The 72089-nt window shown below is 34.3% G+C and overlaps 2 protein-coding genes across 2 annotated transcripts; one reads left to right on the top strand and one right to left on the bottom strand.

Moving 5' to 3' along the window:
- The first annotated feature begins 35077 nt into the window (after positions 1-35077).
- On the top strand, positions 35078-42604 carry LOC120086395 (uncharacterized protein C57A10.07). Its single transcript, XM_039043022.2, has 3 exons — positions 35078-35934; positions 36597-36721; positions 41937-42604. The coding sequence occupies exons 1-3, from the start codon at positions 35337-35339 to the stop codon at positions 42255-42257; spliced, it is 1044 nt and encodes a 347-aa protein (XP_038898950.1). The 5' UTR covers positions 35078-35336; the 3' UTR covers positions 42258-42604.
- Positions 42605-42784: 180 nt separating this feature from the next.
- LOC120084709 (pathogen-related protein-like) lies at positions 42785-60364 on the bottom strand. Its single transcript, XM_090317085.1, has 5 exons — positions 60230-60364; positions 59437-59502; positions 43562-43769; positions 43194-43483; positions 42785-43098 (listed from the first exon to the last, which is right to left on the bottom strand). The coding sequence occupies exons 1-5, from the start codon at positions 60362-60364 to the stop codon at positions 43048-43050; spliced, it is 750 nt and encodes a 249-aa protein (XP_090173211.1). The 3' UTR covers positions 42785-43047.
- Positions 60365-72089: the final 11725 nt, after the last annotated feature.

Here is a 72089-nt window from a genome sequence, read left to right as displayed (position 1 = left end):
TCTCTTTCTTCTTCAATTTTCAGTGTTTTATTAACCATCACCATGTAGGCACTCACCAGCAACATCATTTGCTAGCAGCTGCTTCATGCTCATGGTGGGATTTGTGTGAATTTGCATGAGAAACACCTCATGCTTGAGAAAAGTGGGAAAAATCCACTAAATCTCCAATTTTCAATTTTCAAATTTGTTTTAATTAATTTTATAATTCATTAAAAATTGATTTAATTAATTCTCAATTAATCACATCTAAATTACAAAATCCAATTTCTTAAATTGAATTTAAAATGAAAATTAATTTGATTAATTAAACATATTTAATTAATTAATTTAATATCAAATATCAAATTAATCACACACTTAATTTTAAACATGAATCTTATTCATGTAATTGATATTTAAATCAATATTTAAATATTATTGTTTAATTTCAACAAATTAAATATTAATTATATCAAATATAATTATACAAACATTAATTTGAATTTGAACTTATTTAAATTCAAACCCCAATTTCAATTTGAACATTTTTCGAATTGAAATTCAAATTGATATCATTCCAAATTCACCCTATTTATTAATTCAAGGTATTGATGTTTTACGAGGTAGTAGAAGGACCTTATGAACCTATAGATCATGAGCTCCAATGATTTAAGATTAATTGGCTAAAACTCTTTAGATCAAATTAATCAGTATTCATTAACTATCAAGTCATACCATTATAGCTCGATAGTTGCACTCTTCTCACTATAGATATATTTGTGTCCACATGATTTTATCATAATCAGTAAGTCGACCCTTCACAGGTTGTTCGTACTAATGACTGGGTCAATATGTTGTTTTATCCCCGATATTACATCTTGTTCCTTAAGTTCCTAATGGTCCTCTAATGAACAATTAGTTTATGATCTAATCACTAAACCAGATCCCTCTCGGGCCAATGAGTGGGTGGGGCCCCTTGTTCAAGACTTGGATTCAGTACTGAAGAGAACAACCTTTCTCCTATCCTTAAATCAGGTAGGCGTGAATTCTGTCTTGTGCTCTATGTCCTCAGCTATTTACTCAGTCTTACCCCTGAAATTGGAGGCTCATTAAGCTGGCGCTATTGAGCCAACCCTCACCTATGCAAATCTAAGAATAATCTCGAATAAATAGCAGTTCATAGTTACCTCGGATTAAGATCGAGTTACCTAGGTCATCTCAGTGAAATAGTTAGTCTGAAATAGTAAGTAGCGTTATAAAGTAAGAGTGACTTATTTCTTGGTCCGATCTTATCCAAACTCATTACATAGGACCCACCCACTCCTCATATCAAAACATGAATGAATAAGAATCACTTTGTTTATAGCACCTTTACAACTTGTAACCGCTACAGAGTAGGCCGCATCCAATAGTGTTACCAAAATAGGGCACCCAACCTTATTCGTATACTATAGACCATTTTGGCTATTTACTTGAACTTGATCCATCTTTATGTCTCTACATAAAGTTCAAGTATTCATGTAATAGCCATGGATCTTATTTTATTAGATTTAGACTTTATGAATGCAATTTAAAGATTCAATAACAATTTTATTAAAAAAAATGTTGAATAACATCTTTATTGATAATAGAATGTTTTTAACTTTACAAACTTTGAGTTTTAGGACATACAACCCAACAATACTCCCACTTGGACTAAAACTCCAGTGGATCAATATATACAAATATATATACACAATGTTAAGTTATAATGAGAGAATAAAAGGTATAAATACAATAAACTAAGGCATCAGATACCCATAAATTCTCCCACTTGCCCTAGTGATAAGTATCTCATAGACCTAGTCCTACTAGGTGACCCTCGAACACTTTAGCTGAGAGGGCCTTTGTAAATGGATCAGCTAAGTTGTCTTGAGGCATCAGATACCCATAAATTCTCCCACTTGCCCTAGTGATAAGTATCTCCTCTGTGTACAATCTCCCTGATGAGTGGTACTTCCACTCGATGTGCTTTCCACGTTTATGGCTTCGAGGTTCCTATAAATTTGAAATTGCTCCACTGTTATCACAATACAGGGTGACTGGTAGGTGCACATTTGGAACCACTTCCAAATTAGTTAGGAACTTTCTGAGCCATACATTTTCTTTTGTTGCTTCACTTTCAGCTACATACTCAACTTCCATTGTGGAGTCAGCAATACAACTTTGCTTGATACTTCTCCACACTACAGCTCCTCTATTAAGAGTGAATACTAATCCTGAAGTTGATTTCCTCAAATCTATATCGATCTGGAAGTCAAAATTAGTGTATCTAGTAAGGATCAAATCCTTAGCACCATGTACGAGCATGTATTTTCTCGTTCTCTGAAGATACTTGAGAATGTTCTTAACGGCAGTTCAATGATCATATCCAGGATTGGATTGAAACCTGCTGACTATTCCAATGGCATAGCATATGTCAAGACGAGTACACAACATGGCATACATTAAACTCCCTACTGCTGATGCATATGGAATTCATTTCATAATCTCGACATCTTGAGATGTCATAGGACTTTTTCCTTAGACAGGTGAATTCTATGTCTGAAAGGCAATTTTCCTTTCTTTGAATTTTGCATTTTATAACTAGACAATATCTTGTCTATATAAGATGCTTGAGATAATACTAAAGTTTTGTTCTTGTGATTCCAAACTATTTAAATCCCAAGAACATACTATGCTTCTCCCAAATTTTTCATTTGGAATTGCATAGCCAGTCATCTCTTAACGTCAGCTAGAAATTCTACTTCATTTCCAATGAATAGAATATCATCTATATACAACACCAGAAAAGCGACAGTTTTGTTAACGATTTTCTTGTAAACACAAGGTTCGTGTCACAACCCCCTCTCAGATTTCGTCTCTTATCTAAGAGGAGGCATGATAACAACAGATGTCACTCTTTAAGGACACCTATTGCCCATTCCATACTAGTTTCCTTTTAAAAACATTTAATATTGTAGCAGAAAACTTAATGGAATAAATGAAATCACATACTTTGCTTAGAAACCAGTTTAAAAGTTTCTAAATTATATTTACAACCATAGCCCCATCCCGACTACAAAACTCTTTTAGTACTAATTCTATCTTGTGGTAGACCTTGACCACTTCCTACAATCTGGACTCTTCTACTACCTGCGAGGAAAACACGAAAATAAAACATGAGCTTTTGAAGCCCAGTGAGTGGAATCATAATTATAAGTCTATTTCAACTTATAAACATCATATCATGAGGTTACTACGCAAACCTCCATCTTGAATGAAGCTTTTCACAAACCCACCTACACACACGGTAGATAGTTAATATTTCACATCTACAAACATTCATTAACCTATGTGTACATAGTTCTCCCTTTCATGGGCTTAGGAGCTAGGCCCGTCGGCCCTCTGACCATCCCATGCAAGGTTTTCTCCCACAGGCTCAAGAACTAGACTTCTCAGTCCTTTGACCATCCTGTGAGATTTCGTCTTGGGCTCAAGTGCTAGGTTCGTTGACCTCTTGACTATCCCACTTCCATGCCCACCTCATGGTATAAGCATGCATTCATAATCTATAGCATATTAATTCAGAATATGCTAAAAACTAAAAGAAGAAACCACTCACAGTGATCTGCTAGGGTTGTTTTTCCTTCCCAGTTCACCCGGTTTCCCTTGATCTCTTGTTGAACCCTATTTCAGATTTAACTTCAAGCTTAGATTACTCATCCTTTCGAACCTTATTTCAAGACATTTCCTTCTACAAAAATGTTTGAAAATGTCTTAATAGCTTACCTTAAAGTTTTGCCTCGAGATTTCTTCTTGAAAGTTCGGAGTCTCAAGTTCACTCTACCTGACCCGACTGTCTTCTCATTAGTGAACACCTCTCAATTTTCATTAAATTTGACAGCCTTAGAGTTAGAGCTTCCTCATAGCAGCCCTCATACCAAAACTACATTTAATTTAAAAGCTTTTGGTCTAAAAAAAATCTGATTTGCATGAGTAATTTGGAATAACTCCTCGTTTGAACTTGGCCCAGGCATCTGTCCGTACATTCTGCTCTTTCCAATGCCACTATTTTGATCACTGTCGAATCATCGCTACTTCTCATTCGTTCAACAAACGGATTTCTCTTATTTACTCTCACTTACTTCTTTTTAAGTGATCTTTCATAATTGAAATGTTTTGTGAATTGAAGTGAAGTATCCTACCCTATTTATAGGCGTCTCACCCTTCACCTTAACATGACGCCTCCTCCTTTGAGCATGTCCAGATGTTCTTCTCCCAATCTGCCAACGCCTAACCTCGCCACCTTCTGTTTGAAGTGTCCCTTTCCTCTTTTCCAGCTTAACTTAGCCGATTTGCATGTTTTCTCCTTCGTCCAGCTCAATGTGCATAGTCTTCAGGCATTTCCTTCAATCGCCATATGTCTAGTTAACTTTTTCCAGCCCACAGCTCTTATATCCTTATCGTATCATGCCCGTCCATTATGTAGTTTTACGCCCCATCGTGTAGCTCAATCATTTAGTAAACTCTCACTCAACGATCTCGCTCTCAGCAATCTCGCTCTCAATGATCTCACGCATAGCCCATCGCATAGTTGTTGCGCCCATCGTTTAACTCCATCATGTAGTGTCGATGCCTTATCGTGGAACACACCCGTTCATCGTGTAGCACATTTGCTTATCGTACAGTGCCCAATGCCCAGTGTTTGCGTCTATCGCGTAACACCCATCGTCTAGCTTTTGGCCTATCGCGTAGCACTCATGCTCATCGTGTAGTGCCATCGTGTAGTCTATTGCTCGGTGCTCGCGCATCGTCTAGCACTCAGCTTATCGTCTAATGCCTGCTCATCGCTTAACACTATCGTTTAGTGCTATCGTATAGCGCTATCGTCTAACTTCTACCCTTATCGTCTAGCACTTACAATGATCGTGCAGTGTCATTGCCCATCGTATAACTCTATCTTATAGCACACCGCTTCACATCATTTAGTGCTGCCTAAAGCTACACGATCGTCTAACGTATCACTCAGCGTCCTCACATAGCTATACGATCATCCACCCCAACATCTTACGCTTATTATCTCGCTCTCTCCGCTCTCGCTCACGCAACCTCAACGCATGAGCAACTCCTAGCAACGCCTTTTGCCAATGCTTTGACCTACATGCATCCCTCCCTCACAACGCATGGTTGCCTTGGCTTCAATGCTTAATATCCTTTCAACTTAGCCTATCTCAACCATTAACATCCAATGCATGGTTCCTTTTTGACTTCATACTTAGCCTAAGTTCTACTAGTTAAGACTTAACTCCAAACATTTCAAGGAAAATTTATTCAAACACTTAGAATTTCCTTCTTTTCGATATAGGATTTCATGCTTAGTTAATTCCCTTAATTATTTGCTTAAGTAGGAAAATTGAAATCTGGGTTTCACAATTCGTCAACATTTTGTTCAAAGTCATAAGTTTTGATCGCAGTATCAAATCTCATATTATAAAGTCTAGATGCTTGTTTCAACCCATAAATGGATCGATTGAGCTTGCAAACTTTTTGTTCTTGACCCTATTCAATAAACCCTTCTGGTTGAGACATGTAGATACTCTCTTCAAGATAGCCATTCAGAAAAGATGAATTGACATCCATTTTTCACATTTCATAATCATAAAATGCAGTAATGGACAAGAGTATTCTTATTGACTTTATCATGGCAACCAGAGAAGGTTTCTTCATAGTCTAGCCCCTCTCTTTGGATAAACCTTTTTGCCACAAATCTTGCTTTGTAGGTCTGTACCTTACCAGATTGGTCTCGTTTTCTCTTGTAAATCCATTTACAATCGATGAGTGTACCCCTTCAGGTTGATCTACAAGATCCCAAACAGAATTCAAGTACATAGACTGCATTTCAAGGTCCATGGCTTTAATCCATTGGTCTTTGTCCACATCATTTATTGCTTGTTTGAAAGTCAATGGATCCTCTAAGCTGTCATCTACTATGATGACTTGAGTTTCAATTAAACCCATGTATCAGTCAGGCTGTTGCACAACCGTCCCACTACGACGAGGCATTTTCAACTCTTGAGAAGGATGTGAAGTACCAGTTTCATCAACAACTCTTGTTGATAGAACTGCTCTGTCAACAACTTTTGTTGATGCATTTGTCATTTCTCTAGACATTTCTTCTATTACTAGCTTACTACGAGGTTGATGATTCTTTATGTGGTCCTCCTCTAAGAAAGTTGCATTTTTCGACATAAACACTTTATTTTCCTAAGGATCGTAAAAGTTACCACCTTTCTTTTCTTTAGAGTAGCCTACAAATAGGCATACTTTTGAACGACATTCCAACTTTTTAGGATTTTACACCAACACATGTGCTAGGCAACCCCAAATTCTGAAGTACATAAACTTCCTTCACATCCTCTCCAAAGCTCGTAAGATGTTTTAGAAACACTTTTCGAGGGAACCCTATTCAAAATGTACACTGAAGTTTCAATTGCATGTCCCTAGAAAGAATTTGGTAGTGTTTTCATGTTCTATCAAATAGTTTTGGATTTCCAAGTCCATATACTCACCACCTCGATCTAATCGTAGTGTTTTAATCTTTTTACCTAATTAGTTCTCAACCTCAGCCTTATACTCTTCGAACTTTTCAATGTTTCAGGCTTTCGATGCATTAGGTAAATATGCCCATACCTTGAATAGCCATCTACGAAGCTGATGAAATATTCATACCCTCCTCTAGCTCTAACATTCATAAGACCACAAAGGTATGGATGTATGAGTTCTATGAGTTCTTTGGCTCTGATACCTTTTCTAGAAAAAGATCTTTTAGTCATTTTACCATGAAGACATAATTCACATGACGGTAATGATTTGTCTTCTAACTTATTTAGATGACCATTCTTAACCAACCTCTCAATCTTATTGAGATTTATATGACCCAGTCTCAAGTGCCAAAGATAGTCATTTGGAGATACTTTCCTTTTCTTATTATGAGTTTTAGCTGTTTTAAATATCTCTATGTTCAAAAAGGCCTTTACCTCAGTTAGTTTTAACAAATATAAGTTATTTTCTATCTTTCCAAAACAAATTTTGATATTCTTTGAATTAATGAACACTTCATCATTTTCTAAAGAAACTTTATAGTATTGTTCCAGCAAACAAGAGATAGATATTAGATTTCTTTTCATAGAAGGAATGTAATAAACATTTTTAAGTAAAATGTATTTATCTCCTATAAATAACTTCATATCTCCCTTTTCTTTAGATGAAACAACCTCTCCGGTCCCTACATTAAAGATTGCTTCGGCTTCTATAAACTATCTCCAGGAGCTTGTTTCCTGTGAGAAAGTACATATATGATTAGCGGCACCTGAATCTATTAGCCAGGTTTTATCATTTTCCACTAAACACGCTTCGATAACAAGTAAATCATATTTATCTTGTTGTTCGAATTTTACATTCTCATCTATACTGTTCAAAACTTGAGATGAAATGGGAGATAGAGGATAATCCTCTGTTAAAACTCTTTTAGAACCATCACCTGCTAGTAATTTATACGTCGATTTTATGTTACCGTTAACTAATCCAGAAGCGAGTATTCTAGAAGAATTCGACATGCTGAAATTTTAAATAAATTCTAATTTAGTAAAATTGCGTCTAAATCCAAAATCAAGTTTTAGCAAAACAAGTAATATTGTACCCATAACCATTATTTCTTTGCAACGATATTGTAGTGAGTCAGAATAAGTGCTACCAAGGGGTAGTCAAATACTCCTTCAGTAAGGCAAAACAATTTTAACCAAGCACTATCTCCAGAATAACTATTATTCCTATAGTCGTTTAGTTACTGTTTTTGGTTAGAAATCACCTACTCTTTAGTAATTTTGTAAGTATAACCCTCCGTTCTTAGACCTTAAAGGTCGCCCCCAACTATGCTATCGAAATGGAAAGTCAAGGTTAGGAATGGATCTAAGAAATCCTAACCATTTCTGGAATTTGAGTTGTTCTGAATCTTATTACAACCCACCGAGGGGATAGCTGTCATTAAACGACTAATAAGAGCCGCCTAAAAAAAACCAGTAGGCGCAACATAGGAACCTCACGGTCCAAAATAATGGAAGAGACCGAAGGACATGTTGACATGTATCCTTCACCCACTTACTATGAACTACTTCCCCATTCACATTGCTCTTGACTCATACAAACACTTTCCGAATGGAAGTCACTCCCAAGTTGACACGAAGCATCATATGAATCTCGGGTGTGAACTTTGTGGGGACGTGAATGTTGAAATCAAATGTATCATATACTTGATATTTATTTGAACAACTTGCTTATTCACCTGAATCTTCCTTTATGCAAATACTTTCCAAATGGAAGCCACTCCCAAGATGACACGAAGTACTGCTTAAATCTTGATTGTGAACTCTTTGGGACATGAGAGCTAAAAATAATGTATCGTATATGTTATTAATCTCCCACTGAAGTGTTCTAATAACTTTATCATATAAGTAATTAAACTCCCACTGAAGTGTTCTACTATTAATTTGGTATATTTATACTTAGGTTTATTTCGGCTAAATTAAACAACCCTAAGTCTATGTGGTTTATCCAAGTATAATGCTTATAAATGGATTTAACCCTAATGTCTAGGTGATAAATCATTTTATTACCTCACACCGATCACATATGCTTATAAAACCGATTAACAACGCTCAATTATTCGGCCATAATCCTCAGGTAGGAGGTGTTCCGTAGACCGTCAACTTAAGTATTTCCAACCTTAGACAGGATTATATACTGGTTGAGTTTGTAACCACGTTTTACAAGATGTCAATCTATTTTAACTTATTAAAACAGACAATTAACCTACATGAGTATGCAGCTTATCTTGTTATGAATTTTAATGTCTAATTCGATTTTACAACAACTTATTAAAAAAAATTAAACATGCTTTTACATCCACAACGTACATCAAAGGCATACCAATTTAATATAAAAATAATATTAAATAACAGAAACCCTAAACATGCATTTTAACATTATAACAATTTATAACATATACATAATGCATGTAACATGCTTCCTTGGTGGGATTTTAAATCTAAATAGCATACTATATGCACAAACATGTTTAAATTTAAATACAACATACATCACATGCATAATTATTTAAATAATACTGATATGGTTCAACTTTGGTATCCTAAGCAAGTATAATAACTAATTTATTACATAAAAGCTCCAAAAACAACTTCAATTTGGTGTAGAACCCCACGACCCGACCTGAACCAAACCCGAATCGCTCGAACCAGACTTCCAAAGCATCAAAATGGGTTGAACCGGTCCAAGAATGGTTGAATCGATCGGATTAGGGCTGGACCGACCGAACCAGAACCTTTCCCACGCATTACTCAGCTGAGATGAGCAGCATTGCAACGCTGCGGGCTGCGTCAAGCACAGCGTTGCAACGCTGCCTGGGCAGAAAGATGTCCTCTAGAAGCTGCTCCACGACCTTGCTTGCTTCAATTTCCAAATTACACCCTAATTTGGACTCTAATGACTCTATTAAATTACAAACTTTAGAGCACGCATATAAGTTCATCAACCAAGAGCCAATTACAAATTTAACTTGGAAATCAAAGAGAAATCTAATGTCAAAGCTGAAAAACCATCCATATCAGTCCAAAACATGAAACTTCATAAATTCACCCACCAAAACTCAAATTAACACTAATTGAGTGCTTAAATCACGCTTTAATACCAATTGATAGGATATACTAGCATGCAACGGAAGCAAAAAGAATCAATAAGTACTCTAATTATATTTAATTTGAGTTTTAAAGCATGCTTTTGTAGAAAAATAAAGTGGGTTTCATTTTCAACATATCTTTGATGAAGTTCTCCCAAATCCAAGCTACTCTTCACGCTAATTCAGCTCTAAATCGACAATAAACCACCAAGAATTTCTCAATTACAAAATCCAATTTCTTAAATTGAATATAAAATGAAAATTAATTTGATTTTTAATTAATTAAACATATTTAATTAATTAATTTAATATCAAATATCAAATTAGTCACACACTTAATTTAAACATGAATCTTATTTATGTAATTGATATGTAAATCAATATTTAAATATTATAAACTCTCCAATTTTGTTTAATTTCAACAAATTAAACATTAATTATATCAAATATAATTATTAAAACCATAATTTGAATTTGAACTTATTTAAATTCAAACCCCAATTTCAATTTGAACATTTTCGAATTGAAATTCAATTTGAACAATTCAAATTGATATCATTCCAAATTCACTCAATTTATTAATTCAAGGTGTTGATATTTTACGAGCTAGTAGAGGGACCTTAGGAACTTACAGATCATGAGCTCCAACGATTTAAGATTAATTGGCTAAAACTTTTTAGACCAAATTAATCAATATTCATTAACTATCAAGTCACACTACTATAGTTCGATAGTTGCAACCTCCTCACTATAGATATATTTGTGTCCACATGATTTAACCATAATCAGTAAGTCGACCCTTCACAGGTTGTTCATAATAACAACTGGGTCAATATGCTGTTTTAACCTCGATATTACGTCTTGTTTCTTAAGTTCCTACTGATCCTCTAATTAACAATTGGTTTGTGATCCAATCATCAAACCGGATTCCTCTCAGACCAATAAGAGGATGGGGCCCCTTGTTCAAAACCTGGATTCAGTTCTTAAGAGAACAACCTTTCTCTTATCCGTATGATACCCTATGTCTCCAACTATCTACCTGGTCTTACCCCTGAAATGGGAGGCTTATTGAGCTGGACCTGTTGAGTCAATCCTCACCTATGCAAATCTAAAAATAATTTTGAATAAACAAGAGTTCATAATTAGCTCAGGATTAAGATCAAGTTACCTAGGTCATCTAAGCAAAATAGTTAGTCTTAAACAGTAAACAACGTTATAATGTAAGAGTGACCTATTTCTTGGTCTGATCTTATGCAAACTCATTGCATAGGACGCCCCCACTCCTTATGCCAATACATGAACGAATCGGGATCACTTCGTTTGTAGCACCTTTACAACAACTTGTAACCCCTACAGAGTAGATCGCATCCACTAGTGTTACCAAAATAGGGCACCCAACCTTATTCGTATATTATAGACCATTTTGACTATTTACTCGAACTTGATCCATCTTTATGTCTCTACATAAAGTTCAAGGAAAATAACGTGCAAATAACAACTTTTATCAAGGAAAAGTATATATGCTAAAAATCATGCCTTTTGTACATTCATCAAATTATCAAATATATTAAATATTTAGTTGAAAGTTTCAACTTTTCTTTCAACTCAAGTGATCTCCAATTATTCATATGAGCTAGCAAGAGAACCTTATAGACTTACTGAATATAAACTCCAATGATAGAGAAAAAAAAACTAATCAAACTCTTTGATTAGTTAATTCGTTCTATAACTATAAACCAGTCTACTATAGACTTAAAATTGCACTGTTATGTACTATAGGACAAATTATGTCCATGAATCTAATCATTACATGCATGTTTATAATTTACCAGCTATCCATAAGTACAATTGGGCTCAAAAAATTGTTTTACCCTTGTAATCATTGTTGAGGATTGTGCCCTAAATCTCGTCGTTTATAATATATAAACAATAATATTCATTTACTAATAAGTTATTTTATTAGATATTTAGATTTGTGTAACTCAATCCAATAAACAAGATCTAAGGTTATCTAATGTAACTTAAACATGTATGTGGTTGACATACGTAGAGATGTCCAATTTTCCCATAGGGATGGGGATTCTCCGATCAGGAGGGGAATGAAGGAGAGAGTAGGGGAAAAAATTTCTTACTCCCCGTCCCTGCCCCCGGCCTCGACCCCGCCCCGTTCCCCATCCCCGCCTCGATTAACTTTTACATATTATTTAGTATAGTTATCTAATGTTATGTTATTATTATTATTATATAAATATTACTTTTAAATTTAAAATTTGATCATTTATTGGGAAACATAATGAATATGCTTAAATAGAATATTTAAATTTAGATTATATATGTGAATAGTTTGATTTATATTTATTTCTTTCTACTTAAAAAAATTAATTAGCTTTTTTAGGCCAAACTTTGAGTAATTTATCTTTAAATTCAAATTGTCATATAAAACTAATCATAATAAACAATTTAGTGATAAAATTAATTATTTGATTAAAATTTGCTCACATTAGTGATTTAAATTAACTACCTTTCTACATACAAAAAAAGTAACGAAGAAAAATTTTTCGCAGGGAACCCGATCCCCTCAAATTCCCCGTGGGGAATCCCCACCCAGATCCCCGTGGAGAATTTCACGAGAATGGGGAATGAAATGGAGAGCGGGGACGGAGATGGAGAATGGCATCCCCAGCCTCGCCCCTTTGTGGATCATGTCTAAGCAATAACCTAAATGGTTTGTAGTATATGGATAAGTTTGAGTGCATTATCCTATTGACACTACGGATATGACTTATTTTGTAATTGTTACAATAGTTGTAAAGTGTTACAAACGATTTGATCCTACTCATTCATATGGAGACATGTAAGTGGGATATCATATACAAAGAGTTTGTATAAGACCGGACCGTGAAATGGTTAGTCTTTCTTTATAATGTCGTTACTTGAAAAAACTTACATTTCACTCGGATGAACATAAGTGACTTGACCTTAATCCTAAGTGAGTTATGAACTCCTGGCTATGAGGAAAATTCTTTGATCTGTATGGGTGAGAGTGACCTGACTTACCGACTCAATATGCCTACCATTTTGAGGATTTGTTTGAGTGAGGAGCTGGGAACACAACTACACAAGATAGAATTCACTTCTTTCTTTTGTTAGGGAAAGTAGATGAATTGCTCCCTTAATAGCTAATTTCGAGTCTTGAACGATGAGGTACCTCACTCTCTCATTGGCTAGAGAGGGGTCTAGTTTATAGTTGGACTATAACTAATTGTTCATCATAGGATCAGTGATACTTGAGAAGTTAGATGTAATTACAAGGGTAAAATGATAATTTTGACCAAACTGTAGTTACAAGAGATTCATGAAGGGTCAACTTACTGTTGATTGGTTAAATCCATAGACACAGAAATATATGTACAGTATGAAGAGTGCATATGTCGATCTTTAGTGGAGTGAACAATAGTTAATAAATGTTGATTAGTCTGATTAAAGAGTTTAATTGATTAATATTGTGTCATTGGAGTTTCTAATCTGTAGGCCCATGAGGTCCCTTGTTAGCTCACTAAGGATAAAAACAAAGAATAATTATTTTTGGAATAATTTAAATTGTTCAAATTATTTATGGGAATTTAAGTTAATTATATCAATATGATTAACATGTTGTATAATGTATATTGATATATTATGATATACAGTTAATTGTAAATATGATTTATAATTAAAACTATATGCGAGAGATAAACATTTGAATGAGATTTAAATATTATTTATATAAATAATACTTACATAAATACTATAGGTTAAAATTTAGGCTAAATTATATATATAGAAAAAGTGTCCCTGAACTTTACAGTTTGTGTCAAAAATGCCCCAAAAGTTTCAAAAGTTTCAAAAATATCCCTAAGCTTTCAAAATGAGTTAAAAAAAATACCCTTGTCATTAGTTTTAGATGGAAACCATTAAAATTTTGTTTGAAAAATACCCCTGAACTTTCAAAAGTTTCAAAAATATCTTTAAATTTAAAAAAAAAAAAAAGTTTAAGGAAATACCCTTTATGTATATGAACAGAAACCGTTAATATCGTCTTACCTCTCTATTTTCCATCTTTTTCTCCCCTCCCTTCTTCAATACACTCTTACTTCCCTTTTTATTAACTATGTGACACTGCGTAAACTTATGGGAATATGTGAATTCCATACTGTGAAATTCATGTTCCCAGCTTCCTATTTGGTCAAGTCCCCAAAATGGTATAAACTTATTTAATAGATTATACAAATAAAGATGTTCATTTTCCCCGCAAGGACGAGGGATTCCCTATTTAGGTCAGAATGGGGGAGGGAAAGTGGGGGGGAAATCTCCATAAGCTAAATGGAGACAAGATGGGGAATGTTCCCTATCCTCGTCCCCGCACTGTTTGTCTCATTTTAATTTATTACTATAATTATTATTATATCAATATTATATTTAAATTTAAAGTTTTATTGTTTAATGACCATGATAATGAATAGGACTATTTTTAAATATAGAAAAATGAATCAAAATATTTACAAAATATAGCAAAATTTTAGAACTATCAATGATATCAATTCTAAGATTTTGCTATATCCTATAAATATTTTCAATAGTTTTATCATTTGAAATAATTTTCCTAATGAATATCTTTAAATTGAACAATTAGATTTAGATTATATAGATGAATAATTTTATAGGTAATTATTTCTTTCTATTAAGAATTTTGAGTAATTTTTGTTTACATTCAAATTCCCCATGTAGAATTGATCATTTAAATGAAATTCTTTAGTGAAAAATTAAATTTTTAATTAAAACTTTTACAATTTATTTAAGTTGATTGATTTTTTGGGAAACAATCTAATCAAAGTCTATTGGAAAATAACCTAATCAAAATTTTCCAAATATAACAATTATATTCTAAAAAATAATTAAGATGTATGATCATGCTTAAACTAAGATTTTAATTTAAATGACTTACCTTTTGCAACCAACAATTTAATTTAAAACACACATGTATAATTAAATTTAAAAACAGTAAAATTGACCAGCATATTTGTCAATCATAGATATTAAACACAAATTAAAAAATAGAAGATTGAATTTTCAAGACATATCTCAATCTTCAATTTTCTTCAATTGATTATCTAAATTTAAAGAACAGTAAATATTTTTTAATCAGTCGCCAATTATATGAGTTGATTTTCTCAAATTTGAGGGCAACTAAAGAATCAAACCATACCGGTCGGTTTTATTAAGAAGGTCACCGTATAGGTGGCTAATAAAGGACAAAACGAAATCGTGTATTATTCGGTTCAATTTATTGTTAGTTTGGTTCTTGCTTTTGGGTCTTTTTTTCTTTAGTTTTTATTTTTATTTCCACTTTTTATTTGAATTGTGGCTTTTGCTTTTTCAAATTATATACATACATATATATATATGTGTATATATATATATATATATGAAATAGACATTTTTGTTTCTTTTTATGGTATTTTTCTATATAACAAACATACATCCTCATAATAATTGGACAATAGATATATTTTCACCATAATAATAAAATATTAAAAAGGGATTTAGGGCTAGGAAAATTTGTATGGACGGCCCCTTTTTAGAGGTCAAACTGAAATTTAGTCCAAGCTTCAAAAATGAATGAAAAATTACCTTCAGCTGACACCGGCAACATGAGAAAGTACCCACTTAACTTCAAAACGCGTGTGAGGGTCTGACTCTCACTTCTCGCCTAGAATCTCGCTCCTTCCTCTTGCTTCTTACTCATTCCTCGTGTTCCTCATCAGACATAATTGCAACTTTTTTCTATGAGAGAAAACTACGGAGCAAAGATGAAGAAAAAAGAATTGCAGAACAAAGAAGGAAGAGAAAAAAAATTGCAGAACGAAGAAGGAAAGGAAAAAATTGTAGAAGAAAGAAGGAAGGGAAAAACACATAAATGTGAAGGGGGATGTGGAAGAAAGATGAACTAGTGAGAGAGATTTTTGTACGAGGAGCGAGCAAGGAAAAAAGCTGCAGAGTAGATTTAAAAAAGAAAAAAGAAAAAAAGTTGCAAAATAAAGAAGAAAGGAAGAAGTACATTTGATAGCTGGGGACATAGTCTTGCGAGATGGAATTCGCTTCTACCCGTTTTAGGGTTAGCAGATAGGTAGTTCTTTTAAGTGCTAAATCCTAGTTTTGAACAATCGGGGTCTCGCCCTCTCATGATAGAGAGGGACATAATTCATAAGTTATATTATGAATCAGTTGTTCATTAAAGGGGTAATGGGAACTTAAGGAACAAGATGTATTTACACAGGTAAAACGGTAATTTTGACCCAACTGTAAATACGAACGACCTGTGAAGGATCGACTTACTGATTATGGTTAACATGGATAGAAATACATCTACAGTGAGGAGAGTACAACTATCGAGCTATAGTGGTGTGTCTTGATGGTTAATGAAAAGTAATTAATTCGATTTAAAGAGTTTAACAAATTGATTACAAATCGTTGGAGCTCATGATCTATAGATCCAGTAGGTCCCTCTATTAGCTCATAATTGGAATAATAAATTGAATATTGATTGGATAAATTTTTAATTTAGGGTTATGAATTTGAAATGTTCAAATTCGGTTTTAAGATTTTCAATTGATTGTATACAATGCAATTAAAACGATTAATTTAGTCGAAATTAAAATGAGATTGGAGAATCAGTTAATATTTAAATTATGATTTAAATATTGATTATATGAATTTGAATCATATTGATGGAATTGATGTTTTATTAATTTAATATTAAAATCTTAAATTAATTAAATTAGTTTTATTTAAATTAATTTTGAATTAAATTTTATAAAACTAATTTTTAAATAAAATAGTTTTTTTTTAAAAAGAGAGAGAGAGAGAGAGAGGAGAATAAAAATCAATTTCATTGAAATTGATTTGAGTTAGTGGAATTTTCCCAAAAATTAGAAAAATCCACTAACCCCTCTTATGGTGTTTTATCACCAAATTCGACCATGAGTTCTTCAATCAATACTAAGTAGGAGTTGCCCTACATGCAACCGTGTTCTAATACATTAAATGAGTCTATATAATGAAGTTTCATGCATGGAATTTAGAGGAATCTCGATAAAAACCCTAACACCCTCTCTCAAGTTCATCTTCAATTCAGCTTGTTTAGAGTATTTCCACCACACATTCCTTCTTGGGCATAGTGGAGAAGATCTTATTGGTGGTCTATATGAAGAATCCAGCTCAAACTTGTGGAGATTCTACTGAAATCGTGAAGAGAACTACAAAGGTATTGTCTTGTTCAAACCCTCTTATGAAAACCTCATGAGTAGTATGTTTAAAATTCAAATTAATTGTAGTTTAAGTGCTTATTGATTCTGAATTTTTTCGTTGCATATTACAATACTCCTTCATTACCAACTCACCCCAATTCACCCAAACTCTCCCTTCTTCCAATATTTTCAATGTTTCACCCATTAATCACCGTCGATGACTATCGCTATCACACTTCGATAACCAACTCCGGACTCCGACAATCATCTTTGATGACAACTCTGGTAACCATCTCGGGTCTTCGACAACCACCTCTGGTAACAACTCCAACGATCATCTTTGCACGACCAACTTCGACGACTAATTTCGGGTTCCGACAACCACATCCAATGACAACTTCGTTGACTTAGCTCCAACGATCACCTTCATGTGACCAACTCTGACAACCAATTTCAGGCTTCGGAAACCACCTCTAACAACAAACTCTAACGACCAACTCCAAAAACCACTTTTGTAGACTTTGACAACCACTTCCAACTACAGACTCTGACGAAAATTTCCTTCGATGAACACCTTCGAGCGAGCACTCTAACAACAAACTCTAGACTTCAACAACCACCACCAATGACAAAATCTAGCAACCAACTCTAATACCACTCTCATGCCACCAACTTCAGGCTCTGCATGTTGGGGTTAATGCCCTAAATCTCGTGGGTTCTGTAGTTTATAATTGTAATGTAAACATAATTTATTTATTTAATAAAATGAGATGTTTTATTCGATATTTAGTATCATTAACCCACAAACCAATAAACTAACGTTCAAGGTTATCATCTATAGCTTAAACGTGTATGTAAAGACATATAGGTGGATCTTGTTTAAGTGATAACCTAAATGGTCTGTAATAGATAGATATGGTTGGATACTTTATCCTGGTGACACTACGAATACAGCTCGCTTTGTGGATGTTACAATTGTTGTAAATTTCTACAAATGATTTGATCTTGATCATTCATGTAGAGACATGTGAGTGGGGGTGTTATATACAAATGAGTTTGTATAAGTCTGGACCACGAAGTGACTAGTCTCATTATATAACTCAGTTCATAATAGAGACTTACATTTCACTAGGATGACCATAGGTGACATGACTTGAATCCTGAGTGAGTTGTGAACTTCTGTCTTTGAAGGCAGACCTTTGATTTGTATGGATGAGAGTGGCAAAATTGCCGACTCAATAAGTCTACCATTTTGCGAATTCATTTTAGGGATTCATTTTATTAGAGAGTTGAAAACACAGCTACACAAGACGGAATTCACTCCTTCTCTGATGTCGGGATAAGTAGATAAATTGCTCTCTTAAGGGCTGATTTTGGGGCTTGAACAATGTGGCACCACACCCTCCCTTGGTTCGATAGGGGTTTAGTCATAGTTGGACTATAACTTATTGTTCATTAAAGGGATTATTGGTACTTAAAGAATTAGATAGATGTAACTACAAAGACAAAACAGTAATTTTTGCCCGACTGTACTTATGAGAAATTTGTGAAGGGTCATCGTTCTGTTGACTGTTTATATCCAATGGACACAGAAATATATCTATAGTGCAAAAAGTACAGCTGTCAGTCTTTAGTGGAGTGACTGACAATTAATGGATGTTGAATAATTTAATTAAAGGAGTTTAATTCATTATTCAAGTACCATTAGAGCTTCAATCTACAAGTCCATAAGGTTCCCTCTGTAGCTCAATAAGGATTTATGAGAATCAATTTTGGATTAATTTGAATTGTTTAAATTAATTGAGAAATTAATTATCAATTTAACTTAATTATATATGATATAATTAAAATAATGTATTTGATACATTATAATATAAATTTTCTTTGAGAGGAAATAAATATTTGAATAAAATTATATGAATTGGATTCATATACTTAAATTTAGTATAAATGGGATTTATATTAAATTGTTGGGATTGGTGTCATAAATCTCTTATATTCTTGTAGTTTGTAAATATTGTATAAACAAATTGTTATTAATAAAATAATTTTTATTTTATGAGCATACACTTAATCCAATAAACTAAGATCCTAGGTTATTTATATAATTTAAACAAGTATATAGAGACATATGGAAGGATCTTGTTGAAAGAATAACCTAAACGGCCTGTAGTAGATGGATAAAGTTGGGTATCTTATCCTAATGATACTACGGATACGACCCACTTTGTAGATATTGCAAGTGTTGTAAAATACTACAAATGATCTGATCCTGACCATTCATGTGGAGACATGTGAGCGGGGGCATCCTATATAAAGAGTTTGTATAAGATTGGATAATGAAATGCTTAGTCTTATTATATAACATCTAAATCTAGAGTGAGTTGTGAACTCCTGCTCATTAAGGCAGTCCTTTGATTTATATAGGTGAGAGTGGCCAGATTGCCAACTTAATAAGTCTACAATTTTAGGGATTCGTCTGATTAGGGAGCTGATGATGGAACACAAGACATATGGAGTGGAATAAAGATCTAATGACACTCTAATTGCTGTTATTAAAAGGAAAATAGCATACACAATGAAGAAAAAAAAAGTAAATAAAAGGGATGGGATACAACCTTTGTAGCTCCTGAACAACGCTTTTCCTCACTGAATCTTGACCCAAACTCTTCCGGACCACCACTAGAGTTGACCTACTATCCTCTGGACTAAGAACCAGGTTGTGAGACCCGATGAATGAAGAACTTGAGAGAGAGAAAGAGATAGAAAAATAAATGGAATTTTGTGGTTTGGGTTTTTATTTTTCCAGCAACATTTTGAAAACTAAAATTGGCAAAAAGTCAAAAGTTTTTCATCCAAATTCAAAAGCCCATATTTATAGAAAAGGGCTATGCAACAATTGCATGAAATCAATTCATAAAAATCCAATACCTAGAATCCACTATCTAAGTGGGCTTGATGTCTCCACTATAAGACAACACCTAGCCCACTATTTTGTTAGTGGAATTGTCTCACAAAAGTTTGGATTTCCCACTAACTTTTGTCAAAGGGCAAAATAGTCATTTAGTCAAAGTCAAACTTTGACCAAAAGTCAACATTTTGACTTTTTATGATTTTTTCTGTATTGATTAATTTTGACCTCCCGAGCATGAATCTGCATTCATTTTCTCGAAATTCAAATCACATTTGAATATAAGGTCGGTCAAAGTTTGACTTTTCAAAGTCAAAAGTCAACTCTTTGACTTTTTACATCTTTGACCATTTCCATTATTTCCGAGCTTCCGAATATGAACATATTCATATTCTTAATATTTAAATCACATTTAAATATTAAAGCTATATCTCTAAACTTGAAATACAACCACTATATCACATATACTTGTCGGTTTCTCTCTCTTCACCTAATTCCAATAATTCGAATTATTCTATCATATTGTTCTAAGTTTATTCCATATGAGCTAGTAGGGGAACCTAATGGACCTATAGATCATGGGCTCCAACGATTCGAGATTAGCTAGCTAAACTCTTTAGACGGAGCTAATCAACATTCGTTAACTAACGGGTCATTCCACTATAGTCCCGTAGTTGCATTCCCCTCACTATAGATATATTTGTGTCCATTTGATATAACCATGATTAGTAAGCTAATCCTTCACAGGTTGTTTGTAATCTCGGCTGGGTCATAAAAACCCTTTTACCCCCAAGACTACATCTTGTTCCTTAAGTTCCACTAATCTTCTAATGAACAATTAGTTTAAGATCCAACCTATAAACCGAACCCCTCTCGAGCCAAGGAGAGGGTGGGGCCCCTTGTTCAAGACCTAGATTCAGTACTAGAGGGAACAACCTATCTACTATCCCTATAACGGGTAGGAGTGAATTCCATCTTGCACCCTATGTTCCCAACTATCCACCTGATCTTACCCCTGAAATGGGAGGCTTATTGGGCCAGCGATGATGAGCTGCCCTCACCTATGCAGATCTAAGGATAATTTCGAGTGAACAAGAGTTCATAGTTAGTTCAGTTTTATACATAAAACGGCATTTAGAACATAAAATGTGACTATTTCATGGTTCAGTCTTATGCAAACTTATTGCATAGGATACCCCCACTCACATATCTCTATATGAACGATTCAGGATCACATCGTTTGTACTAACTACAAGGTGGGCCTCATCTATAGTGTCCCCAGAATAGGGCGCCCAACCTTATTCATATATTAGAGACCATTTTGGCTATATATTTGAACTTGATCACATTTATGTCACTATATAAACTTCAAACTACATTAAATAGCCTCAGAACCTTAGTTTATTAGATTCAAGTTTACTATTTCAATAACAACTTTATCGAAAAACAAAACAGAATATGTTTATTAATTTACAAACTACGAGTTTTAGGACATAAAATCCAACAAACTCCCATTTGGACTAAAACTCCTAGTGGAGTATCACAATGTTGAATTTAAGTGAGAAACATATGAGTACAATAAACATATGAGTACAATAAACTAGGGTATATACCCAAAAGTTCTCCCACTTGTCTTAGTTTACAAACTTCGTAGACCTAGACTCTGTAGGTGACCTTCAAACTTTTTAGTCGTGAGGGTCTTTGTAAAAGGATCAGCAATGTTTTGCTTAGAAGATATCTGGGTCACTACAACGTTTCCACGATGTACAATGTCCCAGATTAGATGGTATTTACGTTCAATATATTTTCCGCGCTTGTGGCTTCTTGGTTCTCTTGAATTTGCAACTGCACCACTATTATCACAATATAGGGTGATAGGCAGATGCATATTTGGAACGACTTCCAAACCTGTCAAGAATTTCCTCAACCATACTGCTTCCTTTGCTACTTCGCAAGCAACTACGTATTCAGCTTTCATTGTGGAGTCAGCTATACAGGTTTGTTTTACGCTTCTCCACACTACTGCTCCTCCGTTAAGCGTGAACACTAATCCAGATATAGACTTTCTAGCATCTTTATCAGTTTGAAAATCAGAGTCAGTGTATCCAGTAAGGATCAAATCCTTAGTACCATATACGAGCATGTACTTCCTCGTTCTCCTAAGATACTTGAGGATATTTTTAACAACAGTCCAATGATCATATCCAGGATTGGACTGATACCTACTGACTATCCCTACGGCGTAGCATATGTCAGGTCTAGTATATAACATTGCATACATCAGGCTCTCTACTGCGGAAGCATAGGAAATGCGTCTCATATCCTCAACCTCTTGAGGTGTCTTAGGACATTGATCCTTTGACAAATGAATTCCATATCTGTAAGGTAACAGACCTCTTTTGGAATTCTACATCTTATACTTAGACAATATTTTGTCTATATAAGTTGTTTGAGACATGGCTAGTGTTCCGTTCTTGTGGTTTCGAATAATCTAAATCCCAAGAACATAATGTGCATTTCCCAAATCTTTCATTTGGAACTGCGTTGCTAGCCATTTTCTTGATGTCAGTTAGGTAACCTACTTCATTCCAAATAAGTAGAATATCGTTAACATATAAAACTAAGAAGGCTATAGTAGAATTGATGATCTTCTTATAAACACAAGGCTCGTCAACATTCTATTCAAAGCCATAAGATTTGATCGCAGTATCAAATATTATATTCCAAGATCTAGAAGCTCGTTTCAACCCATAAATGGATTTTTGAAGCTTACAAACCTTTTGTTCTTGACCCTGTGCAATAAACCCCTCTGGTTGAGCCATATAGATACTCTCCTCAAGATCACCGTTTAGAAAGGCTGTCTTGACATCCATCTGCCAAATTCATAATCATAAAAGCTGGTAATGGATAAAAGTATTCTAATTGACTTAAGCATGACAACGGGAGAGAAAGTTTCTTCATAGTCCACTCCCTCTCTCTGAGTATAACCCTTTGCCAAGGGTCGAGCCTTAAAAGTCTGTACTTTATCGACTTGGTCTCGTTTTTCTTATAAATCCACTTACAACCAGTTGGTTTTACATCATTTGGTTGACCTACAAGTTTCCAGATAGAATTGAAGTACATAGACTCCATTTTGAGGTCCATGACTTTGACCCACTAATCACGGTCCACATATTTTATCACCTGTTTATAGGTCGATGGATCCTCTATGTCGTCATCAGGTATGACGACTTGTGTTTCTGTTAAACCCAAGTAACGATTAGGCTGATGAACAACCCTCCCACTACGTCAAGGCATTCTCAACTCTTGAGAAGGATGTGACTGATCAAATATACTAGTTTTATCTACTACTTTAATAGATGAACTAGCTCTATCTGTAGCGTCTTTGGAAATTTCATTCAATACTAGGTTGATGACTTCTTATGTGGTATTCCTCTAAGAATGTGGCATTTGTCGATACAAATACCTTATTCTCTTGAGGATTGTAAAATAGACCACCTTTTGTTTCTTTTGGATAACCTACAAATAGGCATAGTTTTGAACGACGTTCCAATTTTTTAGGATTTTGCACCAATACGTGTGTCGGGCATCCCCAAATCCTAAAGTGACATAAACTGCCTTTACGCCCTTTCCATAGCACATAAGGTGTTTCTGAAACACTTTTAGAGGGAACGTTATTCAAAATATAGACAGCAGTCTCTAATGCATGTCCCCAAAAGGAATCAGGTAACTTAGCAAAGCTCATCATTGAGCGAACCATGTCCAACAAGGTTCTGTTTTTTCTTTCAGATACACCATTCTGCTAAGGCATATTAAGTGCAGAGAGTTGTGACTTGATTCCGTGTTCTATCATATAGTCCTGGAATCTTAAGTCCATGTACTCCTCACCTCGATCTGATTGTAGTGTCTTAATTGTTTTACCTAACTGGTTCTCAACCTGAGCCTTATATTCTTTGAACTTTTCAAAAGAATCAAACTTGTGATGCATTAGGTAAATATGACCATACCTTGAATAATCATCAATAAAACTGATGAAATATTCATACCCACCTCGAGCTTTGACATCCATCAGTTCACAGAGGTCCGAATGCACAAGCTCTAAGGGTATTGTGGCTCTGAGACCTTTTCCAGTAAAAGATCTTTTAGTCATTTTTCCCTCAAGACAAGATTCACATGAAGGTAAAAAATTGTCTTCTAACTGATTTAGGAGTCCATTCTTAACCAATCTCTCAATCCTTTTGAGATTTATGTGGCCAAGTCTTAGGTGCCATAGATAGGCATTAGAAGAAACTTTTTGTCTTTTATTTTGAGTTTCAGCTGTTCTAAACATCTCAGTATTTAAGACAAATTTTGCTTTAGTTGATCTTAACTTATATAAGTTGTTTGCAAGTATAGCAGAACAAATTTGAATACCTTTTCTGAAAATGAATGCTTCATTAACTTCAAAAGATATTTTATACATTTGTTCCAATATACATGTGATAGATATTAAATTCCTCTCATTTTAGGAGCATACAAAACATCTTTAAGTATGATATATCTATCGTTGAAACACAACTTCAATTCTCCCACTTCTTCGGCAGAGACAACCTCTCCTGTTCCAACCTTGAGGGTGATCTCGCCTTTTTCAAGCTTTTTTCAGGAACTAGTTTCCTGAAAAGAGAAGCAAATATGATTAGTGGCTCCTGAATCTAATATCCGTTGAGGTATCATACTCCACTAAACATGTTTCAGCAACCAGTAAATCATATTTACCTTGTGCTTCTTTCGAGGCAGAGGCCTGAAGACATTCCTCAGTTAAGAAAAATCTCAGGTCATCTATTACTAGTGTTAAATTCAGATTTGTTTTCCATGTTGAGTAGTTGTTGCCATTAAGTTTTTCAGAAGCTAATAGTTGAACTAAAGAGCTAGTCATGCTGAATAGAAAAACACATCCTTTTTAGTTAAAAAAAATTAATCTTTTAAATCCAATCAAGTTTAGCAAAAAGAAAAAACTAATAATGTACCCTTCATTATTATATTTTGCAACGATATTTCAATGGTTTAGAATAACCTCCACCGAGGGGTGATCGACTATTCCTCCATTGAACCAAGACTATCTTGACTAGATACTATCACAGAATAACTCTTATTCCTATAGTAACTCAGTCATCACTACTTTGGTCAAGAATTTACTAACAATTAGTAATTCTTGTAAGTGTGACCCTCCATGTTTAGACCTCAAAGATTGGAATCATTATACTCCTGAAGTTGGAAAGATAAGAATGAAAACAGACCTGAGAGACCCTATCAATTTCTAGAGTTTGCGGAGTTCCAAATCCTATAATACAACTCTCCGATGGGTAAGGTCGCTCTAGGGCAGACATGCAGGCGCATTATAGGAATCTCACGGTGCGACTTAATGGAAGAGACCGTAGGATGTGTTGACACATTTCCTTCTCCCACTTACTATGAACAATTTTCTCTATTCACCTTGGTATTGACTCATGCAAACACTCTCCGTATGGAGTCCGCTCCCAGGACGGCCCAAAGCCAAGCATAAATCTCATGGTGTGAACTCTTAGGGATGCTAGAGCTAAAAGTACATTACTTCTCTCCAGCTGAAGTGTTCTAGACGGCTAGGGTATAAAATACTTAGCGATAAATTTAGGCTAACTAAACATATCCTAAGTCTAGGAGATTCATCCGAGTATAACTTTTATACTGGATTTTTGACCTACAATGTCTAGGTGATAAACAAATTTTATTACCTCACACCGCTTACGCATGCTCATAAAACTGATTTAATCTAACTCAAACGCCAGCTCGATCTCCAGGTAGTAGGTGTTCCGTGAACTGTTAACTTAAAAACTTTCAACCTTAGTCATCTTATCCGACTTTTTGCGAAGATCTTGCCCGGTGAGTTTTCTTGTAACTTCGATTTTACAAGATATCGACCTATTTTCTATGAAAATTAAGATTGTTGGATGGTTAACCCTAAATGAGCATGCATCTTATCTTTGTTATAGATTTTAGAAGTCTAGGTTATTTTATAACAATTATAACCTTAGAGCATTTATCTATAACATGCTTCCTTCAATCAAATATTCTTTAATATAACAATTATAATAAAACTAAACATACATAGTATATATTTTATAACACTTATAAGATATAACAAATGCATGTCACATGCTTTTCCCATGTGGGGTTTTAAAACTATATGACATACTATATGCACACATAATCAAACAACATTATACATCACATGCATAATAGGTAAACAACACTAAAGTGGACTGATTTTGGCATTAAAAACAAACAAATAACTAATTTATTAAATAAAATAGCAACCAGCTTCCCGGAACCGGCTTCAAACACTTTGAACCACCTGGAATCGCTCAGAATTTATTCGAACCAGCCCAAAAACACCAAAAACCAAGTTGAACCGGTCAACCGGCTCAACTAGGTCAAACAGACCAGTCCAGACCGTCTAGATTGGTTGGTCAACGTGCACTGGTGTAGTCAACGGAGGCGCGAGTTAGGCGGGTCAACGGAACGCGGGGGCACGCGGGTCGCGTGAAGCGGAGCGGCGGGTGCACAATCGGATCCGGACGGGGCAGGCTTGCAAAGCCAAGCGCGCGTGCGGGGTTACTCCGAACCGAGTCAGATCTCGGGCTGCGATTGGGTCTGAGAGCTTGTCTCGAGTCTGGTGGCCAAATTCAGGTCTGTAAGCAATTTTTCTCCAATTTGGCTGCTATCCTCTCTTCCGGAATCAAGAAATTACAACCTAATTTCAACTCTAATGACTCCAACAAATTTACAGACCCTTTTTCACACATTAATGCTCATAAAAAAGTGAGCAATTACAATTTTTCACAAGAAATTTAAAGAAAAACAATGCCAAAATCATAATAAATCCACTTTAGTCCATATTTCATTCAATACTTGAATAGAAAGGAAAAAAACACCCACCAAAAGCAATTGAGCATAATTAAAGTATGCTCTGATACCACATGAGGGAACACGATACGTACACAGCAAAATAAGGATCTAATTACACTCTAATTGCATTTATTAAAAGGAAAATAGCATGCACAATGAAGGAAAAAACAGTAAATAAAAGGGATGGGATACAACCTTTGTAGCTCCAGAACAACACTTTTTCTTGCTAAATCTTGACCTGAACTCTTCCGGACCACCACTAAAGTTGACCTACTATCCTCTGGACTCAGAACTAGGTTATGGGACCTGATGAATGAAGAACCCGAGAGAGAGAAAGAGATGGAAAAATAAATGGAATTTTGTGGTTTGGGTTTTTATTTTTCCAGCAACATTTTGAAAACTAAAATTGGCAAAAAGTCAAAAGTTTTTCATCCAAATTCAAAAGCCCATATTTATAGAAAAGGGCCATGCAACAATTGCATGAAATCAATTCATAAAAATCCAATACCTAGAATCCACTATCTAAGTGGGATTAATGTCTCTACTATAAGACAACACCTAGCCCACTATTTTGTTAGTGGAATTGTCTAACAAAAGTTTGGATTTTCCCACTAACTTTTGTCAAAAGGCAAAATAGTCATTTGGTCAAAGTCAAACTTTGACCAAAAGTCAACATTTTGACTTTTTATGATTTTTTCTGTATTGACTAATTTTGACCTCCCGAGCATGAATCTACATTCATTTTCTCGAAATTCAAATCACATTTGAATATAAGGTCGGTAAAAGTTTGATTTTTCAAAGTCAAAAGTCAACTCTTTGACTTTTAACATCTTTGACCATTTCCATTACTTCCGAGCTTCCGAATATGAACATATTCATATTTTTTTATATTTAAATCACATTTAAATATTAAAGTTGTATCTCTAAACTTGGTACTTGTCGGTTTCTCTCTCTTCACCTAATTCCAATAATTCGAATTATTCTATCATACTATTCTGAGTTTATTCCATATGAGCTAGTAGGGGAACCTAATGGACCTATAGATCATGGGCTCCAACGATCCGAGATTAGCTAGCTAAACTCTTTAGACGAAGCTAATCAACATTCGTTAACTAACGGGTCATTCCACTATAGTCCCGTAGTTGAACTCCCCTCACTATAGATATATTTGTGTCCATTTGATATAACCATGATTAGTAAGCTAATCCGTCATAGGTTGTTCGTAATCTCAGCTGGGTCATAAAAACCCTTTTACCCCCAAGACTACATCTTGTTCCTTAAGTTCCACTGATTCTCTAATGAACAATTGGTTTAAGGTCCAACCTATAAACCGAACCTCTCTCGGGCCAAGGAGAGGGTGGGGTCCCTTGTTCAAGACCTGGATTTAGTACTAGAGGGAACAACCTATCTACTATCCCTATAATGGGTAGGAGTGAATTCTGTCTTGCACCCTATGTTCCCAACTATCCACCCGATCTTACCCCTGAAATGGGAGGCTTATTGGGCCAGCGATGATGAGCTGCCCTCACCTATGCAGATCTAAGGATAATTCCGAGTGAACAGAAGTTCATAGTTAGCTCAAGATTAAGATTAAGTTACCTAGATCATTAATTCAGTTTTATACATGAAACGACATTTAGAACATAAAATGTAACTATTTCATGGTTTAGTCTTATGCAAACTCATTGCATAGGATGCCCCTACTCACATATCTCTATATGAACGATTCAGGATCACATCGTTTGTACTAATTACAAAGTGGGCCTCATTCATAGTGTCCCCAAAATAGGGCGCCCAACCTTATTCATATACTATAGACCAATTTGGCTATATATTTGAACTTGATCCACATTTATGTCACTACATAAAGTTCAAACTACATTAAATAGCCTCAGAACCTTAGTTTATTAGATTCAAGATTACTATTTCAATAACACTTTATAAAAAATAAAAAAAAACAAAATATGTTTATAAATTTACAAACTACAAGTTTTAGGACATAAAATCCAACAGTTGGGAATATAGCTATATAAGACGGAATTCACTCCTTCTCTGATGTCGGGGTAAGTAGATAAATTACTCCCTTAAAGGCTAATTCCGGGGCTTGAACAATGTGGCCACACCCTTTCTTGGCCCGAGAGGACTTGATCATAGTTGAACTATAACTTATTCTTTATTAGAGAAATCAGTAGTACTTAAGAAGTTAGATGTAACTAGAAGAGCAAAACGGTAATTTTGGCTCAGCTGTACTTACGAGCAATTTTTGAAGGGTCATCGCACTGTTAATTGGTTATATCCAGTGGACATAAAAATATATCTATTGTGCGAAGAGTGAAAACGTCGATCTTTAGTAGAATGACCGACAGTTAATGGAAGTTGGATAATTTAATTAAAGAGTTTAATTAATTATTCAAGTACCATTGAAGCTTCAATCTACAGGTCCATAAGGTCCCCTCTGTAGTTCAACAGGATTTAATTGAGAATTAATTTTGGATTAATTTGAAGTGTTCAAATTAATTGAGAGAATTAATTATATGTGATATAATTAATTAAATTAATATAATGTATTAGATACATTATAATATAAAGTATTTTGAGAGGAATTAAATATTTGAATATAATTCAAATATTAATTATATGAATGAGATTCATATAATTGAATTTAGTATAAATAGGATTTATATTAAATGTCATGCATCGTTGAGAGAAAATAAAACTATAGGTTATATTTTATTTGATATAATATAAAACTATAGGTTATGTGTTATATTTAATATAACATATAGTATATATATGTGTGTGTGTGTGAATTTTAATTAAATTAATTATATTTATATTTAATTTAATTTAAGGGAGGGAGTTACAACTCCCTCCCCCTAATTCTCTCTCAGGAAAACGTGGGGGTTGGGAGTTCAATCATCTTCTTCCTGGATTTTCTGGGAGAACAGTTCTCTCTGCTATAATCACAAAGAAGAAAAGGTTCTTCTCTTTCTCTTCTTCCTCTTCTTCCCTCTTCCAAATCTAGGGCAGAGCCCACCACTCCTACATTTTCTCAATCTCAAGGAATATACAGAAGGTTCGTTTTGTGGTGGTGTCCTGATCGGAGAAGAGACCGTGATCTAAATTGAGGGAAATGTGAAGAAATTAGCTTTAAGGGTAAGTAGATCTCCTTCCCAATTTCCTATATTTTAAGCATTCTATAATTCAGTTTCTAAATGCATAATCTCTTTGTATCATTCTGTAATTCTAAAATTATGTGAACACGAAAAATGGGATCAATCTCCACTTCCACTGCGAAACCATCAATGGTTTCCCTTCATAAATACCATGTATTAATGAGAGAATTAAACACTATAGGTTATATTGTATTTGATATAATATTAAACTATAGTTATATATATAATAAGCTAGTTATTATGTATATAATATATTTATTTAAATTAAAAGATTGGTGACTGTTAAAGTATGTTGTAGGGTTGTTGATTATATAAATAATAGTATTTTGTTCACACTAAGTGCAACTAGTTTAATAACACGTGCATTACATGTGGCTAGTAATTTTTAAATAGTAGCATGTGAGAATACATTAACAAATTTGTAAGTTAATCTAACAAATTTATTTATTAATGTGTTGTATCAACTTAACTATTTAGAGTTAATTTATGTATTATTTCTTTAAAATATTTTTTTTATATAAAATATCAATTAGATCATATCATTACAGTCTAAAATACATGATATAAAATGAATGTACAAATAAATTTAAAATTGTGTTTTTTTTAAAAAAATTGAATTAATTGCACAATTATTTGTTAATAGTTTTAATGTTTATTATTTCAAATATTTAAGTTTTCTTTTATATATATATATATATATATATATTATGTTTTAGGCCGACTATTGATAACTAATTTAAATAATAAATTAAAAAAAATCATAATAAAGTGATAAAGTGGTGACATTTTTGACATAACTTGATTGACCAAAGGATTATATATATTTTCTTTTTAAATTTTAGCCTTGCAGGAGTCAATAAAGTAAAATAATATTTTTATTTAATTGTGTCTGATGCTTAGTCTTAAACTAAGCTTTCAAATATATAATTTACTCATTTACATGTTTAGAGCTTTTTTCTGTAAGTGTAAATATTTTTAAATATTTTTTCATATTTAAAAAGACTCCTTATTATTAATAGCTAAAGTAATTTAATATTTGTAAAAAATAAAAAATAAATAACTAAAAATTAAAAATCAAGTTATAATAGATTTAGAATATAATAATAATAATGTTGGTATATTATGATATTTATTAAATACTATTTTTCTTATAGTCTACAAAGTTGCTTCAATTATATTAACTTCCAAGCTCTAAAAAATTATAAAGTCATTTCATTAACTTTTTTTTATCCAACCAATCTTTAGTAGACATTTGTCCTAATTAATTGTTCAAGTAGAAAGTTGGATTTTAGTGGGACATTTTTATAAAATAATCTAAGAGATAGTATGGACAAAAACTAAATCTAAAATATTTTCTCAATTTTTTTGTCCTTTACAATATTCTTCTAATATAAAAATATATTTGAAACCATACAATTATCATCCAATCCATTTCATATTACCTAAAATTCAAAATTTTAGTTGCAAATTTTATGGAAGTGAATTTTTATATTTAAATACAATGCAACAGTATTAAATAAATCTAGAGAATGAAGATAGGAGTAAAGTGAAATCAAATGAATTTTATTAGGGTGAGTTATTATATTTAAATACAATATAAAACAAATTTAAAAGGGGAAAAGTTAGGTAATACAAATATATATTGAAGATCATATATTATATGAAATCAAATGAATTTTATTTGGCCGTATTATTATAATATACTATTCAATGAGATTAAAAAATTTAAAATAATGAAAGTTGGGTAAAAGAAATATCGTGGATATCGTGTAACCTATGAAATCAAATAAGTAAAAAATAAATTATTGATCCCACAATCTAGAGTGTACATAGTCCGGATTGGGCCGGGTTGGAAGATTTTGGTGGACCAATCCAAAAATTCGAGTTGGCTATAATGAATCCTATTAGTTCTTTTTTGAAGGGTCAACCCAACCTGGTTGGGTCATCGGTTCTTTTTTTTTTTTTTTTTAAATTTGACTGTTTTTTCCGTTACTTCTATATATATATATATATATTAGTGTCGGGTCGGGTCGACCCGACCCTGAAATGGGGTAACGCTTGACCCAACCGAATTTAATATTCTTTTAACCTTTTTAACCCAACTCAACCTAAAATAAAATCTAACCCAACCCAACCCAAACGCGATTTGGGTTGGATAATCCGGGTTGGTCGGGTTACCGAAATTTTTGAACACCCCTACCACAATCAATGAAATCAAGGGAGGGAAGTAATGGTCAACATACCTTATTTGGCTATAGATTATTTAGCATCTTTATTTGTTTCATTTCCTCCTATCTCCATATAGTGTTTTTTTCATTCCAATTGTCATGCAAAATAAGAAATGCAAACAAAATTAAATGAGTCACTAAAAGTTAGAATTAATAAATTTAAATAAATCGTATATACTAACCCCAATTATAATCGAAAAAACAATGAACAATGTACCGACGCAAATCATCAAACATCTTATATACGCTTCCCATTTGAAATTCAAATCTCTCTCTCCATGTAAAAAAAAACTCCTAAATCATATTCCTCAAAAAACTCAAAATCAAAAGACAAACAAACTCGTTTCAATACAACATAAAAAAAAAAAAAATTAATCTTGCGAAGATCCATTATCTACATGCATTGAGAAGATATTTCCATTGTCCACATTTGGGTTTTCAATATAAATAAACTTCTAAATCAAACCTCATGAAAATCTACAAACAAATGAATTTAACCAAGTTCATTATCCATATAGACAATTGAGAAGATTTTTTCTTCGTTTCACATTTGAGTTTTAAATTTCTAAATCAAAACTTTTCAAAATTAAAAAAAAAAACAAATAAATTCAATACAATATCCAAAAGAGCAAAGTAATAAAACTAACCATTTGAAATCACTCCACCAAAGATTTATTGTCCACATGCAAAACCACATACTAACACAGGTTCTTTAGCCACCGAAAAGGAAGGTGCACCTTGTTGGTATAGGTAGTAACTTTCACTTTTTTTAAGCCTTTCTTAACCATACTTTCATGTCCTCAAGATCCTTCTCATTCAGATGTGATATCGATTCATCCATGTACCCCTCCTGAACTCGAGTTGTTACAGAAGATTTCTTCTATTGTTCATCATTTAGACATTTGGATTGGCAATCCATATTTCTTCTATTTTCACAAAGTGGTCTATTAATCTTATTCCTATCAGATTTCTTCAATTTAGTAGTGAAGTAAAGTAGGGTAGAAGAGAGAGTTGAATGCCCATGACCAAAGCTTGAACTCCAAATGGAAAAAGTTATAGATTTGTACCTATTTGTATCTCTTGGATGAAATATTTTGTTTGAGTTGTGTTTTTTCGTTAATGAAGTGTCTGTCCGTAGAAGGTTTAATTGGAAAAGTCGCTCCCATTATTTTCTAAACGGACACCTACACTCAAAAAGTCACAATCACTCGATGAAGGACAATATAGAAATTTATGAAAAAAAAAGATTCTCCCTACATAGACCCCTTTAATATAGTAGAGATATTTATACGTAGAAATTTAAAAATATATTTTTATTCGATTGAATTTATATATCAAATGAGTGTGAAGAAAATTTGGAAAAGTATGTAATATATAACAAAAAAACCATAAGATGGATATTTTTTTCTTGAATATTTTCTAGCAAGAAATAGTGAAAAATGGAGATTTATTCTCTGATGATCCTCCAAATTTAGAGGAATTGAAAGTGAAATTATTAAAGAAATGTGGTGCCATTTGATTGACTTCTAAGATGGTGGGGGATTTCAATTTTAAAAGAAAATTACAATAGAGTAAAAATACAAAGCAACAACTAGAAAAGAAAAAAAAAACAAAAAAGAAGATGATGAAATTCATAAAAAAAGAAGATGATGATGAAATTCATGGAGAAAAATATGAATAAAAAAATTTGCTTTCTCTTTGGTTTCTCATTTTATTTAACCATATTTATGCAAAAAATATAGTGGGTTAATTATTGTTCATTATCCAAGAAAGAAAGAAAGAAAGAAAAACTTAAAAAATAAAAAAAAAAATTGCAATCGATATTTTATTTAAACGAAGATGCGTAGAATTATTGAATAAAAAAAATTTAAAACAAAAATAGTAATCATAAAATCTTATTATTTAGGCTCCGTTTAGTAACCATTTTGTTTTTTTATTTTATTTTTTAAAATTAAGTCTATATCATCTACATTTCTTATCATGATTTGTATTTTTCTTAATTACAATAGTTAAATTTTTAGTCAAATTCCAAATACAAATACAACTGTTTGAAAGCTACTTTTTTTATGGTTAGGGGTGAAAATAATGTTAATAGATTTAATTCTAAAAAAAATAAAAAACAAAATGGTTATGACTCAACCATATGCCCAAGATATTAGAACTAATTTTACGCTCCAAACACAGATATATGAACTCTAGATATATATGAATACACCCCAAACACGCCTTGTGTGAATATTTGTATGGATGCCCGAAAAATTGAGCCCAAAATGGCAAATTACCCAAAATTTTTTAAAAAATGGCAAATGACTTTCTGCTGATGTCATAAATGAGTGAAGTTGCAAATTTGTCCTTTATATTTATTTCTCTCTTACTCTTTTCTTCTTATCTTGCGTGACTTTGGACTTTTTTTTTTCTGCCGATGATGCTCGCGACTTTTCTATGACCAACTTTAGCAAAACCAAAGTTGATAAAACTATAGAAAGCGAGAGAGAGAAAGAGACAGAGAAAGAGTGAGATCGTGACTGAGAGAACAAGAGAGCGAGATTGAGACCGAGAGTGAGATAGAGAGAATGGGAGATAGAGAGAGAAAGAGAGAGCAAGAGAGAGAAAGAGCAAGACTAAGCGAGAGCGAGATACTTTTCCATGTGCGTTTGAGTGTATTTTGGTAATTTCACTTGAATTTGAAGTCAACAAAGAATCATTCGACATTTTTTTTCAAAAATTAGGTCATTTGACATTTTCGATCCAATTATTGGGTCACCCATACAAATTCTCTTTTTATTGTTTTCATATTACTTATCAAAGGGGCACTTAACCTTCTGTTTTGTTGGACTCCCCTCTTCGTAGCTTCAAAGTTCATTTGTTCGTTCCATATGGATATTTGGACTCTCTTGCACGTAGATCTGGTCAACTACTTAACCCTTCCATCCTAATATTCATTCAATTCCATGATTGTTCAAGAGATCACACATCGACAGGATCAAACTCACAATTTTGGCTATCGGGTATGTTCAATTTAATCCCATTTCGATACCCATCACCTGGATTTGTCATATCATGAGCCATTTTTCATATGGGTCTTCGAGTCCCAAGTCCTTCAATGCATATCCAAGAGGAGGCGACCTTGATTTAGAATCTGGAACAACCCTCAAAAGAATTCGAAAGTCCAGAAGTTCCCCAATCTATCTCGTTAGAATGCTCAAATCTGTTGCAAACCGTATCCATTACTATTACAAGCTGCATCCGGTTGTAGTTCTGTTCATCTTTTTGTCAATTGGGGTGACACTTCTTATGATCCTGTCTGTGTACGAAAGTCACTATCGGATGGCGAATTATTACGGGAAATTAACTGTAGATTCTGAAGGATTCCCATTTGCAAAGCTTCAGAATCTTGTAATGGTTGCGGGTCATTCGGTTTATGTAAGTAGTAGCTGTGAGAAAGTTGAGAAGGAAGATTCTTGGGTTTTGGAATCGTATCAGAAACATTCAGGCCAAGCTGCTACGTTTATTTCACATATTAAAGAGGGAATTGAGATTGCAGCGATGGATGATGCAGCGCTGTTGCTGTTTAGTGGTGGTGAGACTAGGAAAAATGCTGGTCCTCGAAGTGAGGCACAGAGTTATTGGGCTGTTGCTGAATCAAAAGGATGGTTTGGTAAAGCATTTCTTAAATCTTGTTTCCTAGTTCTTGCTACAAAAAAAAAAAAAAAATGGTAGTCTTCCTTTAGAAGTGATATCGTGTTCATAGACTATCTGAATGATCAAGTACATGGATTGTTTTTCATTCGTTTCTTTAAGTTTTGTTGTATCGTTCATCTGTTCGATTTGCAAAAAAAACCTTTGGTATTGTGATCTTTTATCTTAACTAGTTTTCAGTTTTTTTTCAATACAAATCGTTAATGATTTTCAGTTTTGGTGCAGCCTGTTGATTTAGGAACTAGTAAATGAAATGGATTTGTTACTCTTTTGTGTTTCTTTTCTATTCAATTATGTTATGCATTTGCATAGGCTAATTCCCTCTGCCTACTTTCCATCTATTTCGATTGCATGTATTCTTGCATTTTTTTCTCAATGAAACTGAATACAGAATTTATACACGGGGGATATTTTATTTCTGAATGCGTGTATGCTAAGTACATTCAATTGGGGTTTCCATTCATTTTACAGTGAAGTTGTAGTCATCCAAAATATGTTTCATGTATTAAATATGAGCATTTAATAGTATATATTTACTTGGAAAGATCATAGAAACTATAGTTTATATTGCAATTTGAATACGATACATGAATATCTTACAAATTGTTCTAATCTCCATAGGCAATAAAGAGAATGTGAGGTCAAGAGCACTCACAGAGGAGCATGCGAGGGATAGCTTTGAGAATCTTCTATTCAGCATTTGTCGGTTCCGGGAGCTAACTGGGAAATATCCTCAAAATATTACTGTAAGTCATTTTACTTAACAATGTAGAAACATATACATGAATCTTTGAGACACAAGGAGAGGTTGCTTGCAGTTGATCTAGATTGAGAGGAGAGAATCATTCATTTTTTTTTTTTTTTGTGACACCATTCTGTGTGATCACTAATAATTCATGCTAAAACGACAATATTAAGAATAATTGATGGATGAAGTATTAAAGATGTATTGATATCACCTGAAGCAATAAATTATTGTCTTATGATGGCTATTGATCAATGGCAATTATCCTCAGTTTGAAAAGTTAATGTACAGGGGACATGGCAACAATTTCCATGAAGCCCCTACTTATTTTCCAGGTACAATGGGCTATTTTGTTAACTGAATAATTGTAGTCACGTAGTATTGCAAATTGTTGAGTATTGCATCTGATGAAGTGAGTCCGCTGTCAACAGATTGCATTTATTTAGGAAAATTTGTTAGGTCATCCGTTGGTTTATTAGCAGGCTGTATAAAATTGATATTGCAATATTGAATAGAATTTTTTCAGTATTATGTAAGGGAACAAATAGGGATTTATGAGTAGGAACAGTATGATATTAGTAAGGACATAACTCATAAGGATATTGTTGTACGGGCTTCATCCCTTTGGGTGGATCAGCAAGGGGTTAAAAGGCACTTCTAAAAATCCATGGAAAGCGATTGCATCTGATTTTTCTTTTCTTTCTTAGGGCCCTTTGGTTTGACTTGAGAAAAAAATGTTTTTCAAAAAACTCATTTTTATTTAAACACTTTTGATAAAAACTTGTTAAAATACACTTGAAAAGCTATTTTGAGTGGTTGCCAAATACTCTAATTTCTTCCAAAATGACTTATTTTTTAAATTAAACACTTAAAAATGTATTCCAAACACATCCTTAGTTTATTCGCGTTGACGGTGGAGATGGAGGGGTGCTTATTTTTGGGAGGACAAATGGTTGGGCGATAAGACCTCTTTGCTCCTTATTCTCTCGTCCATATTATTTATCTTCTTTCAAGAACTACTTAGTTGCTTCGATCCTCAGTCAGACAGATATATTGTCATCCCCTTGGGCTTCTGTCAACCACTAACCAATAGGGAAATGTCTTATGTCGTGACTCCCCCTTTTTCCCTCTCCTCTTTTTGCCTTAGGCTAGGGAGGGGTGATTCCTGCCGTTGGTCTCCTAACCCTTCTAAAGGCTTCTCTTATAAGCTCTTGTTTCCATTGCTTATCCAATCCTTTCTAGGTTTGAAGGGTGAAAGTTCCCAAGAAGGTGAAGTTCTTCTTGTGGCAAGTTTTGCATGGAGGAGTTAACACCTTGGACCGAATCTCGACTAGAGGTTCCTTAGTGGTCGGGCCTCTTTGTTGTAATCTTTGCAATTGCAGGAAGGCAGCAAAGGACTTGGATCATATCATGTGGAGTTGTGGTTTTGCTTGAGTAGTCCGGTGCAAGTTTTTTGAAGTGTCAAGGTTAGCTTTGGTAGGCCTCGAGTTGTAGCAAGACATTGGAGGAGTTTTTGCTTCATCAGCCATTTCATGATAAAGGGTGGTTTTTGTGGCAGGCTAAGGTGTGTGTGTTACTTTGTGGGGCTTTGGAATGCGAGAAACAATAGAATCTTCTGAAGGCACGAGAGTTCTTCTAGTGATGTCTGATCCTTTATTAGATTCTATGTGTCTCTTTGGAATTCTGTTTCTGGGCTCTTTTGTAATTATTTGTTTGGCCTTGACTTTGAATTTCCTTCTTGTTTAGAAAGATATATATTTAAAATGTGTATATATATAATAATTAATATATAATAATAATAATAATAAATGCGTCCTTGTCGTATTCGTGTCTTATATTCTAAAAAGATGGCATGACATCGTATCCATGTTGTCTTATTTGTCTTGTATCCCAAAGGAAAAATGGTGGTATTAGATAAGGAGATCCCCTATCCCCCTTTTTTCCTCCTTCTTGTGGACATTCTTAGCAAAATTTTGAGTAAAAGTGTGGACGGCAATATCCTTGAGTCCTTTGAGGTGGGGGAGGACAGGGTGGCTCTTCCCATCTTCAATTTGTTGATGATACACTTTTCTTTTGTTCTAGTAAGGAGGAGTCATTCTTGATCTTGAATCATATTCTTGCCTTCTTTGAAGAGATGTCTTGGTTGAGGATTTACAAGGGTAACTGCAGTATTATTGGGATTAATTGTGAGGAGGAGAAGCTTAGGAGGTAGGATGAGATGTTGGGTGTGATAGGGGTAATCTTCCCTCATACTACCTTAGCTTGCCTCTTGGAAGTAATCCCAAGTCTGTTGCTTTGTGGGACCTAGTAGTGGATAAAGTGTGTAGTCGTTTAGCTTCATGGACAAAGGGATTCTTCTCTAAAGCTGGGTGGCTTATCCTAATTAGATCAGTGTTGAGTGGTATTCCTATTTATTTCTTCTCCCTTTTTAGAGCCCCCTCTAAGGTTTATTAGAGTTTGGAGAAGTTGATGCGTGATTTCCTCTGAGAAGGGGTTGAATAAGGGAAAGGGAAAGGGTGTCATTTGGTTAGATGGGAGATTATCGAGAAGCCTGTGTCCTTGTGGGGGTTTGGAGGGGTTAGAAATTGGCTAAGGATTCACAACAAAGCTCTATTAGCCAAATGGCTTTCACATTTATCCTCTGAGCCTTTATCCCTCTGGTGTAGGATTATTGTTAGTAAATATGGTCTCCATCCTTTTGAGTGACTGTCTAAGGGGGTTAAAAGATCGCACCAGAACTTATGAAAGATTATTTCTCAAGAGCTCCATTCTTTTATCCATTTCGTTCGTTGTGTGGTGGGGGAAGGGAAAGATACGTACTTTTGGGAGGATCATTGGGTAGGAGAGTGGTCTCTTTGTTCTTTGTTCCCTTGGTTGTACCATTTGTCTACACTTAAAAACCATATGGTGGCTGATTTCCTTGTGTGATTTGGGAACTCTTGTTCCTTTTCTTTTGGGTTCTGTCATGCTCTTTCTAACAGAGAAGCGACAGAGGTGGCTGCTGTTCTTTCTCTCCTTAAGGGTTTCTCTTTTAGAAGTGGGAGAAGGGATGTGAGGATCTGGAGCTCAGACCCTTTAGAGAGGTTCTCGTGTAACTCTTTCATTCGCTCCTTGGTTGATCCTTCTCCTCTGGGCCTTTTGGTTTTTCAGTGTTTTAGAGGATTAAGATCCTGAGGAAAGTGAAGTTCTTTACTTGGCAATTTTTACACAGTCATGCTAACACAATGGAGCGGCTTAAGAGGAAATTGCCTTTGCTTGTGGGTTCTTTCTGCTGTATTCTTTGTTGGAAAGTGGAGAAGACCTGGACCATATCCTTAGCGTTGAGTTGTCAATTCCATTTGGGATTCTTTATTTTAGTCGTTTGACATTGTAGTTGCTCGACACGAAGTTGTTTATGCTTTGATCAAGGAGTCTCTTCTCAACCCACCTCAGGGGAAAAAGGGCCGCTTTCTATGGTGTACTGTGGTGTGTGCTATTTTGTGGGTTTTTTGGGGTGTGCGCAATAGTAGGGTCTTCAGAGGGGTAGAGAGGAACCCTTGTGAGGTTTGGTTTCTCATGCATTTTCATGTTTCTTTGTGGACATTCGATTTCAAAGGCTTTTTGTAATAACTCTATAGGTGCTATTTTGTATAGTTGGAGTTCCTTCTTGTAGAGGGAGTTTCTTTCTTTTGTGGGTTGGTTTTTTTTGTATGCCCTTGTATTCTTTCATTTCTTTCTCAATAAAAATGGTGGTTTCTGTTAAAAATATATATATATATATTCGTATCTCATATCCGTATCCATATCTAAAAGTGTTGGTTTGTTAGAAGTTTGTTGGGCAAGCTTGAGACACTAGTTGCAAATAAGATAAAAGGATTGTAAGGAAAAGTAGCTAATTACAAAGTTTTCCGGGATTTCGCTTGCTCGTGAAGGAGGCATCCAAATTCCTCTAATTAACTTTGAATTTGTGTGGTTTTGCTGTTTTTCCCACTCTCTTAAATACAGTTCAGTGTTTTCTTGCTACTAGCCATACATGTTTGGGAATCAATTACAGTTAGACTTCCTGGGGTAAGTCAAAGTTGTGAAGTCTAATCAAATATTACGGATTAGTCAGAGAGAGTAACTCTGTTTTTATGAGATAATATTAGTTCTGTTGATCTAATTCGTGCCAAGAGAGGCATAGCTAGGGCAAGGCTTTCTTCATTCACCAAGAACATGGGATTTGTCTGCATTTTCCTCTATATTATATACATTTTAGAGTTTACTTGCTGCTCCTTCCATTTGGTGATCAGCTTTTCTTTAAGAACCCTGGAAGTTTTAAGTGGTACACAAGACCAGTACTCTTGTATCAACAGTCGGGATTACTCATGAACTACATGCTACCTTCATTGGCAGTAGAAAACTAGAAAGAAGGAATTTGAAGAAGAAATAAATTAGAATGGATTTGGGTGTTTCGGTCGGATTTAGTTGTTGTAGGTGGAAGTAGGGTGTGTTTAGCGAGCTACTGTTGATGGGTTTAGAAATGTTGCTTTTCAGTGAATTGGGATTACCAGCATCCACTAAGTAGTAAGTAGTAGATGGACAGAGTCGAGAACTTCAGGAGGCTAATACCCAATTAATCTTTTTTTCCAATTTAGTATGTGATTCCAGAAAGAATGATTGAATGGTCGGAAGATACCGTGGGAAAGATGGGTGGTTCTTGAAGTTTTTGAAATAATTAAATTTACCATAATCCATTAGCTTAAACTTTTGAGTTTGATGGTTATTTAACATGGTATCAGATTAGGAGGACCTGTGTTCGAAATCCTATAATGTTATTTTCTCCTAAATTAACATTGATTTTCACTTATTGGGACTTCTACAAATTTTCAAGCCCACAAGTAAAGTTTATTGATATAATTAAATTTAGCGCAATCCATTAATTTAGTCTCTTTTATTTAGTAGTGTTATAACAGTTTTCTGTTATTATATATATATATGTATATATATAAATAAAATAATAATAATTCTGTTCTAACCAAAAGTATATATATATATATATATAAAATAATAATAATACTAATAATAAAAATAATATTAAAAGCCCCGATCAAGATCTTCCTGAATTACAAACAATGATAATCATCAGCCTCTTGTTTAGTCTGTTTTTGTTGTTAATTTGTTAGGATAATTGGTCGGTTGGTGGTTGTATTTTGAAGCAATATTGGAAGTCCTACTAATTTATGTTTGAATATCAGGTGGTAAGCTACGATTTTAAAGAGAAGAGATTTGCAAATCTGCATAGGTCTGCCATTAACTTTCCGAAATCAAGGTTCTTCTATGCTGGCACACCAGCTTCAGTGACTTCAAAAGAAGCTGCTCTAAAGGGCGAAGCTTTGGTACGAGCTCAGTTCCAAGACGATCCCTTTGGATGCCAAGGTTCCCTCTACCGCAAAAAGCTTGGAAGAGACCCTTTTCATCGGTCTATACCTTATCCCAACGGCTGTCCCGAGATTGCTGGCCTTTTCAGATATTGCAGAGCAGATCCTTATCCTGGATTCCTGCCATGGACTAAATGAGGTTTATTGCCATGTTTTTTCTTGGAGAGTGATACTGCGGACTGATGGTTTTGCTTATACAATCAGGTCAGATCTAACATTCTTAATGGGAACACACACAACATGATATTCTAATGGATGTCTGCATATAATGAGATGAAACTTGTGAAATTTATTGGACAACATTATGTAGGATATAGTGATTAGATATGCATCTATCATTGTAAGAATCTTCCACATTCTCCACTTTCTCCAAATTCTTACTATGTTGTCCAAATTTCACTCTTAAAGCCATGTAATAATTATGAATGTAAAATTTTGTTCAACTTACAAACTTTTAACTTAATGAATATATATAGATTCTGTTAGTTCATGAGTTATAGAGTTATGGATGCACCTCATCCCATACTCCGTGCATTATAGGTTAAATTTATTTTAGATATTCTATTTATAGTTTTATCTAGTCTTACTAAATAATGACACGACGTGTTTATTAGACAAAGATTAGTTGATCTGGCATAATAAGTGGTGACACAACCATTGAAAAAGATTTGATTTGATACATTGCTTTTGAAAGATAACATTGTACTTGAAACCTTGCTTTGTCATACATGTCACTTTATTTTTGTTTAAAGCATAAAGCAAAGTAATAGTTGATGAATATATTGACCATTACAACATTGATTCAAGAGTTCATTCAAAGGGTTTTCTCCATTATCCTAAGTTTTTAAGCATTGGACAGCTTGAGAGTTCATTCCCTTTCTCAGTAGAATCATCCAGCTTAGGGACCCTTCGCAAGAGGTCCAAGCAACTACAAGATCATAAAACTGCTCCACCTTACTATCTTCTTGTTCTCATCCAACTGCAAAAGTTCCAAAAGCCAAAGCTCAAAACCAATATGAACACTTTGGTGTTTAATATTCTGATGAAAGATCAAAGTTTGTTTGCCTTTTTTACCTCAAAGATTCCAATGCCATACAACTCAATCAATTCACCTGTGGGAGCATGCCCTTTGTAAGGACCCTCCATGTATGCCCAATGCCTGAACTTATACACGATCAGCGGTGGCCCTGTGTAAACCTGAACGATCTTAAGAGCAAACCCACATGGAAAAGTTGAGTTAAAAAGCTTATTAGATGTCTCTGCGGTTTCTTGTTTCGGGTCGTACAATCTGTACTCTGCAAGAAGAGAGGTTGAAGTGAACCATTGTACCCTCCTAACTTTCTTTCCTCCTCCAAGGGTCCTCCCTGTGAAATTAATGAAATTTGGAATTTAGTTATGAAGAAAACCCATTTGAAATTGAGTCTTGGATTGGAGATCTATACCATTGAAACTGAAAGTTATTTTGTTGGGATCCATTATTTTGTAGTCCTCAGGTACTACCTCGTTGATATTTTCCACTTCCCAACTCTTCACCAAGTTTTGCCCCTCTTCCTCCAGAGATTCAGGAGGCCAAATCTTTCCAAACACCAAAGGACAAAAGGGATTGGATATATTTACAGCACATTCTACATATCTTAGGCAGCATATTTTCTATAAAACGTTTTTAGAAGAAAGACTAATAAATGCTCTAGGTATTCTTTGGGCTCTGTTTAGTAATCATTTGATTTTTTTTTTTATTTTTAGATTTTAAAATTTATGTTTGTTTTCTCACCATTTTTTACTCATGGTTTTCATATTTTCCGTGTAAGGATATGAATTCTTTGCCAACTTCTAGAAACATAAATTTTCATAGTTTTCAAAGTTTGGCTTTGATTTTGAAAACTCTTAAAATATAGAGAACAAAAGATGGAAGTGGTGTTTGTAGACTTAAATTTCAACAATAGAAAACCAAAAACCAAATGATAATCAAATCGGGTCTTAGTGTTTTAAAATTTTTTGGAAGCTTTATTTTTAACTCTATAATCAAAGAAAACTAAACAATATTTCTTAATCCTAATTCAAAAAATTCATGTCAAACACTACTTAATGTTGTGACAACTTTGCAATAATCCTAATTAAAGTGTTCCATTTGAAAACACCTTACCTTCATTACTTTTAGAACACTACTATTTTAGGGGGAATTTTGTCATCCCTAACTTCTACAAAATATTCATGTGAGTGGAGCTATGTTAATATTGGCGTAAAAATATATCAACTTTTACCCTTGCCAAAGTGCCTTTTTTTTTCCTTCATCTTTTAATTTTATAAAATCGAACAGTAAATTATGATAAATATTATATCTCTATATACCTTAAATTTAAGGGGGGAAACATTGATACATCCTCGGCAACACTCATTTTTTTGCAATGCATCTTGTTGTCCAAACATAATTTATCACGTGGCGAACTTTTCCTTATTCATTTTCTTAAATATATTTTTTATTTTTCTCTATGATATGGTTGGAATTACCTGTAAAAAGATTAGTACAGTCTAAGATGCTCCCACGTATTTTTTAACGATTCAATTCTTACCCTCTAGTAAACTTTGGTTTGGAAAATCAAAGATATATCCTTCAAGAAAAATTGTCACCTCATCATGTAACATCACTTTTCAATTAGTCAATAAACAGTCAAATTAACTAAGAAATTATCTAGAAGAATTTTCCAAATTCGAGACTAAAGTATATCTCTTGATACTTCGGGGACCAAATAAACACTAACTCAAACTTTATGGGACCAAAAAGTGCATTGTGCCCTAAAAAACACATTTAACATCAATAAATAAGTCTAGGTAAAAAATATGAAAAAGTTATAACTCTTTTATTCAAACTAATAGTATATGGATGATGTTGTGCAAGTGCACGCGTCAAAATATAATATAGTTCAAACGGCATTGGACGAGTATCGTCCTCAGGGAATGGGATTGATAATCTTCTAACTATTTTAGACATCATTCCAAGTTTACTTGGAGGATCGACTTTGATGCAAATAAAGTAAACTAATTCTAAGAAAGCAATAAAAGTGATTAAGTATGGAGACTTTCAACAAAGAGACGTTCTATGGAATAGACTGTCTTTTATGATTGAAAAAAAAAGTGTTTTTCGTCTTATTTTTCCTTCTTGTTTTAGAGTGCAAAATTTGTGTAATGCATTTTAAATAATAATAATCAAGAAAATCTGCTGTTTCTATATAGTAAAAAAAATTCACTTAAAAGAAATGGGTATGTTCATTACCAATTTCAATGGATTATCTTATTTGAACAATTATAATTTTGTGACTTGAAATATTTGAAGCACTTGGCAAAAAATTAAAAATAGAAAAATAAAATTCTATTTAAGTTTTGGATTATTCAGTTTTTTTATTAGCTCATCCTTTTGAAAAGAGATGAGCGGGTGAATAAGAAAAATTAATTAGGAATTAAATATATATATATATATATATATATTTATTTATGAAATATACATATTAATATTCATGGATCATACCGTTCATCTCACTTCCAATTCCTATCATAATAGGAGCAAGAGTTCTACTTTTTTTCAATGGAAACCAAAAACATTCGACGTATATGGTGTTTTTTGAGTATTTTATTGTTAAGTATAGTTATGATTTTTTCAGTTAACATGTCTATTGATCTATTAAATAGTAGTTATATATCAATATGTATGGTCTTGGACTATCAATAATAATTTGTCTTTAGAGTTGGGCTACTTAATTGATCCACTTACTTGTATTATGTTAATATTAATCACGACTGTTGGAATTATGGTTCTTATTTATAGTGACAATCATATATCTCATTATCAAGGATATTTGAGATTTTTTGCGTATATAAGTTTGTTCAATATGTCAATGTTAGGATTAGTTACTAGTTCGAATTTGATCCAAATTTGTATTTTTTGCGAATTGATTTGAATGTGTTACTAAACTCAATTGTTTTAACTCTTGAACCAATTAACACAACACCTAGATCTAGAAACTAGATAATTAAACAAAGCATTAAAATTCTTCATCAATAATATCTATCGTTTTCTGACAAGTCTAGTGTGTTAAAACGATAATCTAGCATGCATGATCTTATCTTAATCTTCTTGTTACAACAAGATAAAAGACCATAAAATCATTCAAATGTTGATCAAACATTCAAAAGTAGGGGTGTAATTGTTGGGGATTGTATCCTAAATCTCGTGATTTATAATGTATAAATAACGATATTCATTTATTTAATAAATAAGGAGTTATTTTATTTGAAATTTAGATTTGTGTAATTCAATCCAATAAATAAGATATGAGGTTATTTAATGTAACTTAAACATGTATGTGGTTGACATACAGGTATATCATATTTAAGTAATAACTTAAATGGTATGTAGTATATAGATTAGATTGAATGCCTTATCCTAGCGACACTACGGATACCACTAATACAAAATTGGGCTTTAATGTCGGTTTAAAACTGACATTATAGGGATACAATGTCGATTGAAAACTGACATTATAGTTTATAGAAGTTGATGTTACTTGATGTATAGTAAATATGCTTTTCAATAGTCACTCACTGAGCTAGTAACTCACTCTTTCCAATGTTTTATTTTTTTTCAGGTAGCGGTCAACTCCCCATAGGATAGTTGTATTGCTAGTCTGCCACTCGAGGTGCAAGTTTGAGGATTAAGAAAGAAAGAAAAAGAGCTTAGGTGGTTTAATAGTCTTGTCTTTACTTTTGGTCAACATGTACATATTAGGGACTAAGGAAAGTAAATTAGACCCATGGTGCTATGTGTATGTGAATATGTTGTGAAATATGTATAAACTTGGACACCTACTTAAGTTTTATAAGTATGAGATGTTTGTAGGAAGAAGATATGTATGCTAGGTTATGTTATCAGGTGTCTAAGGCTATTCTAGTAGGTGATGTTAGTAGGATAGACAATAGTTGCCATAAAAGGGTTGGTAAATATTGTCTTCACATCTCCTCCTAAGATAGGAAAAGGGTTTTGGGAAGGGGTGTGACAGCTCAAAATGATCTCTCTTGACCTCCATAAACTCTAAAACTCGACACGATGGTTGGCTGAAATCCTAGATTAAATAGGAAAAATTTACCATAATTAAACTAACGATACGATGCTGTGAAGAAAAATCGCTAGCCTTCGTGTGTATGCCACAACGCCGTGGTGCTGCTCTATTGAGCAATCTCTACGTTTCATCTTTAATCATAGTGTCACAACACTGCCCTGAAACTACCTCTCAGATTAGGGCGCTGCACATAGCACTATGGAGCTTCACAACAGCCCTTCTAGGCACTTTTTCTTCCCTTTTTTGGAGATCTAACCCTTCTTGTTTTTATTGGCAAAATTGGTCGTTTGATTGGAGGGAAAAGTGGGTGGGAAGGGGAATGGGTTTACAAAGTCCATGTTTGATTGGTGGGATTTGTTTATTTATCTTGGAAAAGGAAATTCTTAGGAATTGCATACCCATTGAGAAGTGTGGGTTTTCATTTCTTCTTCCGCTTCCTACCACGATTTTCCTTCCTTCCAGCCGTGAAATCATATAGTATTTTGTTACTCAGCAATCGTATAGCATTTGGTAAGCAATCGTGTAGCATTTGGTAAGCGATCGTATAACATTTGGTAGGCGATCGTATAGCATTTGGTAGGCGATCGTATAACATTTCGTTACTCAGTGATCGTGAAGCATTTGGTAAGCGATCGTGTATCATTTGGTAAGCGATCGTATAGCATTTGGTAGGCGATCGTATAGTATTAGATAGGTGATCGTATAGCATTTTGTTACGCCATGATCGTGTAGCATTTGGTAAGTGATCGTATAGCATTGGGTAGGCGATCGTATAGCATTTTGTTACTCAGTGATCGTCTAGCAGAGCTTAACGATCGTGTAGCAGAGCTAAACAATCATGTAGCCGAACTCAGCGATCGTGTAGCATTTGGTAAGCTATCGTATAGCATTTGATAGGCGATTGTATAGTATTGGGTAGGCGATCGTATAACGTTTTGTTACTTAGAGATCGTGTAGCGGAGCTCAATGATCGTGTAGATAATTTAAGCGATCGTATAGTATTTTGTAAACGATCGTGTAGTGGAGCTCATCGATCATGTAGATAATTTAAGCGATCATATTGTTACAAAATTGACAATTAAAGAACACAAAAAAAGAGAGCGTAAAGATAGAGAAGATCGACACACAGATATACATGGTTTACTAACAGTGTATTAGCTACGTCCACGGGCAGAGGGAGAACAGTATTATTAGCGAGACCCCCGTACTTGATTGTTCGAAGCACCAACAAACAGATTTAAGACATTTCAACAAATGTTTGATAGGGACAAGACCCTCAAACTATCTCCACAATGTTATGATATTGTCCACTTTGGGTATAAAACCTCATGGACTTGTTTTCACAATCTCAATTTTTTTTTTTAATTCCCACATACTATTTCTAGACATTGTTTTTCCATGCACAACCAAACATAGTCATCCTTGATTTCCGGTAATTTTATTTCCAGACATATAATTTTCAGACATCCGTAATTCTTGGGTATTGAGAAAACCTCGATCCAAACGACCCTTTAGCGTGTCAAGGACATGATAGCCAACTACATCACTACACCTTTTATTTTGTAAAATTGTTTTTTAGTTTTTTTATAATTCCAAAATAGGAAGAAAATGGCATTGCCCAAATCTGAACTGGAGACCTTCAGTGCGTAAGACTGACGTGATAACTAACTACACCACAACACCATTTATTTTATAAATTGATTTTTTAATTTCCTTTTAATTCTAGTTAGGTTTTATTCTTCCCTATTTACAAGCTTGATAACAATAAGACAAAAAGATAAAATAAACAATCCATTCACAAAAATAAATAAATAAAAAGAAAGAGGCATCGATCGGACTCGAATCGAAGTCCTTCAATGTGTTAGAAGGATGTCATAACTAACTCCACCACAACACCTTTAATTTTGTAAAATGATTTTTTTATTTTTTAAAATTCCAATTAGGTTTTATTCTTCCCTATTTACAAGCTTGATAATAGGAAGACAAATAGATAAAATAAACAATCCATTCATAAAAATAAATAAATAAAAAAAGTGGCATTGCATGAACTCGACGGAAGTCCTTCAGTGTGTTAGAAGGACATGATAACCCTACATCACAACACCTTTTATTTTGTTAAACAATTGTTAAATGAGAAATTTTAGATCCATCACAAATTGCCATGTCATTCATGACGAAATTCAAAATCATCAAATCTGGAACTAATTAGGAATTGACATGTGTCCCAAATTGGAATTGAAGACAAATTCTGATGACGCCACATGATTTCATCATCACCGTTGAATCAGATAAAATTAATTTGACCGAATTTGATATTATTATTTGGGTTAAAGTTCAAATAAGCTAAAAAATTTGCGGAATTTGATCTAAATATCAAATCAGACCCAAGTCTAACTAATCGAGCCCATGGACCAACCAAACCCAAGCCCACGAGGCCCATCAAAGAACTTTATAAATAGAGGAGTGCTCCTCATTTGTGGAGGGAGGAATTTTACATTCTAAAGAGCCTAGAGAGAATTCTCGGAAATACAAATATTCTTCCAAGACTTCACCATCACGCGCTTCGCTTCCTCAGATCAAGCGTACACATTCGACAGAGAGAGAATCAGAGGATCAAGCACTAGAGATCGAACTACATCGCATCAAATCAACATCAACATCAATACCAACTCAAGTTCAGCTTCACGAAATAAGTTTCTCCGGAAGCATCTTGCGAACATTAATCCTCCAAGAAGATCATCAAGCCTAAAGGCCGATCATCTAAGAAGATCAACAAGCCTAAAGGCCGATCGTAAGCCCAAAAGCCAATCATTCAAGAAGACCAACCAGTTTAAAGACTATAGTTTATTTTGAAAAGCATCAAAACATTGTGCATTCGAGATTGTACTCACTTTCTACAAAATTAATACAAATACAAAGTTCAAGTTCCACGAAATAAATTTCTCTTAAAATCTCGTGCGAACAACAATGATAAAATAAATAATCAATTCATAAAAATAAATAAATAAAAAGAAGGTGATGTTGCACAAACTTGAACCTGAGGCTTCAATACGTTAGACTAATGTGATAACTAACTACACCACAACACCTTTAATTTTGTAAATTCATATTTTATTATTATTTTTTATTTCAGTTAGGTTTTATTCTTCCCTATTTAAAAGATTGATAATAAGAAGACAAACAGATAAAATAAAAAATCCATTAAAAAAAATAAATAAAAAGAAAATGGCATCGCTCAAACTCAAACCGGAGACCTTCAATATGTTAAACTGATGTGATAACCAACTACACCACGATACCTGTTATTTTGTAAAATAATTTTTTACTTTTTTTTAATTCCAGTTACGTTTTATTATTCCCTATTTACATGCTTGATAACAGAAGACAAACAGATCAAATAAAAAATCCATTCACAAAAATAAATAAATAAAAAGAAAATGGCATCGCCTGGACTCGAATTGGAGACCTTTTTTTTTAAAATTCCAGTTAGATTTTATTCTTCCCTATTTACAAGCTTGATAACAAGAAGACAAATAGTTAAAATAAACAAACAATTCATAAAAATAAATAAACAAAAAGAAAGAGGCATCGAATCGAAGTCCTTCAATGTGTTAGAAGGATGTCATAACTAACTCCACCACCAAACCTTTAATTTTGTAAAATGATTTTTTTTTTTTTTTTTTTTTAAATTCCAATTAGGTTTTATTCTTCCCTATTTACAAGCTTGATAATAAGAAGACAAATAGATAAAATAAATAATCCATTCATAAAAATAAATAAATAAAGTGGCATCGCAAGAACTCAAACTAAAGACGTTTATTGTGTTACAAGGACATGATAACCAACTGCATCACAATACCTTTCATTTTGTTAAACAATTTTTTAGATTTTTTTTTTTTTAATTCCACTTAGCTTTTATTCTTCCCTATTTACATGATAACGGAAGACAAACAGATAAAATAAATAATCCATTCATAAAAATAAATAAAAAAAAGTGGCATTGCCCAAACTCAAACCGAAGGCCTTTTAATATGTTTGACTGACGTGATAACCAAATACAACACAACCCCTTTTATTTTGTAAAATTATTTATTATTATTTTTTAAATCCAGTTAGGTTTTATTCTTCCATATTTATAAGCTTGATAAAAGGAAGACAAATAGATAAAATAAACAATCCATTCATAAAAAATAAATAAACTTCAGTGTGTTAGACTGATGTGCTAATCTACATCACGACACCTTTTATTTCGTAAAATGATTTTTTAGTTATTTTTTAAATTCCAATTAGGTTTTATTCTTTCCTATTTACAAGCTTGATAACAGAATGACAAACAGATAAAATAAACAATTCATTTATAAAAATAAATAAAAAAAACGAAAGCTGCATCGCCTAGAGTCAAACTAGAGACCAATGAATTAAAGTAATGTGATAACCATGTACACCACAACACTTTTTTTTTTTTTTTTTTTTTTTTTTTTTTTTTTTTGTAAAATGATTTTTTAGTTTTTATTTTAATTTCAATTAGTTTTATTCTTCCTTATTTACAAGCTTGATAACAGGAAGATAAATAGATAAAATAGACAATCCATTCATAAAAATAAATAAATAAAATGAGAGTGGTGTCGCCCGTACTCAAATCAAAGACCTTTAGTGTGTTAAATTGACGTGATAACCCACTACACCATGACACCTTTTATTTTGTAAAATGATATTTTATATTTTATTTTATATATATTTTTAATTTCAGTTAGATTTTATTCTTCCCCATTTACAAGCTTGATAACAAAAAGAAAAACATATAAAATAAACAATCCATTCATAAAAATAAATAAATAAAAAAAGTGGTGTCGCTCGCACTAAAACCAGAGACCTACAATGTGTTAGCTTGATATGATAACCAACTACAATACAACACATTTCATTTTGTAAAATGATTTTTTAGTTTGTTTTTTAATTCCAGTTAGATTTTATTCTTCCCTATTTAGAAGCTTGATAATAGAAGACCGATAAAATAAACCATCCATTCATAAAAATAAATAAATAAAAAGAAAGTGGAATCACCCAAACTCCAATCGGAGACCTTTAGTATGTTAGAATGACGTGATAACTAATTACACCACAACATCTTTTATTTTGTAAAATGATTTTTTAGTTTTTTTTTTTTTTTAAATTTCAGTTAGGTTTTATTCTTCCCTATTTACAAGCTTGATAACAGGAAGACAAACAGAACATCTTCAGTGTGTTAGATTTGACGTGATAGCCAACGACACCACAACACTTTTTATTTTGGGGTTAACTAAACAAATCTATAATATGGTTATGTATACCCAACACCAAGATATTTACAGTTAGATTTATATGTATATATTTACCATTCATTATATGGCTCGTCGGTTTGGATAATCTATGATCTAATTACTTGTTAATTATGTCTAATCTCTAATCACCAAGTCGATGATTCATTTATTTAAAATATAAGCAATCTAATTTTTCTTCAAGTTTGTCTATGAAGGTGGTGGGATTGCTAATTTTTCTCTTATTTATATTCTAAGGTAAAGGTTTTGCTTTATTTCCTACGAATTATTAAACGAAGCACACTTCTTTTCCCGATGAATTATATTATTTTGGGAAAAATATCTTTTTGGTCTCATTTTGGGTCTAATTACCATTTGGTGATTTCAAAATATTACACATTTAGTCCTTAAGTTTTAAGTTTAGTTTTTTACTAAGTTTTAAAATGTTACAATTTTATCCCTGAAATTTGAGTTTTGTTTTAATTTGGTCTTTAGGTTTCAAGATTTTACATTTTTATTCTCAATTTTTCATTAAATACTTACTTTCAAACATTGACGTCAATGTCTCTTTATTTATTTAAAATAACTATGCAATGAAATTTAATTCTTAATCTTAAAATTGATGTAAAATAGTGAAACTTAATTAATTTTAACCACATTAATTATTTTAAATTTATTAATATACATTAAAACTAAAGATGGAAAATGAGTATTTAGTAAAAGATCGAGGTTAAAAGTATAAATATTGAAATCTATGACCAAATTAAAACAAAAACTCAAATATGGATAAGATTATAACATTTTGAATTCTAAACACTAAATTAAAAGCAAATTCAAAACTTATTAAATGTTTAACATTCTGAAACCTAAAGACGAAATAAAAATCAAACTCAAAAGATGAGGGCCAACAAAGGTATTTTTCTCTATTATGTACTATAATCTCATATATAAGAACATAAAAGTAATTTAAAAATTAGTAAATCACTAATTGAATCAAAAGTTTTACTCTAATACTATGTTAAATTATTAATTGATTCAAAAACTTAAATTGATGGATGAAGATAAATTTAATATTATATCAACCTTAAAAACAAAAATCAAAATCAACCGAAGTTTTACAAAAAGAGACACAAATTGCATATAATGTTGCCTTACAACTTCATTTTATACTCATATTATAAGAAAAATGAAGAGGATGACCACGATGACGAGGATTCCATATAACTGCACTAACAATTTTCATATTTATCGTTAAAAAACTTAGTATCCTTTGACTATTATGAAAATAACACGTAGTTTTTAAATTTTAGTTGATAACAATTTAGTTACTCTACTTTAAAATTTATAATAATTTAGTCTTTATATTTTATAATTTATATAATTTAGTTATGTTGAATGAGAAATTTTGGATCAATCACAAATTGTCACGTCATTCACTAAATTAATGACGAAATTCCAAATCATCCAATTTGGGACCAACTGAAGTTGACATGTGTCCCAAATTAAAGTTGAAGACAAATTCCGATGATGCACCGTTGTTTCATCATGACCGTTGAATCATATAAGATTAATTTGAGTCAATTTGATATTATTATTTGGGTTAAAATCCAACTAAGCCCAGAAATGGGCTAAATTTGACCAAAATGTCAAATCAGACCCAAATATAACTATTGGGCCCAAAGGCCTAGCCCATGGGTTAACCAAGCCCACCTGATAACTCTATAAATAGAAGAGCTTCCCTCTTGGGGTAAACAAATCTACAATTTAGAGAGCCCAAGAGAATTCACCAACAACCAGAAGACTCTTAGACTCCTGAAGTTGTAGACTTCCTTGAAGACACAAGTCTACTGAAAACACGAAAAAACTCTTCCAAGACTTTGACTTCAAGAATATCATGTGATTTGCTTTTTCAAGTTAAGCCATACATTCAATTGAAAGAGAATCAAAGGATGAAGTGTTAAAGATCGAACCATAACGCATCAAATCAACATCTACACAGACACAAACTCAAGCTCAACTTCACTAAACAAGTTTCTCCAAAAACCTTGTGCGAACAAATTGGCATGTCCAGTGGGACAACTCTACCTTTCATCTCTCTCAGCATCCAAACTGACATCAAAGAAAGTTGCATCGAAGGTAGCTGCTATAAGCGACTCCTACACGGGACCTGTTACTACAAGAATTTTTACCTATTATGATATTTTTTTCCAACACATTCATTTTCGTTGGCATAGGTGTATTTATCTTGACGAAAATTAAACGTGTCGGCCAAAATAGAGTAACATGTACATTTTTTTAAAAAAATTTATGCCGACGAAAATTGAAACTTTCCCGACAAAAATATGTGTGGGGAAAGGTCTTTAAAAACCTCTTCTTCTTGAAAGGTCTTTAAAAACCTCTTCTTCCTTTCCCCCCACATTTCTTTTCCCCTTAATTTTTTCCTTTCTCTATCCCTTCCCCCAACCTCCCGACCGCCGACTGCCCCCTCCTCCCCCATTTCGTTTTTATTCTGTGTCCCCTCCACCCCCACCGATCCAACCCTCCCCCCTTTCCATTCCCTTCTGTCCCCCCACCCTCATTTCCCTTTTCCCTTCTGCCACCCTCTCCCCCACCCCCACCGATTCAAACCCCCCATTCTGTTTCCCTTTTCCTTTTCGTCCCCCCATCGTCTCCCTTTTCCTTTCCGTTCCTTCTCTCTTCTCTGTTCCTTTTCCTCCCTCCACCCCCACCGATTCGCCCCTCCCCTCATGTCCCTATTATTTTCCCTTCCCCCTCCATTTTTTACACAAATGGCTACTGCTCCAACACCAAATGCTAACACATGCTACCTTCGCACACCGCATACTACTATCGCACACATTGGTTGGTTCTTCTTCTCTTTGCTTTTTTCTAATAATTATTGGTTTTGTTGCAAATTGGGATTAGGATATTTCTTTGTTTATGAATGAAATTGTTATTCTAACTTTGGTTTGTATATGGATGGATATAATGAAGGATGAATTATTTGTGTATTTTGGTTTTAATTTTGTACATGAGATTCATTTGTTAATATTGAAGTTTAATCTTTCATTTTTATGGATATAATATGCTTAAGTTTTAAAATGGAATTGCTAAGGATGTTTAAAGCAAATTAACTAAATTTCACACTTTTTACTTGCTAGTGTTAAATCATCAATTGACCCAAAAAACTTAAGTTGATAGGTAAAGGTAAATTTGATGTCATATCATCTAAAAAAACCCTAGTAAAGAGTCGTTTTGTTTGATTGATTAAAAATATTGTGAGGAAAAATGAAAATTTCAAAAAAGAAAGAAAGAAAGAAAGAAAGACAGAAAATGGAAAACATTTGACCCTTTAACTTCATTTATTTAGCTTTTATCAATAAAGGTTCACAATCGTAAATATTTGACTATTTTTCCTTACTAATGTTCTCGTCATATGCTTGATGCAGACCGCTTCTTCTGTAAAGTAAGAAGGAAAACTAGAAATGTAGTGATTTCTCTCTTGTTCTCATCATAAAGGCCAAGACTTAGAGATAATAGAATATCTCCTTCATATAGCCAAAACTTAGACATGCTCTATTCATTTAGTTCAACGATGAATAAGGATTGAATTAAGCTTAGAGATAGATTCTCAAGAGAGTGTATTGACGGTGGTGCACAATTCATGGAAGTGGCAAAGTGTCATGTAAATTGAGAGGGGAAAACGAGATGCCCGTGTAAAAATTGTTAGAATTCAATGTCTCAGACATTAGATGGAGTAAAAGGACATTTATTTGCTAATGGAATATATCCTTCATATAGTCAATGGATTTTCCATGGAGGACCGGTAAATAAAATCTCAATTTCAAAGAGTCAGGATTCCTTTAGCTCCTTCAGCGGATGATGGATTAAGGGAAGAACCTACTACACATAATGATACTGATGAGTTATTCAATCTTTTGAATGATTTGCAAGGACCGATGAGAAAAGGGCCATATGATGAAGATGAAGAAGACTTTGGAGATGAAATTCCTGAGAACATCAAACAAAGAGATACTTCAAACATTTTTAACGAGTTGATGGATGAAGCACGTAACCCGTTGTACTCTAGTTGCACAAAATTTTCCTCATTGAACTTCATGGTGAGATTGATGCATATTAAGGTTCTCAATAATTGGAGTAATAAATCTTTTGATATGTTACTAGATTTGTTGAAAGATGTCTTTTCAACTGGTACATGCATACCTAGTTCTTTTTATGAAGCCAAGAGGACATTACGTGACCTAAGACTAGGATATAATTCTATTCATGCTTACAAGTACGACTGCATTTCATTTTGGAAAAGATATTCTAATTGACAAAGTTGTCTAGTGTGTGGTGAGTCTCGATACAAAAAAAATAATGGCAAGAATAAGAAGGTCCAAACAAAATTTTACGTCATTTTCCATTAATATCGAGCTTGAAGCGATTGTTTTCATAAAAAAACATTGCTTATGAGATGCGAACATTGCTTATGAGATGCGATGGCATAAGGATAAATGAGTTGAAACCAATAATGTGTTGCGATCTGAAGGGTAGAAATGTTTTGATAGAGAGTTTCCTAAATTTGCTTCAGACCTAAGGAATGTTCGGTTATCCTTAGCTTCCGATGGATTTAATCTATTTAGGAATATGAGTACTGCATATTGTGTGGCCCGTGATGCTTGTTCCTTACTATTTGCCACCATGAAAATGCATGAAGGAATCTAATTTTTTTTTTTTTTCATGTCTTTAGTTATACCAGAACCAAAGTCTCTTGGAAAAGAAATAGATGTCTATTTATAACCACTTATTGAAGAGTTGAAAGAGTTATGGAAAAATGGTGTGTACACTTTCGATGGCATGAGTTGGGGGTACTTTCAGTTACGTGCATGTTTGTTGTGAACCATTAATGACTTTCCTACATACTAGGACTTGTCAGGATAGAGTACCAAAGGTTATAAAGTATGTCCCATTTGTAAACAAGATAGATCATTGTTTAAGATAAGAGGAAAAATTTCTGTCATGGGTCATCGACATTATCTTCCAGATAACCACAATTGGCTTAAGAGTAAGCAATATGATGGTAAATTGGAGCGTAGACCTCCACCCATTGTAATGAATGGAGATGAGATCCTAGAACAAGTCAATGCACTAAATTTTCTAGTACTAAGTAAGCATCCATCCAAATGGATAAGGAAAAAAAGGACTATTAATTGGACAAAAAAAGTATAGTTTTTGAGCTCCCATACTGGTCTAAACTAATGTTAGGACATAATTTAGATGTCATGCATATTGAAAAAAACATATGCGATAGCTTGCTTGGGACTTTGATGAATATTTAAGGAAAAATGAAAGACACGACGAATGCCCGTTTGTACCTTGAAGATTTGAATATATGAAAGGACTTATACTTATAGAAAGAAGGATCTAAATTTGTAAAACCACATGCGACATATACTTTTACTACAAGTGAGAAGATAGCTTTTTGTAAGTTTTTGAAGTCAATTAAGTTTCCTGATGGGTTTGCCCAAAATATATCATGATGTGTTAGTGTGAATGATGGAAAATTATTGGGATTAAAGACTCATAACTCTTATATTGTACTCCAATGACTTATTCCTATTGGTAACAGTTATGGTTATGGTAGTCACTTCAAATATGAATGATGTAAAATTATGCAGTTATGGTAGCCACTTCAAATATGAGCATTTTAGTGGATTTAGGAACTTCATTTATTTGTTTTGTGGCTATCCGGCAGTTATGGTAGTCACTTTAAATATGTGTGTTTTAGTGTACTTATTGCCACTTTGTGATTTAAATGGCGTTTAAGTGGAACTAGGATACGTTTGTAGCATAGGGGAGGGGGGTGTATATGTTGTAATTGTTTTTTAGATTGTCTAGAAGCCTACTTATGCTCTTTAAAGGAATTTTGTTCTTGGATTTATTTGTAGAGATCCGAGAGTTGAGTTATATGCTTTTGGGACTATCAAACGATGGGTTTAGCCTTGAAATAAATTTAAGTGGATTTAGAGGGGAGGGATTCACTTCGACGTTTTCTATGCATTTTGTCACACCCCACCCCGAGCCCGCCTCCTAAGCCCGAGGAAAGGCGTGAGGGACCGTAGATACCACCTTTTAGTGATGATACCTACTGCCTAATTGAAACCTCTGTACTCTCAGTCAACTTTAAGTCAAGGAATAAACAACAACTGATTTAATTAGCCCATTTTATTACAACAGTGTAACGTTTATACAACTCCAAGACTTAACTACAAAGTTTACAACAACACTTTTAAAACCTTGGATGTGTGACTGTGGCTTGTGGCAAACCTTGACCTTAGCAGCACCCTAGAACTTCTCACCTTCTGCTATCTGGAAAAAAAAAACATGAAAGAAAAGAATGAGCTTCACAATGCTCAGTGAATGGTAAGCAACTTCTAGTGTTATACAAGCATATCATAAATACGAGGTTAACTTTGAATGAGCCTACTCTCAACTCTATCTACATGCACGATAAATAGCTAAACTGATAACTACTTAGAATGAGTATGTTTTCTACCTATACACATGGTAGATAGTTAACTGATACTAATCATAAATGCTTACTCTCTTACGTTCCCTCTATTCCCTATGGGCACATAGCTCCCCGCTTATGGGCTCAGAAACTAGGCCTGCTGGCCCCCTGACCATCCCATATGAGGTTCTTCCCACAGGCTCAGAAACTAGACTTCTCGGTCCCCTGACCATCCCGTGAGGTTCCATTCGAGGCTTAGGAACTAGGTCTATTGACCCCCCGACCATCCTGATCACATAATCTCATTCTCATGCTAAATACTCATTCATAACATAAGGATATACAATTTACTCTAAAATATATGCTTTAAGAATTAAAGGTAAAGCACCACTCACCTTGGTTAGGTAAGAATCTTCATCTTTAGAAGTTCCTTGATCTTCTCGAGCTCCTATTTTGAAATCCTAAAATTCAGATTCAACTTTAATCTCAAATTACTTATTGTTCCACACTATATTTCGAGATACTTTCTTCTACAAACATGCTCTAAAATGTCTCCGAAAGCTTACCTTAAAATATTAGCTCAGATCTCTTCGTGGTTTGGCCAGAATCATCAAAACATTAAGACTAGCCGATAGCTCGACTAACTGTCTTTTCTTCACTCTCCAGCCCGATTCCTTAGAGCTTCTTCTCCGGAAGCCCAACCTTGAAAACTAGACTCTCTCATCTTTCAGGTGGCTTTGGAATCACTTAGAGCGCACGGGTATTCTGGGAGAACTCTTCGTCCTAATTTGATGCTACTTCTAGACTTCACTGTCCGACAACATCTCTTCCTCTTGGAACTTCTTGATCAACACATGGTTTTGCTACCAACGTATGCCCTTCATGATCAATGCATAGTCTACTCCAAATATACCTTCTAACACTCTTCTTTACACTCTTTGAAGAGGATTTGGCTTATGGATTGAAGAAACAATCTGTGGTGGTATTTATAGGCTAAAAGAAATGATCATTCTCATCTTTTAAGGCTTCTAATGCAAGACACCTCCTATTCTTGAAATGTTTACACCATGTTTTGCCACCACCTAATTCCTTTGCCATTCACCTACTCTTATGCCACTCACCTGCTTGAGTTATCTTCCTCATGCATAAGACTTGCTTTGCATGAAACTTAATTCATCTAGCTTCTACTAACTCAAGTCTCAACCTTCTCTCGGTGTAGCCATTTGTCTGGATGAGCTCATCAGCCTTGCGTAATTCAAGCCTTAGCACTGATCCATCATTTAGTCCATCATGCTGCTCTTGCACATCATCTCTTAGCTTCATCGTCTAATGAACCTCTCACTGTCGCTTAACATTCAACCTTCTCACTGTCTCTTACTATAACCAATCGTCTAGTGCCTGCGTCCATCACATAGCACTAACGCCCGATCATGTAGCTTAATCATTTATTAAACATCTCGCTCTCAGTGATCTCGCTCTCAACGATCTCGCACATAGTGCATCACATAGTTGCTGTGCCCATCCTTTAGCTCTATCGTGTAGCGCTGATGCCTTATCGTCTAACGCATCTGCCTATCGTTTAACGCGTCTGCTTATCGTGCAACGCCATTGCCCAGCGTCTACGTCTAGCGTTTGGCCTATCGCGTAGCGCCATCATGTAGTCTACCGCTTAGTGCCCGCGCATCATCTAGCGTTTCAGCTTATCGTCTAGCGCCTACTCATCGCTTAACGCTCTCTTTAGTGCTATCGTCTAGCGCTATTGTCCAGCTTCTACGCTTATCGTCTAACGCTTACATTGATCGTGTAGTGCCATCTCCTATCATGTAGCTTTATCATCTAGCACATCACTTCACATCGTTTAGCACCGCCTACAACTACACGATTGTCTAGCGCTTCATTCAACGCTCGCACAGAGCTATACGATCGTCTGTCCAACATCTTGTGCTCTCTCTCGATCTCTCTGCTCTTGCTCACGCAGCCTCAACGCATGAGCAACTCTTGGCAATGCCTCTTGCCATTGCTTCAGCCAACATGCGTCCTACCTCACAAACGTGTGGTTGCCTTCGGCTTTATAGTACACTTAGCCTCATCTCATGCGTTAATGTTTCCTAAAACCCAACACATGGCTTCTTTTTGGCTTCAAACTTAGCCAAATTTCACCAATTAAGGCTTACCTCAAAGCTACTCAAGGAAAATCTATTCAACACTTAGAAATTTCTTTGTCTTCAACATAAGATTTAACTTATACTTAGTTAATTCCCTTAATTATCTGCTTAAGTAGGGAAATTGAAATCTGGGTTTCACATATTTGTTGCTACTTTATGGTTTAAATGGCGTTTAAGTGGAGCTGGGACACGTTCGTAGCTTGGAGGGGGGAAGAGGGGATGTATATGTTGTAATTATGTTTTAGATTATCTTGAAGCCTAATTGTGGACTTTAAAGGAATAAGTTTTTGGCTTATTTATAGGGATCCGATAGTTATGGAGGTTTAAAGAGTGTTCATCTATTTGTTTAAGTGGATTTACGACATGCTCGTACTGTGGGAGAGGGGTTCACGTCTTAATTATAACCATTTTAATCTTTTTTTACATAGTAAAATCCTTGTTTGTTGTGTTCATGTTTTAATTATGAACATTGACAACATGTTTGTAGCTTGAGAGAGGAATCATTCCTCATAACCATTTTAAACATTTTGTTTTTCATATTTCAGGTTGTTCGTGTAAATTCTTAAAGATCATTTTTTTTGGAGATTGCGAGAAGATTTTGTGACATGATTATTTAGTTTGGTTTAGTATCTCACTTATTTTGGCTTAGGGAAGATTAAACTTTTTTTTTTTTTTTTTTTTTTTTTTTTTGTATAGGGGATTTGTAAAAAGTTAGAAAAGCTCAAATTTAATGGTATATACAGTTTTTGTTCGTAAAATTTTATAGCATGTGTATTGAATATTAGTCTTATTTTTAAATATATAAACTTACTTTGTTATATTTATCCCCAATTGATTTGTTTGAAGATTAATTTTTGTTTGTGCATAATTAAGTATTAAGGAAATAAAAAATTAGTTATTTAATTATTACAAAAAATATATAAAACTATAGACAACTTATGCCGATGCAAATAAATGTTGGCAGAAATCTGTCTATTGAACTATTTTTTTTTGTTTAGGACTATGCTTTTCCCGACGCAAATTTTATTTTGTTGAGAAAAAACATATGCCGACACAAGCAATTTTGTTTCTGAAAATGGTATTTATGCTAACGAAAATAGTTTTTGTCAGGAGGAACTTCTCCCAACATGGATACGACGATAATTATGCTAATGCAAAAAAATGCGTTGGCATAACATATCCCGACATTTTTAATACTTTGCCCGGCGTTTTTTTGTGTGCGAAAAAGTAAAAAATTTTGTAGTGTGTCACCCGTAGTCGTTCAAAGGAGGTGATGCAAGAGCAAAAACAAGGTTCCATCATCGTGCACAACATCTTGAGGTAGATGACAAAATCTCCTAAAGGCGGGATTGTCATCAAGGAGAATCCTAGAGAGAAAACCATCGGAGGTTTTCACAGTGCAAAGCGAGATCGTCCCAATTTCGTTATTTCATAGAATTTACAAAATTACATAATAAAGAAGGAAAAAAGATTATGGATTCTAAATAAACTTACAGCATGCTAATTTCCAAAGAAAAAAGAAAGTAAAAACATTACCTTTGAAGAAAACCTTCTTCAAGATCTTCCATGAACATATCTTGATCCGGTCTTCCAAAAGCGACACCACCAAACGGAGCCTCTGTATTCTGCTTAGGGTTGAGAACTAGGCAGGAGTTGTGGACTCTGCCTTAGGGTTTTTGGAAAAAGGGAAGGAGATGGAGAGAAAAAGCGGGATTTTTTCTTCTCTGTGAGCTTTTTCTAGAGAGAACCATTCTCTCACCGTTTCATGGAGGATGATGAATGAGAGCCATTCATCTTCCCTACATCATGTAATTGACGAGAGATTAGAGGAAGGGAGTTGTAATTCCCTCCCTTTAAGTAAAATTAATTTAAAATAATTTAAATTAGTAATATATATATATAACTATTTTATTATATATATATACACTATATGTTATATTAAATATAACATATAGCCTATAGTTTTATATTGCATCGAATACAACATAACCTATAGTTTTAATTTCTCTCAATAATACATGGCATTTAATATAAATCACATTTATATTAAAATCAACTATATGAATCTCACTCATATAATTAATATTTAAATCATATCCAAATATTTAATTCCTCTTAACTTATTTATGGTATTTAATATAAATCATACTTATATTAAATTTAATTACATGAATCTCATTCATATAATTAGTATTTGAATCATATTCAAATTCCTCTCGAATTACTTTAAATTATAATGTATCAAATACATTTTATTAATTATATCACATATATAATTAATTTAATTAATTATATCATATATAACTAATTTCTTCAATTAATTTGAACATTTCAAATTGATCAAAAAATAATTCTCAATTAAATCCATGTTGAGCTACAGGGGACCTTATAGACTTGTAGATTGAAGCTCCAACGGTACTTGGATAATTAATTGAACTCTTTAATTAAATTACCCAACATCCATTAACTGCCGGTCATTCCACTAAAGATCGACAACTGCACTCTTCATACTATAGATAAATTTCTGTGTCCATTATATATAACCAATCAACAGTGCAATGACTCTTCACAAATTGCTCGTAAGTATAGCTAGGCCAAAATTACCGTTTTGCCCTTGTAGTTACATCAAACTCCTTAAGTACCACTGATTTCTCTAATGAACAATAAGTCATAGTCCAACTATAACCAAGTTCCTCTCGGGCCAAGAGAGGGTGTGACCGAGAGGGGGTGTGACCACTATGTTCAAGCCCCAGAATCAGCCCTTAAGGGAGTAATTTATCTACTTGCCCCGATATTGGAGAATGAGTGAATTCCGTCTTGTGTAGCTGTGTTCCCAGCTCCCTAACTAGAGGAATCTCCAAAATGGTAGGCCTATTGAGTTGGTAATCTGGCTACTCTCACCCATACAAATCAAAGGACTGTCTTCATGAGCAGGAGATCATAACTCACTCAAGATACAGGTCATGTCACCGATGGTCATCCTAGTGAAAGTCTCTATCATCAACAACATTATATAATGAGACTAACCATTTCATGGTCTAGTCTTATACAAACTCTTTGTATAGGTTATCCCTGCTCACATGTCTCCACATGAATGATCAGGATCAGATCACTTGTAGCACTTTACAACATTTGTAACACCTACAAAGTGAGTCGTATCCGTAGTGTCACCAGGATAAGGTACCCAATATTATCTATCTACTATAGACCATTTAGGTTATTATTTTAACAAGATCCACCTGTATGTCTCTACATACTTTTTTAAATTACATAAAATAACCTAGGATCTTTAGTTTATTGGATTGAGTGTTTTCTTATAAAATTAAAATTATTTTATTAATAACAATTTGTTTATACAATGTTTACAAACTACGAGAATACGAGAGTTTTAGGACACCAATCCCAAAAAATCCCTTGTTTGACAACTCTACTTCTGCCTCTAGCAAGTTAAAAAGGGAATCACATCCGAATGTGATTTCTGTCACGATGGTGGACGTAACAGCCGAGGCAGCCATGGCAGAAATGGAAAGAAAGATAAATTTTCTGATGAAGGCCATTGAGGAGCGAGATCATGAGATTGCTACCTTGAGAGAATAGATGTAGTCTCGCGAAGATGCTGAATCAAGCCAATCTTCTACTGTCAAAGAAAATGACAAAGGAAAGACCGTGTTGCAGGAAAATTAGCTGTAACAATCAGCTTCTATTTCCTCTCTATCGGTCCAGCAGCTGTAAGATATGATCATGATTTCCATAAAGGCTGAATATGGAGGCCCACCTCAAACATCTTTTATGTATTCCAAGTCGTACACCTAGAGAATTGACAACTTGAGAATGCCTGCTGGGTACCAACCTCCGAAGTTCCAGCAATTCGATGGGAAGGGCAACCCGAAGCAATACATTGCTCACTTTGTGGAGATATGCGAGAACGTGGGAACTAGGGGAGATCTGCTAGTCAAGTAGTTTGTCAGAACTCTCAAAGGAAACCCTTTTGACAGATACATTGACTTAGAACCTGAGACAATCGATAGTTGGGAGCAGCTTGAGAGGGGATTCTTGAATTGTTTCTACAGCACCAGATGCTCTATCAGTATAATGGAGTTGACAAATGCCAAACAATGGAAAGGGGAGCCGATCATTAACTACATCAATCGAATTGTCTTCTATAGAAATGTGCACCCAAGGTATGCACTGGGGACTACTCTATATTCTGTAGGGAATAAAGCCCTATACATTTGAAGAATTGGAAGCTCGCACCCATGATATGGAGTTAAGCATCGCTAATAAGGGAACGAAGGATTTCCTAATCCTTGAGATGAAGAAGGATAAGAAACAGATAAAGGGCGTTGAAAAGATCGTGAAAGGCACCGCAAAGGAATCAATGGTCGTCCATGCGACCTCGTTGAAGTTTTGTTCGAAAGGGAAGGAAAAGAGAATTAAAAAGAAAGACGATGGAGGCAAAAGACGCCGCCTGACTTTGAAGAAGAGGTAAGGAAAAGCTTATCTGTTTTTTAACTTTGATGTCACGGATATGCTCGAGCAACTGCTAGAAAAGCAGCGTATCCAGCTACCGAAATGTAAACGACCGGAACAAGTAGGAAAGCTAGATGATCCTAACTACTGCAAGAGCACAGGGTCGTTAACCACCTGGTCGAAAAATGCTTCATGCTAAAGGAGTTGATTTTAAGGTTGGCCTGGGAAAGAAAGATTGAGCTAAACCTAGACGAAGTTGCTCAAACAAATCACGCCACAGTGGTAGTAACTCCGAGCACTCCAACATCGATTATATGTATGATGAAAAAGAGAGCTTGGTCTAATTTGGACCCTCGAACCTATGGTTGTACGGTTTCAGCAAGAGATCTTGTTAGGATTGATGTTCTAAATCTCATAGATTCCTATAGTTTGTAATTGTAATGTACAAACATTTTATTTATGTAATAAAATATTTGATGTTTTCTTTCAAAATTAGTTGCATTAACCACAAACCAATAAACTAACATCCAGGGTTATCTTATAGCTTAAACATGTATGTAGAGATATAGGGGTGGATCATATTTAAGTGATAACCTAAATGGTCTGTAGTAGATGGATAAGGCTAGATACCTTATCCTGGTGACACTACGAGTATGACCCATTTTATAGGTGTTACAATTGTTGTAAAGTGCTACAAATGTTCGAATCATGATCATTCATGTAGAGACATGTGAGCGGGGATATTCTATACAAAGGATTTTGTATAAGATCGGACCACGAAATGTTTAGTCTCATTATATAATGTCGTTCATAATAGAGACTTACATTTCACCAAGATGACCATAGGTAACATGACTTGAATCCTGAGTGAGTTGTAGACTCCTACCTATGAGAGCGGTCCTTTGATTTGTATAGGAGAGAGTGGCAAGATCATCGACTCAACAAGCCTATCATTTTAGGGATTCTTCTGATTGAGGATCTGGAAACATAGCTACACAAGAAGGAAATCACTCCTTCCCCAATGTCGGGAAGTTGAAAAGTTTAAAGAGTATAAGGTTGAAGTTGAAAACTTGTTAGGTAAGAAGATAAAAACACTACGATCTAATCGTGGTGGAGAGTATATGGACCTCCAATTCCAGAACTATATGATAGAACATGGGATTTCGTCCCAACTCTCGGCTCCTTGTACACCTCAGCAGAATGGTGTATCAAAAAAGGAGAAACAGGATATTGTTGGACATGGTTCGGTCTATGATGAGTTATGCTCATCTTTCAGACTCGTTTTGGGGTTATGTCATGCAGACTACATGTTATATCCTAAATACCGTTCCCTCGAAAAGTGTTTCTGAAACACCTTTTGAGTTATGGAGAGGCTGTAAAAGTAGTTTATGCCACTCAGGATTTGGGGTTGTCCGACACATGTGCTAGTGACTAACCCAAAAAAGTTGGAACCACGTTCGAAGGTTTGCCTCTTCGTGGGCTACCCCAAGGAAATGAGAGGAGGATACTTCTATGATCCAAGTGAGAACAAAGTGCTTGTTTCCACTAATGCTATTTTCTTGGAAGAAGATCACATGAGGGATCATAAGCCACGAAGTAAGCTTATTTTACGTGAGATCTCAAGTGAGACTAAGACTACTGAGGGTTCAATAAGAGTTGTTGAACAGGCCGACAGATCAACAAAAGTTGTTGAGGTCGGAAAATCTAGTCAACCAGCTCAAGGGTTGAGACGCCTCGACGTAGTGGGAGGTTATGAACCCACCAGATCGCTACATGTGTTTGACTGAAGCCCAAATCGTCATTATGAATGATGAGGTCGAGAATCCGTTGTCTTTTAAGAAATCAATGCAGGATGTTGATCACTGGACAGCGGTCAAGACGATCCTCAAGTATCCTCGGAAAACGAGGGTCTACATACTTATGTATGGAGCTAAGGATCTGATCCTTACGGAATATAACATTGCTAATCCCTTTACAAAGGCCTTCACGGCTAACATGTTTGAGGGTCACCTGGATAGTCTTGGTCTGCGGGACATGCGACATCTTGTCTAGGGCAAGTAGGAGATGATACTAGGGTATGCCCTAGTTTATTGTATATTGTACATTTTTATATTGTATTGTACATTAGTCTCCCGAGTCATTAGGACAAGTGAGAGATTGTTGGGATTAGTGTCCTAATTCTTCCGGAGTCTCGTTGTTTTGTAAAGATACACATTGTTCAATGAATAAAATAAGTGTTATTTAATTCTGTCATTTACTTATATCCAATAAACAAAGCTCCTGGTATCTTATGTGAACTTAAGCATGTATATGTGATATACAAGTGGATCATGCCTTAAATGATAACCTAAATCGGTCTGTAGTATAAGGATTAAGGTGAGATACCTGATCCTGGTGACACTACGGATACGAACCACTTTGTAGAAGTTTGCAAGTGTTATAAACTACTACATATGGTTGATCCTGACCATTCATGTCGAGACGTGGAGCGAGGGTGTCCTATACAAAGAGTTGGTATAAGACCTGGACCACGAGATGACTAGACTCTGTATATAACATCGTTGATACTAGAGACTTACATCTCACCTAAACAACCATAGGTGACACGACCTCAATCCTGAGTGTTTTGTGAACTCCTGCTTTTGCGGGTGGTCCTTTGATTAGTATGGGTGAGAGTGGCCAGATTGCCAACTTAATATGCCTACCTTTTTGAGGATTTGTCTGATCTGGGAGCTGGGAACTCAATCCATAAGATGGAATTCACTCTTTTCTCGAAGCAGGGATAAGTAGAGAGATTGCTCCCTTAAGGGCTGATTCCGGGGCTTGAACATAGTGGCCACAGCTTCTCCTTGGAAGAGAAGACTCAGCCATAATAGAACTATGACTTATATTCATTAGAGGGATCAATGGTACTTAAGGAGACAGATGTAACTATAGAGACATAACGGTTATTGGCCAGTTGTACTTACGAGCAATTTGTGAAGGCTTGTCACATTGCTGATTAGTTAAGATGGACATATAATATATATGTAGTGAGGAGAGTTCAGCTGTCGGTCTTTAGTGGAGTGCCTGGCAGTTAACGGATGGTAGATCCTATGACTAAAGAGTTTAGCCAGTTATTCACGTACCATTGGAGCTTTGGATCTACAGGTCCATGAGGTTCTCTTGGTAGCTTGGATCCTGTTGAGGATTAGTTCTTGGTGTTGATTTAAAATGTTCAAATTGACAAAAGGTATTTTGATTATATATGATATAATCGGTATGATGTATAAGATACATCTAGTGGAGGATTGATGTAAATGAGATTTACATTAAGTACCATGGAATAGAAAAAGAACTTTGGTTTATATGTTTCATGAGATGAAATATTAAAACTATAGGTTATAAATAAAGTATGATAAGTTGGTTATCATATATATTTGTAATACTATTAATTATTGGATAATTTATACTTTTTCTTTTAAATAACCAAAGTAGTGGGTGGTTATTGGATCTTGGTAACCGTGAGTTTAAAAGGAGAGTGGTTTCCTATTTTGAATTTTTTTTTTAAAAAAAGTTTGAAAAGGATTTTGAGTTTTCTCTTTGCGAAAAGAAACTCACATAAGTCGTCAAGTAAATACAGATTTACTAAACGACGACTGGACGAGCAAAACGATTGTGCAGTGTTTTCTAAACGATCACATAGCTTTGCTAGATGATCACTGGCCCAAGGTAAATGATCGTATAGAGTCTGTACATGATAGACCGAGCTAAACGATAGAGCTGAACGATCGCATAGCTTTTGCTAGACAATCGTATAGCTTTATCTAAACGATTGAGCATCAACCTATGCGATAGGTCTCCGAATTCTCCCACTTGCCTAGTCATGTACGCGATCGTTCTTTCCTTTGTTTGTCTGCCTCATACCAAGTTCGAACAGAGTCTACCCTCTGGATTCTCACACCGAGAATACCAAGGTCGCCTTGTTGGTGGTGTCAAACTCAACTCGACACCGTCGAGGTTTTCTGGAGGCCGTTCGTGGTACGAAAGAGTTCGTGATCGAAGAGATCATTGAGGACGAGCACAAAGTATTCATGCGGTGTTGCGGTCTTGTAGATCGAGTGTTCGTGGTCACTGTTGTTCGATTAGAGTGCGCATCGGAGCGTGGAGACGCTTCTGCCTATGTGCGTAGAGTTTTACTCTCTGTTTATGTGTATTATTCATGTTGTAATTTCTATATGAATCGCATAACCGTTTGTTTTTAAGTCGACTGTAAATATATTGTTGATTCACGATTGTAATTTAGAATAGTCTTGTTTCCACTGCTCACGGAAATATCGCTTCCGATTTCCTTCACAAGCTACACGTCCATGAGGTCCCCTCGGTAGCTCAACAAGATTTAATGAGAATACGTTTTTGGATTAATTTGAATTATTCAAATTAATTGAGGGAATTAATTATATATGATATAATTAATTAAATTTTAATTATATGTGATATAATTACTATACTGTATTTGATACATTATAATATTAAGTATTTATGAGAGAAAATAAATATTTGAATATGATTAAAAAATTAATTATATGAATTGGATTCATATAATTAAATTAAATTTAAATATGATTTATATCAAAAGCCATTGGTAAGAGAAAAGAAACTATAGGTTATATTGTATATGATACAATATTAAAACTACCATATGTTATATTTCATATAACATATAGTTTAATATATATTATATAATAAGTTAGTTATCATATTAATATATATTAAATTAAATTAAATTAAATTAAATTAATTTTATTAATTTAAAATTAATTTAAATTAATTAAGGGAGAGAGTTGTAACTCCCTCCCCCCCTTTTCCCCCAAAAGGTGCAGGAGTGGATGCTCTCTCTTAGCAGTCTTCTTCTTCCTGTAAATTTAGTCAAAGAAAAGTTCTGTGTTGATTTGAGAAATCTCAGAGAAAACAAAAATCAATCCTTCCTCTTCCTATCCATCTTTCCTTCTCCCTCTCAACCAAAATAGCCAGAGCTCACATCTCCTGGGTTCTCTGCCTGAGAATACTGAGTTTTCCTACCGGTGGTGCCCATTTGGCCTTTTCGCTTCTGTTCGTGATTTTTATGGAGGAGAATGATTTGTGAAGTTTGGACTCTTAAAGGGTAAGGGTTTCTAAAACCCCATTTCAATTTTTCTTTATTTTATGTTTAAGCATGTTGTGTTTGAATTAAATGCATAATCTATCTTTTATTCTTCTGTAAAATTTAATTCTGAAAAATTGGTTTTGGGACGATCCTTTGCTTCTGCACAAGGGCCCTTCAATGGGAACCTACAATTGGTCAAGTCAGAAATTTTCATAATAGAGAAGAACACGTTGATAGTAATGATAACGAAGGATGGATTCTTGTAACGTGGTGAAAGAAGAGAAAGCCTAGTCCTACTAAAAAAGAGTCACACTCTTATCGGAGTTACAGAAGAGGGAGCAAGACTCAGAAAAGGAAGGGAAAAAAGAAGGCTTGGAAGCCTAAGCATGTTGAGGAGGAAAATGAGGACTTCCCTAAACCCAAGCGACAGTTAACGTTAGTAGATATTCTTCTAGAGAACTCCTATGGTGGCAATTCGAGAAAAACGCCAGAGATTGCTGCATGTCACGCTGTCAGCATGACAGAGGAAGAGGATAACTCTTTAGGTTCATCGAAGACGACAAAAAAAATCAAAAAACTTACCATCATTTTGCATAGATGACCTATAATCACTCCCTCAAGCAGCTAAGATGGCCATCATCGACGCATTGTTAGAATCAAACACATCTAGCGTACCGACCTTTACAGCGCACGCATATGCCATGCATTGTACGTCCATAGGTTTCTCATATGAAGATCTATTATTGGGATCAAAGCTGCACAATATACTTTTGTACGTCTCGGGATACATTTGAGAATAGAGAGTTGGTTGAATTCTCATCAAAAATGGATCAACCATCAATATAATGCCTAAGATGACCATGAAACAATTGAGCATCCTCATGGAAGAATTATCGAATAGAAAGTTAGCCATTCAAGGTTTCAACCAAGGCAGCCAGAGGGCGATAGACATGATACATTTAGAACTCCTCATTGGTGACCTAAAGGCTGACTCGCTGAAGACCACTTATAAGTTGCTACTGGGACATCCTTGGATTCATGGAAATGGTGTGATAACCTTGGCGCTGCATCTGTTAGGATGGGTGTCCTATACAAAGAGTTTGTATAAGACCAAACCACGAGATGATTTGTCTCTGTATATAATGCCATTGATACAAGAGACTTATATCTCACCTAAATGACCATAGGTGACATGACCTCAATCCTGAGTGTTTTGGGAACTCCCTCCTTTGAGGACGGTCCTTTGATTAGTATGGGTAAGAGTGGCCAGATACCAACTAAACACGCC

Source organism: Benincasa hispida, chromosome 9 (assembly GCF_027475165.1).
Source record: "Benincasa hispida cultivar pf3 chromosome 9, pf3_genome.v1.1, whole genome shotgun sequence".
Classification (NCBI taxonomy): domain Eukaryota; kingdom Viridiplantae; phylum Streptophyta; class Magnoliopsida; order Cucurbitales; family Cucurbitaceae; genus Benincasa; species Benincasa hispida.
The sequence above is the reverse complement of the archived record's forward strand: the minus strand, read 5'-3'. Positions and strand labels throughout refer to the sequence as shown.

Excerpts from the sequence above, each read along its gene's own strand:
- LOC120086395 (XM_039043022.2), top strand. The coding sequence starts at position 35,337 with ATGAGCCATTTTTCATATGGGTCTTCGAGTCCCAAGTCCTTCAATGCA. Across the intron at positions 35,935-36,596 it reads TGAATCAAAAGGATGGTTTG|GCAATAAAGAGAATGTGAGG; the intron begins GTAAAGCATTTC and ends TAATCTCCATAG. Across the intron at positions 36,722-41,936 it reads AATATCCTCAAAATATTACT|GTGGTAAGCTACGATTTTAA; the intron begins GTAAGTCATTTT and ends TTTGAATATCAG.
- LOC120084709 (XM_090317085.1), bottom strand. The coding sequence starts at position 60,364 with ATGAAGCTAAGAGATGATGTGCAAGAGCAGCATGATGGACTAAATGAT. Across the intron at positions 59,503-60,229 it reads GAAGGTTGAGACTTGAGTTA|GATTTCAAAATAGGAGCTCG; the intron begins GTAGAAGCTAGA and ends TCTGAATTTTAG. Across the intron at positions 43,484-43,561 it reads AATAACTTTCAGTTTCAATG|GGAGGACCCTTGGAGGAGGA; the intron begins GTATAGATCTCC and ends TTAATTTCACAG.